Source organism: Lithobates pipiens, unplaced genomic scaffold (genome assembly GCF_037356315.1).
Source record: "Lithobates pipiens isolate NorthernLeopardFrog02 unplaced genomic scaffold, aLitPip1_a1.2 Scaffold_19, whole genome shotgun sequence".
Lineage (NCBI taxonomy): Eukaryota > Metazoa > Chordata > Amphibia > Anura > Ranidae > Lithobates > Lithobates pipiens.
Genome location: NW_027507764.1, coordinates 398,640,462 through 398,712,550, shown reverse-complemented (window position 1 = coordinate 398,712,550; position 72,089 = coordinate 398,640,462).

Here is a 72,089-nt window from a genome sequence, read left to right as displayed (position 1 = left end):
TTAAAGAGCAACATTATTTGATTACGGACATATATAGACTACCTTCTATACCCAGATAACTCTACCTTCACAAAATCGTTGCATCACACCTCAATAAAATCATGGACTAAAGATCTACCTGGGGATGATACCATCAACAAAATCCTAGAAGCATACACAATAACCCAAAAATTGGTGACAAATGAATCCTGAGGGGAAACACAGTTCAAACTGATACACAGAGCATATATTCTGTTCTCTCCTAAACATCCAACACTGGAGGAGGCCTCTTGTCCTTGGTGCTCAGTCTCGAGATCGACTTTATTCCACCATTTTTGGACATGTCAAACCATTTCAGAATACTGGGATTGAATCTTGTCATTTATCCATGGGGTAACCAATATATATATATATATATATATTTATGTACCTACTGTATGTGAAACATTGACAGAATAAATCCAGTATAAAAATATATATTATAACTATATTTATATAGTTTATAGGACATTTTTTAAATTTTTAGCTTTCCTATAAAATAAGTTGAAATAGTGGATTGAAGATGTGGGTCCTCAAGTAGAATGGGCCAATGTTTGCCCAATATAAGTTTTGTTTCCTTATGTTTTGTGTGAACTTGAGTAACAAACTGAACTGGTTGTACATTGGAATTGTTTGTATCTTTAGGCACCACAGGATTATCAAATAGGTACAGATTGAAAGCTTTGTCTGTAAGTGTTTGTGGGAAGTCTTTGTTAGTGATTTTTTGTTTTAGAAGAGCCCCTTGCTCTATGTAGTCTGATTCCCTGGTACAGTTCCTGCATGAACAGCAGAACTGACTCTTGAGAATGTTGTTAATCCACCTAGGATGGTGGCAACTGTGATGGTGTAAAAAAAAGTTGCCAGCTGTGTGCTTAGTATAGATTTTAGCTTATATGCGACCTTCATGATGAAAAAGTGTCAGATCTAAAATTCTAGTTGATTGAGATCAGGTTCAGAGGTGAAGGAGGGGCTGTATACGTTGGCATTACAATATTTCAAGAACTCCAAAAACTGGCACTCTGGGCCAAATGTCATCTATAAATGTCTCATAAAATATGATATGGGAGCTATAGGGATTATTATGCCAGATGTAATTGGCTTCCCAGAGCCACATGGGGAGGTTCACGTAACAAAATTTGCCCCATGGCCGTGCCTATCAGTAAAATTTTCCACCAAACTCAAAACTCAAACTCAAACTCAAAATAATTATGTGTCAGACAGAGTTCCATGGCATCCATGATGGATTGTGCCTGCTATGGGTTAAGCAATGGATCATCTGAAAGGCAACCTGATACAGCTCCTAGACCTATGGAACAGGTATACAAAGAATTGTCATCTAATGATGCCCACATGTAGGAGGGCTCCAATGTGTAATGGGCTAACTGGTCGTGAAGGTGTACTCCATCTCTAATGTAAAAGGGAACATTTTGTGCCAGGGGCTGCAAGAACGGATCAATGTATTGTGAAAAGGAACTGGTGATGCTGTTCATAGCTGCAACTATGGATCTACAAGGTAGGTCGACTGCATTTTTGTGATTTTTTGGCATGTGATAAAAATTCTCTATTAAGAAGGCAAATTCTTGTTTGTTAATGCTGCCTACTTCTCTGGCTTGCTTAAATATCTCTCTTGCTCTGCCACTAATAATGTAGAGAAAGGAGGAAAACTGCTGCTGCTGGCAACACCTGAATACTTCCCCACATTCAGAAAAATAAAATCAGAAGAAAGTGGTGTAGCGCAGCACTAATACAAAACTTGAATGTGACCATCAAAACTGACACAGAAAAAAATAATAAAATAAAACAAATGAGGTTCCTAAAACACAAATATAAACACCATACTGAGTAGACATGTACAAATTTTTTTCTGTTCTAATATGAATTCTGACAATTTTTTTGTTATTCAGAGATTTAGATGTATGAAATACTGTAGTAACACATTTTGTTTCATATATTCATTTTTTAACAAATTTCAAATATTCAAAACTATTCTAATTTGGATAGTCGAAAAATGATCGACCAATTAGAATTCTTGTGAAGAATAGCTGGTTGTAAAGGAGCGAGCAGGGAAGGGGCCATGTCCTTAACAACTTATGACTCATCAGCTGTCAGCAGGCTTACCTGCTGACAGTTGAATGTAAACGGAATTGCTAGCCAATAAAAATTCAGAAAAGAAAAACAGCATGGGGTCCCCCCCAATCCATACCAGATCCCTGTCAGAAACCATGAAGTCAGACCAAGACAGAAGTACAGTTAAATCACACTTGTTTAATAATAAAAGTAAAAAGAACAAACATAGTCAAAATATGAGACCTAGCAATTAGCGGAACCTACAGGAGTCAACAATGGACTGTACTTCATACTCCTCATGGTTCTCAACCTGTGCAGGATGAGGACATGGCAGTGTGTTAGTAAAGTGGTTGCAAACCAAAGGTTTTAATAAGAATGCATGAAATACATTTGAAATATGCATAATAGAAGGAAGGTCTAATGCATAAACCACTGGGTTAATCCTGTGAAGATTACGGAAAGGCCCAACAAACCTAGGTGCGAACTTCAGAGAGCGAACACAAAGTCGGAGGTTTGCGAGATGACAACCTGGTAGGAAGGAACAGGCAGGCGACTGCGGTCAACATGGAGTCTGTACTTATCATTAGCATGACGCAAAGCCTCCTGGACTTGTAACCAAGTGGAACGAAGGCCAAGGCGATGCTCCTCTAACACAGGAATACTCTACATGACAAACGAGTCAGGCAACATGGAAGGTTGGAAACCATAAACTGGGACAATCGGGAAGCAGAATTCAAGGCACTGTTGTGAGCAAACTCTCCCACGGTAATAGGTCTGACCAGTTGTTATGATGGTCAGAAATATAGCAATGTAGGAATTGCTCCAAGGACTGATTGGCTAGTTCTGTGGCCCCATTAGACTGCGGGTGATATGCAGAGGAGAAAGAAAGCTGAATTTCTAACTGTGCACAACTGTGCACCCCTGTCTGAGACAATCACCTTGGGTAGCCCATGTAAGAGAAAGATCTCCCGAGCAAAAATGGAAACCAGTTCTTTAGAAGTAGGCAACTTCTCTAGTGGAATACAATGACACATCTTTGAGAACCAGTCAACCACCATAAGGATAACTATGTTGCCCTGGGAGTTGAGTAACTCCACAATGAAATCCATAGAAAGGTGGGTCCAGGGCCTCTCTCCATTGGGTTTGGGTTGTAGGAGCCCCACTGCAAAGTGTCGTGGAGTCTTACTCCGAGCACACATGGAACAGGCAGCTACAAGGTTTCTCAGGAGGAGCATGGACCTGAGCAGCAAGAATTTTGTCACCCAAAGAAGAAATGAGACTGGTGCGAACTGTAGCCAGAATACAATCGGGGGAATCACAGGAACTGGAACTGACTCCAACTTGGAAGTGGAGGAAAATTGTTGCATCAGCCCTTACATTTTTAGTACTGGGTAAGAATGAGACAATGTAATTGAAACTTGACAAGAAGAGAGCCCATTGTGCCCTTCTGGGAGAGAGGTGTTTAGCCTCAGACAAGAATGTGAGATTCTTATCATCAGTAAGAATGAGAACTGGCACAATGGTACCTTTGAGGAGATGTCTCCATTCTTTCAGGGCTAAAATGATCGCCAACAGCTCTCTGTCACCAATCTCATAATTGCACTCTGCAGGTGACAATTTCTTGGAAAAGTAGCCACAAAGATGCATAGTGCTCTCAGAGGTAGGACGTTGAGACAGAAGGGTGCCAACAACAGTCTCAGAAGCATCAACCTCAAGGATAAAAGGTAACATAGGATCAGGCTGTGCCAACACAGGAGCATAAACAAAGGCAGCCTTGAGACTCTCAAAGGTCATAATGGACTCCAGAGACCAACTCTGTGGGTTACCATCCTTTCTGGTCATATCAATCAGGGGCTTGACCAGAGATGAGAAGTTACAAATAAACTTCAGATAATAGTTTGCAAAGCCCAGGAAACACTGCAGAAGATGTAAACGCACAGGTCGGGCCACTGTAGGAGTGCCGAAAGTTTCTCTGGGTCCATCTAAAAACCAGCAGTAGTCCAGGAATCGAACCTGTTCATGATGGAACTCACACTTCTCCAGTTTACAATAGAGATTATTCTCTCTTAGTTTCTAAAGCACACAACAGACATCTGTGTGATGGCTCTCCAGGGACTTGAAAATATGAGGATATCATCAAGATAAACCACCACACATAACTGCAACAAATATCGGAGGACATTGTTAATAAATTCTTGGAAAACTGCGGGGTGTTACAAAGGTCAAAAGGCATTATGAGGCACTAATAATGGCCTGTTCTGGTATTAAACACAGTTTTCCACAAGTCACCCTCCTTAATCCTCACAAGATTGTATGCCCCTCTCAAATCAAGCTTTATGAAAAACATTGCTCTGTTGAGGTGGTCAAATAACTGTGAAACGACTGGGACTCCTATAACCAATACAAGGTCTTGGTTCACCACTCTTCTTCTTCACAAAGAAGAAAGCAGCACCAGCAGGAGATGAGGATTTGCGGATGAAACCTTGAGAAAGTGCATCTGCAACATACTCCTCCATATATATATATAATGTTTGGGGGTTCTAAGTAAATTTCTTGCAAACTTGTTTTTAACTTGTAAACAACAAATGTCAGAAATGTTGTGCTCCTGTTGGGCATTACCGCCCACTGAGGGCAACCTATTCATGCACAAAGCCCACAGTTGCAGTGAGGTACTCTTGCATTTAGGGGCTTAAAACCTTTCATTTTTCAAAGAACATCACAGTGTAAATTAGTCTTGTTGTGTTATTATTTTTTATAGTTTTCAGATTCTTTTTTACAATTTTTCTTTTTTCATTTTTTTTTTTTTACATTAAAACAAAATCACTGTCACCAGAGCAGGGCTGAGTCACTATGGTGAGATTATACGGTTCTGATCAATCATCAGAGACACTGTTCGCTGCAATGGCATACCGTGCCTCGGATCACAAACAAGAGAAGTACAATGTCACCATTGTTACACTGTACTGCTCCAATAAAAGTGATCAGTGTCATATCGCAGTTTTTTCCCCCACTCTTTTAGTTTGCAGTTTAATGCCCAGCACTGCACTACACACTCTGTTTCTCATCTCACAGCTGGTCACTTTGAAGGAGAGACTTCATACGCTGCAGCTGGCAGCTTGTGTTTACACTGTGATTGCTGTGATTGACTACAGTAATCACATGGTACAGGGCCAATCACAGTGGCAATGTACCCCAATCTGAGATTTGCTGTGTCCTGTGTCCAGTGTGTTTTGCTGTTTGGATTACCTTTTTTCCAGGTAAGGTGATCCCCATTTCCAGGTAAGGTGACCCCCCCATAATATATATGTATATCTATCTACAGTATATGTAACGGGTGTCTCCCTCTCTAACCCATGACGCGGCCAAGCTGGCTGGAACAATGTACACATGCTTTCCAGCTTGAGTTAGGGAGAACTGCCTGCCAGCAGCTGCAAGGGAGATTTTCACCCCCCCCCCCCTTCTACCTGCTTCACTGACTGAGTCTGTTGTAATATGAGCTGACACACACAGAGCTGTGCATTCAATAGCCTCTCTTGTGCCTCTATTGGCAGGAAGAAGAGAGCCAATTGAAGGCACAGTTACAGCAGCCAATCAGAGAGACTGTACTAAGCTTCAGGAAACAGCTGCAGTGGATTCTGGTTCCCACCCAAAGCAGCTCTATAGCCTGGTATTCAGGAAGGAACTACAAAAAGCCCAAGATGCTCTGCTGACAGGAAAGTAAAAGACTCCATTTTGCGTCCTGAGAAAAGGTCAGTCAGCCTTGAAGGAGGGAAGAGACCAGACCTGAGGGAAAGATGCTGTCTCTCAGATGATCTTCTCGTGCGATTCAGGCCTCCACCTCCAGTTGGGATGTCCAGCCCAAGAGAGGGGGATCCCAGGTGCATATCAAGGTGCACCTACACCAACAGTGAATCATTCCAGTGTGAGGTGACCAGTCAGGTTACCAAGAGAGCCTGTTTGTTTTGGGACATTCATTTGGGCCTTGAACGCAGGATTTGGTGAGAGGGCATTTCTGCCCACTGTGCTACAGAAGGAGTTATTTGAACTCTGTATACAGACATCATTGCTGGTAGTCGTCTTGCTCACACTTGTAGCACCACAGTGATAAAGGGATAAGGCTATCCATTTCTGGAACATTGTATACATCATTGTCCTCTCACCTTGTTGAACAAAACCCTACCTGTTTCACTTAATAATATGGGCCAGTTGTGGTGTTTGTCCCTGCTATTCAGGAGTTTAAGTGCACCAGCGAAAGTGGCGAAAGTGGCTAGCTGAGGACACCAAATCTTATCTTTGCTTCAAAAGGACTGAAACTACTAGTGCCATACGGATCCGCACACACTTACTCAGGGTTCTATATATGCATTAGGAGCATGGAACAGTTTATCTAAGAAGTTAAGCTATTACTTGTTCATTTGTATAGAGTGTTTAAAGTTGGGCCTGTTGTGTCAGGGGACAGGAAAGAGAAGCCTGACACAAAGGGAGTCATTCCTCTGCTCACCGTCTGTTTCTCTGCATCCCAACCCCAATAACAGTCTCAGTCCCCTGTTTGGGTAGCCCCCCAAAGCACCTTGTCCCCATGTTGATGGGGACAAGGGCCTCATCACCCCAACCCTTGCCCAGTGGTTGTGGGGGTCTGTGGGCGTGGGGCTTATCGGAATCTGGAAACCCCCTTTAACAAGGGGACCCCCAGATCCCAGCCCCCCTGTTTGAAATGGTAATGGGTACATGGTAGCCCTACCATTTCACAAAGAAAGTGTAAAAAAAGTAAAAAAACACACAGCCACCGTTGGGATAAGTACTTTATTAAAAATAAGAAAAATTAAAAAAAGATTCCAGCGGTGGTAATCCACTCTCCGTATCCGGCGATGGGTGATCATCTCTCCGGGGTCCAGCGATGGATGATCTCTCCTCTCCAGGTCCAGGGTCCAACAATGATGTCCAGCGAAGCGCATCCTGTCTCCACCAGAGACACTGCGGGAATCTCGGCAGCCTGACAGGTCTTTTAGCTGAGCAGGGGGCCACCCGTCACGTGACCCCACCCCCCTCTGACGCAAGGGGAAACCCAGGCTTCCCCAGTGAAGTGCAGGTGACCCCATCCCCTCTGATGTAGTGCAGGTTTCTCTAGACGCGCAAAGCTGGTAAAGACACCCCCAAAAAGATTTGCAGCTGTAATTGCAGCGAAAGGTGGTTCTACAAAGTATTGACTCAGGGCAGCTGAATACAAATGCATGCCACACTATTCATATATTTATTTGTAAAAAATTTGGAAAACTATTAATCATTTTTCCTTCCACTTCAAAAGTATGTGCCATTTTTTGTTGGTCTATCACATAAAATCCCAATAAAATACGTGAAAAATTTCAGGGCTATGAATACTTTTTCAAAGCACTGTATATCATGTCACTCTCTTAAAACCTTGGAAGGATAGAAAGACTTTGTTGGCAGTACCAACACCTCAAAAGGATAATGCGCCCTTGTAATGAGGAGCCCATTACAAGAAAATTGTCAGTGGCCCAACAGAATGACAAAAAAGTGTTTGTGGGAAAGAATAGAGGTTTCTTCTCTTACCTACCCCAACTGACCACAGTTATACAGCATGACATAATTTCAGAGCTGGGTCTTCATACAATTGTAAAGCCCCATAGATACTGTATATGCAGTGGTAAGGTTATTACCAGTCCTTATAGGAAGATAACCGCTTATATTAATTAGCTATGAGCTAATTATTCCCACCCCCATTCCTTTATTAAAGGAACTCCAATTAGAAATGACATGTAAACTTATCCTTTAGTAGTACCTGTCTCAGTATCTAATACAAGCAAAAGATGTAGCAACACTGTACACACTGTAGAAAAAATGTTGTGCTGTCATTAGATACAATGAGATTTTGTTAACAGGTCCCAGGCCAATGATCTGATGATCGGCTGTAGCCCTGTGTGTTTACAAACACAAAGGGATATGTACACAGATCAGTGATCTGGCTTGTTCTTTTCCTTGCAAAGCAGGGAGAAGAAACAGCCAGATCTGTTATTAAAACAGCAACTATTACACACATTAGACTTGTTAGATACACAGTTAACCCCTTGATTGCCCATTGATGTTACCCCTCCCCAGCCAGTGTCATTAATACAGTGTACAGTATTATATCTGATCACTTTATTAGTGCCACCAGTAATTCCAGTGTACCTCACAGCGAGGGTGTTTTAGCACCAGATTGCCCATTACACCAGTACAACATCATAGCTGCCTAAATTCCAGTATATATACCATTGTTTATAAATGCTATATCTTTCACACAAACCAATTAATGTACACTTATTGGGATTTATTTTTATACCAGTGACATGAAGCAGAATACAGTTTGGCCTAATTTTAAGAAAATTTTATTTTTTTATTGGATTTGTTTTATACAAAAAGTAGAAAATAGCATTAATTTCAAAATGTCCTGTCTTTTTTTGTTTATATAATAAAAAATAAAAAATACAGTGGTGAGCAAAGGCCACCAAAAGAAAGCTCTATTTGTGTGAAAATGTTTATTTGTGTACAGTGTTGCATGACTGAGCAATTGCCAGTTAAAGTAACACAGTGCTAAATATCAAAAAATGCTCTGGTCACAAGGGGGGATAAATACTTCTGGAGGTCAAGTGGTTAAACACAAACAGATTAATGGGAGAGAGAGAAAGACAGAGCAGTGCCGCTCTAATAGTAGTAAGTTAGTTGAAAAAGGCTTTATTAAGTTTAAAAGTTTAAACTCACATTGAAGCCACGTCCCCCATTCTCGTGCATCTGACGTTCCCTGCTGATGCACCTGTTGATGTGCCTGCTGTGGGATATTCCTACCTCAGAGCTACGGACACCACCGGAGCGCCCGGGGACTGACCCCAAACTGCAGCCCAGCTAGAAAATGGAGGACAACAGAGGACAGTAAAAAGAACTACCCTATGCCTGTTTTTAACTACTCAAATGTGAGTTTAAACTTTTAAACTTAATAAAGCCTTTTTCAGCTAACTTACTATTCTAAGCCCTTGTACACACGGTCGGACATTCCGACAGAAAATGTCCGATCGGACCGTGTTGTCAGATAATCCGACTGTGTGTGGGCTTCATCTGACTTTTTCCGTCGGAATGTCCGACCAACAAAGTTTGAGAGCTGGATATAAAAAATTTCCAACAACATGATCCGATCGGATTTTGTCCGATCGTTTGTAGAGAATTCCAATCGGACAAAGTACCACGCATGCTCAGATCAAATTCCTAGACCAAAGCTATTGGCTACTAGCCTGAACGTAGTCCCGTCGTAACTAAATAACGTCATCACGTTACGAACAATCGGATTTTGTTGTCGGAATGTCCGACCGTGTGTACAAGGGCTTAGAGCGGTTCTGCTCTGTCTTTATTTCTCTCCCATGCTACAGAAACCCTTCTGCTGTTAGGGGCTGGCTGCCACTTGCAACATACACCAGAACCTAACCACTTGCCGACCACCTCACACGATATAAGTTGGCAGAAGGGCTCGTACAGGCAAACTAATGTACCTGTACGTGGCCCTTTAAGAGGTGGGCGTAGGCACTCGCGCGCACCCCTGGCAAGCTTCATGAGTCGGATTGCGGGTCCCGTGGACTCCATCACCACGGGGATACCTGCAATCGCCTCACAGAGAGGAAGAACGGGGAGATGCTAATGTAAACAAGCATCTCTCGATTCTGCCTAGTGACCGTGTCACTGATCTCTGCTCCCTGTAATCAGAAGCAGAGATCAGTGACACTGTCACACGTAGCCACGCCCTCCCACAGTTAGAAACACTCTTCAGGGCACACTTAACCCATACACTGCCCCCTAGTGGTTAAACCCTTCACTGCCAGTGTCATATACACAGGAATCAGTGCATTTGTATAGCACTGATTGCTGTATAAATGATAATGGTCCCAAAAATGTGTCAAAAATGTCCGCTGTGTCCGCCATAATGTCGCAGTCATGATAAAGATCACTGATTGTCGCCATTACTAGTAAAACATAAAACTATCCCCTATTTTGTAAACGCTATAACTTTTACCCAAGTCAATCAATAAATGTTTTTTCCGTTTTTTTTTATACCAAAAATATGTAGAAGAATATGCATCGGCTTAAACTGAGGAAAAAAATTGTCTTTTTATATACTTTTGGGGATATTTATTATAACAAAATGTAAAAATAATGCGTTCTTTTCAAAATTTTGAATCTTTTCAATCTTTTTTTGTTTATAGCGCAAAAAATAAAAAACACAGGGGTGATCAAATACCACCAAAAGAAAGCTCTATTTTTGGGAAAAGGGACATCAATTTCGTTTGGGAGCCACATCGCACGGCCGCGCAATTGTCAGTTAAAGAGACGCAGTGCCGAATCGCAAAAAGTGCTCTGGTCAGGAAGGGGGTACATTTTTCTGGGGCTGAAGTGGTTAATATAGAAATTGGATTGAATGTCCACAAGAATGGTTTCTTTTATCTTTACCACTGCCCAATAACATTGAACTAGCAGCCCCTGCCAGTGCCCTATCTCCCCCATTTTTACAGATTTATAATCAAGTGTTTTTGTAAACATTAACTATAGCTATCAGTATAATATTATGTGATCTATTTTAAACAGGCATTGGCATTTGCTTTTTGAGGATGAATCATTATATCCCATTTTATCTAGTCATCAAAATTGTGTTAAATTACTTCTATGAATCTAACAGGCTGTACATGGCTAGTTTAAAAGAGAAGTGAACAGTAAAAGTCACCTAGGTGAATGCAGCATTGATCAAACACTGCTGATTTATCAGTTCTCCCATCCACTCTGGGCAGAAAGCTGTGACTGTCAGTCACCGGTTCTCTGCTCTACCGCTTTCACTGGAGCACTGGGCTGTGGGGGGGTTGAAAGGGGCTGTCTCAGGCTCTCAGCAGATCACTGAGAAGCTGAGCTAGCTGTTGGTCCAGGCTTCTGGGTGGATCCCGACCATATGGTTGGAATCTTTTCAGAGCCTTGACTAGCTCTGTGATGGGTCCTGGAGTGAAAAACTAAGTGCACACCTGTGACCTAAGTATAGCCAAAACAGCACGGCCGGACCAACGGGACACAGCGCCCAGCGGCTTCCCAGATCAGAATGAAGTGACACTTCAGGCCTCAGACCCGGCCTACACCATCCCCAGGTCATGCCCTCCCCCCACCGCGGACTTACTTTACTCTATTTAGTGGGAGTCTGCACTCCACGCAGATTTTGGAGGCAGTGGACACAAACAGAGCAGAGTATAGCTACACAGCCACCAGAGTAGGGAAAGTCTGAGGCTCCGGCCTATCTGCCAGAGACGGCGGCCATCTTGCTACTCCAAGTACACCCTACATCTCCCTAGCTGGCTCTGCTCTGTCTTTCACCACCCGATCCTGATCCAGCACAACCCCAGCACTGGTGTGCACCCCACTAGAAATACAGTTATCCCACCAAAGAACTGGCAAACTCTATTACAGGGGCAGTGGCCTGGTGAGCAGCACACATGACTGTAATGTAAAGAAACCCTGGTGACCAGAGGGGCCTGCACACTGAAAACAGACCTGACAGACGAATATGTCAACACAATCAAGGAGAAGCACACACAAAAAAGTCGCCAGCAAACCTTAGCAAATTTAAATACTGTGGAGGGAGCAAAAACTCCAAGATGGCACTGACACAGAGAAACAGCATTGTTGAAGATATGGAGAACGATGAAGTCTCCCTATCAGCAATCACAGACATTAAAACTGAACTAATGAGACTAACAGAACAAATGCCAATCTCGGCCCGAGCTGGGAAAAGGAGGGACAGAGCACTGGTCAGACTGGACGATATCACACATTCGCACTCCAAACATTTGATCGATATGAACAGGCAAATTGAAGACCTGGACAACCGTGGCAGACGGAACAATATCAGAATCAGAGGAGTGCCCGAAACGGTATCCCCAGACCAAATTATACCAGCCCTAACCGCCATCTTTAATAACCTAATTGAACGGCCGGAACAATCTCCCATCGACTTCGACAGGGCACACAGGGCTCTCAGACCCAGAGCGCAGGACGGGATCCCCCAAGAGACATCATATGAGGTTAATTACAGCTTGAAGGAAGATATCCTCCAAAAAGCACGGATGAAGGAAAGGATCGTGCACGAGGAAGCCACGATTCAACTTTTTCAGGACCTTTCACCCATCACACTTAAAAACAGAAGAGCACTACGTCCACTTCTAGAAGTGCTGAAACAAAAAGGAATCAACTATAGATGGAAATTCCCATTTGCACTACAAGCAAACCTCTTTGCTTGTAGTGCAAATGGGAAGTGCAAATGTTGTTTCCCCAAACCTCTTGGGGAAACAACATACTGTATGCTAAAAGTCCCTGATGGCCTAAAAAAATTCTGTGAGGAACTACAAATCACACCGATGGAACTCCCGGACTGGTACGCCGAATTCCTCATACCACCGGCAATCAATAACCCACAATTCCCATCGGGGCCTCCCCACGCACAATCGCCCTACCAGCAAGGCAAGCATCGCAGAAGCACCGACAGAAACAGCTTCGAGCATCCTCTAAAAGCGCTAGGAGCCCGAGAGGGAGGGAGACAAGAGGCTACTGAAATGGCTCTACCTTCTACAATCTACATCTTGGCCTGTTGCAAGTTATTAATACCCACTTCCTTAATTTAACACTTTAATATGATGCAGCTCATCCTGTTTGGTTATGAAGGACTCACCCTTTACCCCACTTTGGCAGCTGTCACAATTTTGCCACATCAGGGCGGCTCATAACCCCGAAAGCTATAATTTAACAATCTGACGCAGCTTTTGAGACTCATATTTGCAACTGCAACAACATGTTTATATGAGGCTTTTTCTCAAACAAGGTTTAAACTCAGTTTCCGGTGGAGAGACTACAGTAACTTGCAGCAACACTTTATACTTCTATTCTGTTTTGCTCTAACTTTTGCTTTTTCTTTAGGTTTTGAGAATGACACAATTGTTCACTGACTTGAATGTCGCCATTTGAGCATACAACAACCTCCTACATCCCCCAAGATGGTGTCTCTCTCAGAACTGCGGAACTGTGAGTAACATTGCCCAAATCCCCCCCTTACACCCCCCCAAAAAGGGACAGTACTTCCAAAACGCTCACGGCAGAGAGCAGCAACAGGTTAAACCTAAGGACACTGTTTTGTATATCCTGACTATATCTTCTCACGTACAGCCACGGCAACCACTAGTGAGAATCCTCCTCCTCAACTCACAATGACATATCCTGCTCTAGGACTGTATGAGCAGATAGGGGTTACACGGGAAGGAAACTATACTGTGCCTTTATTGTGGAAATCGACACATCTTTTATTACTACTGTGGTTCCTCTGCTTGGTGATTACAGAGCTGCGGTGATTTTACTAAGCATGCCACCACAGCCACATATTAACAGCTACTGTGACCTCTCTTAACTGTTTGATGGGGTAAGGGGACATTTCCATTAAAAAATATATATCTTTATTTTTATTCTCCCTTCCAGCGTCATTGCTCAGGGATTGGATAACCTCTAGAGTACAGGGGGGTGTCTACTCCTCAGCATGTATTGTGGAGGTTTGAATGTTAAATGCTTAGGCTCTGGGTTAAATGTTTACAGTAACCTAGGCTAGTACTTGTTATACGGTTTGGCGCCTAGGCCATTGTTTCTTCTAAATGGTTTATAAGGTGTTTATAATGTTAACTTCTCCTGCAAACTGGTTGATAATAATTCACACAACTCTTTCTCCTCCCTCCTTCCTTCACTCACGTCATATTAGCTTGTAATAGAGGCTAACAGATGGTCTCAGAAACTCTATTTACAGACAAACCTTTAATCAGGTTCAGACCCGCGGGATGTGCCAGGCCCCCCCGCAGGTCACCTCCATTACTGTTACAGAGCAATCAAAAGAAAAATACATTGTTAGACTGCTTATAGCTCCCCTCCAACTCTCCCCCAAAGGGAAAGTACTAACGCATACGCACATTAGTTAAATCCCAAGTTGACCCACCACCCACTGGTGGCTTGTGGGTACTCTCCTTCTCATACCTTAGCCCCTTACGTCTACCCTTCTCCTCCCTCCCCTTACCTCCCCCTTCCCACCTCCCTCCTCTCATTCTCCCCCCCTTACTTCCACGCACGTACGCATTCTCCTTCTTTGACCCAAAGCATACTACTCTAATATACTTTACGCCACCAACATCTCTTGTGAAAACCATTCATAGACGCAGTTTCTTCAGAACCTACCCAACCTAACCTAACGGCCAAGATGGCATATGCTTTTCTAGGGAAAGCACCAACTATTATCTCACATAATGTAAATGGTCTGAACGTACCTGAAAAAACGGTCTAAATTGTTAAGAGAACTCAAAAAAGCGCGCCCCTTAGTTGTATTCCTACAAGAAACTCACTTTAAAGACAAGAATATTCCTAAACTCACTGACAATGTATTCACGAAAGTTTACCATTCTACCAATCCCCTTGCCAAAACTAAAGGAGTGTCCATCCTACTTAACAAAGACGCACCTTTTGAACTGAAGCACCAACTTATTGACCCTCAGGGAAGATATTTGTTTCTGAAGGGCACCTGGGAGGGATCTCCCATAACACTTGCAAATGTGTACTTCCCAAATTCCTCCCATGTGCCATTCTGTAGCAAAATAATTGAAGAACTTAAATGGTGTGTGGATGGGTGTGTCCTTTCGGGTGGGGATTTTAACATCCCTCTTTCTCCCCTTAGGGATATTTCTTCAGGACACACTCATGTCAGTTACAGACTTCTTAAACGAATGAAATCTCTATTACAGTCTCTGACTCTGGTTGATGCATGGAGATCCATCCATCCCTCAGAGAAGGACCTTACCTTTTTTTCTGCACCTCACAAAAGATACTCAAGAATTGACATGATCTTTGTCTCACAAAGAGACCTGGGCAACTTACTCTCGGCTGAGATAGGCATCATTGCCCTCTCTGACCACGCACCCACGGCTATCTCAATAGAACTGGGTGCACACCATAAACCTGCATTTAATTGGAGACTCAACCCCACACTCCTTACAGACCAAATAGTAAGAGATGACATCCACAACACGATCAATACTTACTTCCGCAACAATGCTGAATCAGATACGAACCCACTAAACAATTGGGAAGCCCACAAATCAGTGGTGAGGGGTGAACTTATAAAATGTGGTGTCAGGAAGAAAAGGGAAAGAGAGGGAGAAATTGCAAAACTATCCCAACAAATTGCTAGCTTGGAATTACAGCATAAACAATCTCACTCTCTTCCAGTAGAAGAGCAACTGACAGAATGCAGAACGGCACTACGCCTTATACTAGATCTCAAAATCAAAAGATCCCTTTTAAAAAAAAATATATATATTTTTTACGAACAAGGGGACAAAAGTGGGAAACAACTAGCTAAGGTCCTGAGGGAAGCAACACTATCAAGTCACATACATGCCATAAAGGACAAAGAGGGGACTCTGAAGTACAAATCTAAAGAAATGGCAGACCTGTTCCGCAATTATTATGCCAAATTATACGACCTGCCGGCCCAACACAAACCAATCCACATAACACAAACAAAACAAGAAGCAATCCAAGACTTTTTGGGAAACAGTAAATTACCCTCCCTGACAAACGAAGACTCACACAAGCTAGAAGACCCTATATCCATATCAGAAATCTCAGACGCAATATCAGACTTAAAAACAGGAAAGAGCCCTGGTCCTGATGGTTTTACATCACAATACTATAAGACTTACACAATCTCTCTCTTGAAACCTCTTCAATCGGCTTTTAACTTTCTAGCAAAAAACAGTAACAACTCCAATTCATTCCTAATGGCACACATAGCTGTGATCCCCAAACCTAACAAAGACCACTCCGAATGTGCAAACTTCAGACCTATCTCACTTCTAAATGTTGATCTCAAGATCCTGGCCAAAACACTTGCCAACAGACTAAAACCCCTTCTAGCAAAGATTATAGGCCCTGAACAGGTGGGATTTATGCCCGGTAGGGGAGCCCATGACAACACCACTAAGGCACTGAATCTAATCCACTTTGCTCAAAACTCTAAAACAGCTGGGATATTGCTTTCTACTGATGCAGAAAAGGCTTTTGATAGAGTCTCCTGGGACTACATGATGGACATCTGTGCCCATATTGGGCTACGGGAAAACATGCTGTCCTGGGTCTCAGCCCTCTACCGAAACCCCCAGGCCCAAATTAAAGTAAACAACACACTTTCTGATCCCATATTGATTCACAATGGAACACGCCAAGGATGCCCTCTATCACCACTCCTCTTCACCATCACCTTAGAACCCCTAATAAGAACAATCAACCTACACAGAGATATTCAGGGCTTCATAGTAAACGACAGAGAATACAAAATAGCCGCATATGCGGATGACCTCTTACTTTTCATCACCAACCCAAATATATCCTTACCAAACCTCCAAAAAGTGTTTCAAACCTTTGGGTTTATCTCCAATTTTAAAGTGAACCAATCGAAATCTGAAGCACTCAACCTCACCCTCCCACTTGACCAACTTAAGAGACTGAAAGACAATTACCCTTATAAATGGGAACAGACTGCACTCAAATATTTAGGAACAAACTTAACTAGCAACCTTGACGCTTTATACAACTCCAACTATAAACCTCTATTATCCACAATAACGAAAGACCTACTAAGGTGGCAACCAAAAAAATTCTCATGATTTGGTAGAGCGTCCATTTTGAAGATGACGATACTCCCCAGACTATTGTACATATTTAATGCTCTACCCATAAAAATCCCGGAAACCTTTTTTAGCACTCTCCTTAAAGCACAAAGACGCTTCCTTTGGGCAGATAGAAAACTCAGAATCAATTTTACTCTTCTAACGCTTCCCAAAAATGGGGGGGGGGGGGGGGGTATGGGCCTACCTGATTTTAACCAGTTGCCGACCGCCGCACGCCGATGTACGTCGGTACAATGGCACGGGCAGGCATAAGGACATACATGTACGTCCCTTGCCTCCCGCGGGTCGGGGGCCCGATCGGGCCCCCGCCCGGTGCCTGCGGCGGTCGGTATTCGTACGGGAGCGATCCCGGACGAGGGGACGGCCATTCATTCATGGCCACCCCCTCGCGATCGCTCCCGACGAATAGAAATCCCCGGTGACATCACTTCCTCTCCTGTAATGTAAACACAGGAGAGGAAGTGATGTATTCTCTCCTCCGTGTCGGTATTTTTCGTTCCGACACGGAGGAGAGCGGATCAGTAAGTTGCACCAACACTCTACACACACAGTAGAACATGCCAGGCACACTCACACCCCCCTTTACCCCCCGATCACCCCCCCAATTACCCCTGCCCCCCAGTCACAGTGACACCAATGTCATTTTTTTTTATTTTTTTATTTTTTTTGCATTGGTGTCATTTGTGACTGTAATAACTGTTAGGGCAGTTAGAGTTAGCCCCCTTTAGTTCTAATGTACCCCCCTAACCCCCCCAATAAAGGTTTAACCCCGTGATCACCCCCCGTCGCCAGTGTCACTAAGGCTGGGTTCACATTGCAGCGGTTTATGAGAATGAATGTGATTCGCACCGCACTGCAGTGCAAATCACATCCGATCTCTGTGCGATTCGAGTTCAGCCATTCGCCGCACCCGCCGCACCCGCCACACCCGCCGCACCCGCCGCAAATTCGCACGGGACCCTTTTTTTGGCCCGCAGCAGAATCGGATCGCATGGGTGTTCACACCATGCGATCCGAGTTTGCAGATCGCACTGCGATATGCGAACTGATCTGGGGGTGTCAGTAACATTTCACTGACACTCCCAGCAGTTCGCATAGGGCAGTGTGAACTGCCGCCGGGAGGCATGCGATGCGGGAACCCGCCGCGGATTCGCGGCGTTTCCGCATCGCTCCAGTGTGAACCCAGCCTAATAAGCGATCATTTTTCTGATCGCCGTATTAGTGTCACAGGTGACGCTAGTTAGGCAGGTAGGTATTTAGGTTCGCCGCAGCTTTTTATAGCGCCAGGGACCCCCATATACTACCGCATAAAGCCCCCTGATTGCCCCCTAGTTAACCCTTTCACCAGTGATCACCATATAACTGTTACAGGTGACGCTGGTTGGTTAGTTATTTTTTTATAGTTTCAGGGCACCCGCCATTTATTACCTAATAAAGGTTTAACCCCCTGATCACCCGGCGGGTGTCATTTGTGACTAATAACTGTTAGGGCAGTTAGGGTTAGCCCCCTTTAGTTCTAAGGTACCCCCCTAACCCCCCCAATAAAGGTTTAACCCCGTGATCACCCCCCGTCGCCAGTGTCACTAAGGCTGGGTTCACATTGCAGCGGTTTATGAGAACGGATGTGATTCGCACCGCACTGCAGTGCAAATCACATTCGATCTCTGTGCGATTCGAGTTCAGCCATTCGCCGCACCCGCCGCACCCGCCGCAAATTCGCACGGGACCCTTTTTTTGGCCCGCAGCAGAATCGGATCGCATGGGTGTTCACACCATGCGATCCGAGTTTGCAGATCGCACTGCGATATGCGAACTGATCTGGGGGTGTCAGTAACATTTCACTGACACTCCCAGCAGTTCGCATAGGGCAGTGTGAACTGCCGCCGGGAGGCATGCGATGCGGGAACCCGCCGCGCATTCGTGGCGTTCCCGCATCGCTCCAGTGTGAACCCAGCCTAATAAGCGATCGTTTTTCTGATCGCTGTATTAGTGTCACAGGTGACGCTAGTTAGGCAGGTAGGTATTTAGGTTCGCTGCAGCTTTTTATAGCGCCAGGGACCCCCATATACTACCGCATAAAGCCCCCTAATTGCCCCCTAGTTAACCCTTTCACCAGTGATCACCATATAACTGTTACAGGTGACGCTGGTTGGTTAGTTATTTTTTTATAGTTTCAGGGCACCCGCCATTTATTACCTAGTCTCACTAGTGTACCCCTAAATTTAGGGGTGTCTACTTTCCAAAATGGGGTCATTTGGGGGGGGTTTGTGCCATCTTGGCATTTTATGGCCTTCAAAACTGTAACGCCCTTAGAAAGCCTGAAGGCGGTGCTTGGTTTTCGGGGCCCCGTACGCGGCTAGGCTCCCAAAAAGTCCCACATATGTGGTATCCCCATACTCAGGAGAAGCAGCAGAATTTATTTTGGGGTGTCATTTCACATATGCCCATGGCATGCGTGAGCAATATATCATTTAGTGACAACTTTGTGAAAAAAAAAAAAAAAAAAAAAAGTTTGTAATTTTCCCGCAACTTGTGGCAAAATATAAAATATTCCATGGACTCAACATGCCTCTCAGCAAATAGCTTGGGGTGTCTACTTTCTAAAATGGGGTCATTTGTGGGGGTTTTGTGCCATCTTGGCATTTTATGGCCTTCAAAACTGTAATAGGTAGTGAGAAGTGAACTCAAAAATTTACGCCCTTAGAAAGCCTGAAGGCGGTGCTTGGTTTTCGGGGCCCCGTACGCGGCTAGGCTCCCAAAAAGTCCCACATATGTGGTATCCTCGTACTCAGGAGAAGCAGCAGAATTTATTTTGGGGTGTCATTTCACATATGCCCATGGCATGCATGAGCAATATATCATTTAGTGACAACTTTGTTAAAAAAAAAAAAAAAAAAAAAAAAGTTTGTAATTTTCCTGCAACTTGTGGCAAAATATAAAATATTCCATGAACTCAACATGCCTCTCAGCAAATAGCTTGGGGTGTCTACTTTCTAAAATGGGGTCATTTGTGGGGGTTTTGTGCCATCTTGGCATTTTATGGCCTTCAAAACTGTAATAGGTAGTGAGAAGTGAACTCAAAAATTTACGCCCTTAGAAAGCCTGAAGGCGGTGCTTGGTTTTCGGGGCCCCGTACGCGGCTAGGCTCCCAAAAAGTCCCACATATGTGGTATCCCCATACTCAGGAGAAGCAGCAGAATTTATTTTGGGGTGTCATTTCACATACGCCCATAGCATGTGTGAGCAATATATCATTTAGTGACAACTTTGTGTAAAAAAAAAAAGAAATTATTTTTTTTGTCATTATTCAATCGCTTGAGGCAAAAAAATAAAATATTCAATGGGCTCAACATGCCTCTTATCAATTTCCTTAGGGGGTCTACTTTCCAAAATGGGGTCATTTGGGGGGGTTTTGTACTGCCCTGCCATTTTAGCACCTCAAGAAATGAGATAGGCAGTCGTAAACTAAAAGCTGCGTAAATTCCAGAAAACGTACCTTAGTTTGTAGATGTGACAACTTTTGCGCAAACCAATAAATATACAATTATTGACTTTTTTTTTACCAAAGACATGTGGCTGAATACATTTTGGCCTAAATGTATGACTAAAATTGAGTTTATTGGATTTTTCTAATAACAAAAAGTAGAAAATATCATTTTTTTTCAAAATTTGCGGTCTTTTTACGTTTATATCGCAAAAAATAAAAATCGCAGAGGCAATCAAATACCATCAAAAGAAAGCTCTATTTGTGGGAAGAAAAGGACGCAAATTTTGTTTGGGTACAACATTGCATGACCGCGCAATTACCAGTTAAAGCAGCGCAGTGCCAAAGTGTAAAAAGACCTCTGGTCATTTACCAGCAAAATGGTCCGGTCTGAAAGTGGTTAAGAAATATTTTCAGGCTGCGCATATCACCAGACTCATAGATTGGCACTACCATGGCCCAAACAAAGATTGGGTCCAATTGGAAAGCAATTTAGCCTTACAAAAAACACGTTATTATCCATGGTCCTTACACTCCAAAAAAGATAAACAAATAGGCCACCCAATGATTGAAAACACAATCAATGTCTGGCACAAAATAGCGGATCCACACAAAATCGCATCCATCCCGGGCCCCATGACACCACTCACCAATAACACTGATTTTCCACCAGATATGCACCATAAACTACCACAAGATCTCCTCATTCACCATTGCACGATAAATTTGAAAATCAAATCATTTGATGCACTTAGCTCCGAGGTGGGCGAGGCATTTCCTGGCCTGTGGTTTTACATGCAATTAAGGGATTTTGTGGTAAACAGCAAACACAAATCCAAATTCTGCCTCCCGATGATGCAGTTGGAATCCATATGCTTAAAAAGATCACCGGTAGCTCACACCACATCCCTTGCATACTTGTGGCTAATTCATACGCCACACGCAGATAACAATAAACACAAAAGTAAGTGAGAACATGATCTCAAAATGACAATATCTGAAAAGCAATGGGAAAAGGTGTGTATTTTGACAAACAAATGCTCTTTAAGTTCCAAATACCAAGAGATTTCCTATAAGATCCTTACTCGGTGGTATGTGACACCGCAAAAGGCCGGGAGATGGTCTCACTCCACCTCGGATAAATGCTGGAGATGTAAGACTTATACAGGCTCATTTATACACATCTGTTGGGAATGCCCACTCATCAGCACCTATTGGGATGAAATTAAGACTTGGATAAAACATATAACAGAAACTAAATTAGAATTAAATGCAGCCGCCTGCCTGCTTAACTTAGTCCCAACTACCTTAAGCCGCTACAAGAAATCACTCTCCCAACACCTACTCATTGCTGCTAAAACGCTCATACCCATCCACTGGAAAACCCCTAAAGTCCCAGGTGTTAAGGACTGGTTAAATAGAGTGCAATACATTTTCAAAATGGAGGAAATAGTGGCAATGAAAAAAGAGAACACCACATCCTTTAACAAAACTTGGCCACCTTGGCTGGCTTTTACCCTCTCTTCCGACTACCAATCACTTATTGAATGAATTTTCCATCCCCATTACTCTCTACAGAGAAAAAGGAAAAAGAAAGGAGAAAATAGAATGACTGAATTTTGTATATCTCTATTAGATACACACTTAACCTAAGGAAACAATCTCTAGTGCGATGGACCCCTCCCCTTGCTACCAATCCCTCCCTACCTCGTATCCTCTCCTACCCCTCCCCACGTATATAACCTCTCTTTTGATATCACTAGTCTCTATCTCCTCTATTTGTTTTTGTTTTTATTTTTTGTTCTATTTGAGATACTAGGTCACAACACAAATGCTACCTAATTGTATCAATGCCTGCATAAATACCATTGTTGACAACATTTATAATTCTGTGCTAATTGTAAACCGGAATTTGCTCTCAATAAAAACCTTTTGATTGTGAAAAAAAAAAGAAAACATATAGTTATATGACACACGTTATCACAGTGGTTTGCTGAAAGTGGGTTCTCTTGTTATACTAACTTTTAAAAGTTATAAAAGTAAACATTTTGTAGCATATTATACAAAAGAAGTAATTTACCTTTTAACTTGTGATTGTAGTGCCTTCTATTTAGGCAAAATGAACAGACTATTCAAACAACGCATATATGACCACATTTATGACATTAAGTGCAGCAATTTAAAATCACCCATGGTTAGACTTTTTAGCTTTACACACAATGGAAATGTCAGTATGACTAAATTTCAGGTCTTGGATAGAATACATGGAGTGCATGTGTAAGAAATTTTGCAATGTGAACTTCTGTTTTTACCTAAAAGCTACCATAATTCCTAGTTTAACCATATGGCTACAGAACCATTTTTTTTTCTGTAGAAGCTACTTCTTATATTGTAAGTTCCATGATCATTGTGCAAATATGTATTCAAACAGTATTTTTTAAATAAAAAATACTGTAAATTATTATTGGCACATACAAGCCAAACAATATTTTTAATGGCGATTTACAAATACCTCAATGGTGATCTCAGCATAGGAAATAAACTATTCAGTCTCAAGGAGTGTAAGCCCTTGTACACACGATCGGAGATTCCGGCGGAATGTGTCCGATCTGAGCGTTTTGACGGATATTCCGACTGTGTGTGGTATGCATCGGACTGTTTCCGTCGGAATATCCGTCGGACCAAATTTTCCAACTTGCCGGAAATATTTTCAGACAAAATGCTCCGATCGGACATACTCCATTCATGTGTAGAGAATTCCGATCGGACAAAGTGTCACGCATGCTCAGATCAAATTCCTACATCGAAGCTATTGGCTACTAGCCTGAACATAGTCCCGTCGTAACGAAATAACGTAATCACGTTCTGAACGATCGTATTTTCCGACAACTTCGTCCGACCGTGTGTATACAACAGTTTTGGACAAAATCCGTCGGACAAAATCCGACGGATTTGGTTGTCGGAATCTCCGACCATGTGTACAAGGGCTTAGAGGACACAGGGCCACTCATTGAAATTGAAGGAGAAGCGGTTAAACCTTAAACTGCGCAGTTTTTTTTTTTACTGTCAGGGCAATAAGGATGTGGAATTCTCTTCCAAAATTGGTGGCGGCTGTGGGAAGTATGGATATTTTTATAAGACTCTTGGATGTGCATCTTAAAGAACATAACATACAGGGATATGGATAATAATTATAGACACTGACACACGTGCACCTACACAGGTTGAACTGGATGGACTATTGTCTTTATTCAACCTTACCTACTATGAAACTAAAACTGATATCAAGATTATAAATAATGTGCCATACATAAACATAAAGTTGCATGTTTTCATGAAAAAATTACAATGTAAGTAAAACATGAAAAAGGCGACTTACTGTTTGTCAAATTTTTTTTTATGTGTAATTGTTTTTCTTGAAATTTTAACAACAACAGAAACAAAGGGAGTGATAATTAGGCTCACAAGTGCATCGGTAGGAAAATAGTGGGTAGGAAAAATGATTTATGCAATTAAAGAGGAGGGCCGGTTATACAAAAAAAAAAAAAAAAGTCAGCAGCTGCAAACACTGCAGCTGCTGACTTAATCAACACACTCACCTGTCCAGGGTGCCCGCGATGTCGGCCGCCCGAGGCCGACCCGTCCCTCGGCTCTCGGGTCCCGGTGCTGCCATTCCTTGTAAGGGAAACAGGCAGTGGAGTCTTACGGCTTCACTGCCCGTTTCCTACTGCGCATGCGCGAGTCCCGCAGCTACTGCGCAAGAGCGAGTCCCGCAGCGCTTTCTGAATGGGACGCGCTGTGTTCTGGAACACACAGTTCCCAGAACACAGCACGACTCATTACCCAGAAGACGCCGCGACGAAGACAGAAGACAGAAGATCTCCGCGGAGGAGGAAGAGGAAGATTAGGAGAAAGTGCCTAGCAACAGGCATTTCTGGTAAGTAAAAAAAAAATATTTTTTTCATTTTTTTTTTTTTTTATATTTTTTTGTAATTTTTAATATTTTTTTTGTTTTCAGGGTGGCCCTCCACTTTAAAGAGAAGACATTATTCTGGGTGGACTAATTGTATGAATATCCAACTCTTTGTAGAGCATATCAATCTGAGGTGAAAGAAAAGAAAGGAGGGAAGGGGGAGGAAGGGGAAGAGAAAGGGGGTGTGGAGGGAGGGAGGGAAAAAGAGAAAGAGGGAACAGGAGTAACAAATATGAAAGAGAACAAAAATACCAATCATGAGAATAATACATGCTCCAGAACAACTTCAAATATCAGGGTATAACTGTACATTTAGGATTACAAAGCTATAAAGACCAGGTGGCATAGTATTTGGCATAACATAGATTTTGGAGAGCAAATACCTTCTCCATTTTGCATTGATAAGCAAGGGTAGAATATAGCCAGAGGGTGCACGTAGCATTTGCGAGGGAACAGGATCCAGAAGGCAGATGGTAAGATGGATGTTAGCAAGTAGTTTAGCAACCTTATCTATAGTGGAGGGGTTGAAAGAGGGAAGTAATAATTGTACCTGTGGGCATGAAGTGTAAAGCATGGAGGGTATCTGTACTGTAGAGATCTCCTTGTAAATTGTATAAATCTTCTGTTTGAAGTGATTGTTGATCTCCTGGGCAGTAAGTGAGTAGGTGGGTGGAGGCAGTGGAGAAAAAAGTAGAGAGCTGAAGGTAGAACATTTTTGATGGGGACGAGATGATAAGTTGTTAATGAGATTGATAAAACAGGCCTGCTTGGCAGTGAGGAGGCTGGAATTGTATTTTTGAAGGGTAGATTTATATTGGTTGAAATCTTTCTGAGACTTAGTCTTACACCAAATGCGCTCATGAGCATGACTATGTAGGTTTCTGTGGTTAACTTTTATGCAGTTTGAGGGAGAGGAGGTGGAGGAGAGGGAGAAAGTGAAACTAATAAGGCGGTGATCAGAGAGAGGGAATGGATAGTTGGAGAGGTTGCAGGGAGTGCATAGGTGGGAGAAAACAAAGTCAAGGATATTGCCTTCAGAGTGAATAGGAGCATGTATTCATTGCTTCAGGTCAAAGGAGGAGGTTAGGCTGAGAAGTTTGGAAGTGACAGGAGTGTTAATATTATTAGGGATTTTAAAGTCACCCAAAATGATGGTGGGGATTTCAAAAGAAAGTAAGTAGGGTAGCCAGGCAGAAAAGTCATCAAGAAAGATTGATACCAGTCCAGGGGCCCTGTAGATCCCAGCTATCCTCAGAGAAACCTGGAGAGAAAAGACGCATGCAGTGTGCTTCAAAAGAAAAGAGTGATAGAGAGGGAGGTGGGTGAAGTACCTGAAAGTCGCTATGTGGGGCTAGAAGGATTCTAACACCTGCTCCCTTACATCCATTGGATCTGGAAGAATGAGTTCAGAGAAGACCCCCACGGGATAGGGCAGCAGAAGACACAGTATCAGATTCATGAAGCCAGGATTCAGTAATGGTAGATTAAAGGAGTTAGAGATAAAGAGGTCATGGAGAGAGTGGGAATTTAAAAGTGCGCAAGAGAAAGGGAGTCTGGTCTTGGGGAGAACAGAAATGGGAACTAAAGTGTGTGGATTGTGGCTGGTGCTGGAGGGTGCGGGGTAATGGGTGAGTTGAGTACAACTAAATAATGGAGGCCCAGGGTTTGGGGATATATCTCCAGAGATTAGGAGAAGCAGAAGGCTGAGGGAGGTAATAAAGGAGGGGGATTTATATGAAGGGACATGGCCGAGTGTCCTGCAGATTTTTGTGTGTATGTGGATTTAGAATTAGCAGGAGTTGGTGGGTGCAGTAATAAGGAGAGGACAGAAGTGAGGGTGATGTATATATGCTGTGGGGTGGAGAAGAGGGGTGAAGGAGAGATAGAACATCCTCCATAGGTGGTAACTGACACCCTACCAATTCACCAAAATATACCCAGGTAGCTCTTCTGGTTGTTGGAAGCAATGTGGTAGTATGAGCACTATCGCCCATATCGTTTGGTTTTGTAGATCTCGTATCTCGTACAGGAGACAAATATTTGCCTTGAGTCTTTTCTATGTCAGGGAATTCCACTGCACCAAATCCGACCTTAGCTTTGTTCCATATTGGAATGAGAAATTCACTTCCATATCAAGGTTCTTAGTGATACACTTATTGCTTGCAGCTAAACTGACTATTACCAGACTATGAAAAACTTCAGATGCCCTCTTAAAGGATAATTTCACCTTTGGGGACATATTACATGTTCCACCCTATTTTAGGGTGGGACATGTAATATGTTCCCAGTCAGTGGCAGTGTGTAAATTGGGGTGCACGGACCACCCCCTCTCTCCAGCCATCCCTCTAGCACCAATAAATATATTCATGCATTGCACAAATCTATCTATGGCTGTCAGAGCCACCCCCTATTCAGACGCCCGACCCCTTTTTCGATCTGTTACCCACCACCTGATTGGCTGAAATGACAGGCACTATCAGACACCCAATCATAGCAGAGGACAGGAGAAGACATTGAGGAGCTGTCCCACTGCCACCAAGACAGGGTAAGTACAGATGGAGAGCGGGGGGGGGGGGCACACTGGCAGCATTTGATGTATGATCTAATGATCTAATCATGTGCAAGATAAAATGCTGTTTTTAATTTTTCTTGTCCCCATCGGATCTACAGCTCAACGACTTTACTTCCAAGTGCACTTTTAGTGCACTTTCAAGTGCACTTGCAGTGCAAAGTGTATTTTCATTTAGTAAATAACCCCCAAAGTCTTCCTGTCAGAAAGTATTAGCTTACCCTTATGGGTTGTACGGGTAAGCAGCTACACTGGCAATATGGAGGAGACCTGCATGATCTCCCAATCGCTGGTGCAATGCTTTACAGGCTCCTAATACAAAAAATAATACATTTTTTACCTGCAAAAATATTATTATTTTTTGTACAAAGGAGAATCCTTTAATATCCAGCACATTAGCTGACCTCAACCTCCAATGTGAGATGGAGAAAATAGTGGCTAGAAAACATATGCAGATAAAAAAGTTTTGTTACTGTATGGTCAAATTGGTTAACACATCCAAAATGCTAAATATAGGTGTGATAGTTTATTGTGTTAGTCTAGTTTATGTTATGCTGGTGTTCTCCCTACTTTCCACCTTTCCTCCTATCCCAAAAGTCATGTCTTACCCCCAACTACCTCCCAGACAATCTCCCTAGCCTCTCCCCCCCTTCTCTCTACTCCCATAAAACCCCTCCCACCCCCTCCATCTGCAATATGCTACTTGATGACACCTTTCGGTCTACTCACCCTTCACCAAATCTCCAAAAACTCTCATTGTCAACATTGAGTCTCTGTAGTCCATTGTTTGATGTTACTTCTTGATGGATCAACTGTTTTCTTATCTACAGTTTTGTCTTACTTATTTGTATATGCAGAGCTTTATGAAAGATTTATTGAAACGAAAATAAATAAATCTAAGTGCACCCAGAATTTAGCATGACAGTATCAACACCAGCCTACCATTCATGAGAGGTGAGCTGTGCTATTGTATAAAGAAATATCAAATAGTCTTATACCACCATAATTTTGGGTGAGGGAAAGGTTGATGTGGAGTGCTTTATGGTCCCAGACAAAGACGAGGAAAAGAAAACACAAGAAGATAAAAAGTACGAATGGATGCCGATTGGGAGAGTAGGGATCAGATACAATATTTGAGGTGATGTGGTTATTTTAAGATGTTTTACCTCCAAAACCAGGTCAGTTTCTGATATTTGGATATTTTAGAAAAGAAGGGAGTGAAGTTGGCATCAAAAAGTTTAGATGGGTCAGAAGTAACTAACTTTTATGTCAAAGTAATAATATGGTATTGGGCCTCATGAGAGGGATGATTTTCTTTGATCACCTGAAGATGTGTAATTTATTATAAATAATTCATTTTGAATTCAGACACCCCTTCACATTTTTGAAAAAGTGTCATGGGGACCTGTAGGGTGGACCCTGGATAGGTTATATAAAAAAAAAACCCTGAAGATTTGTGAAAGCCATGGCAGAATTCTAATGATTTTCTTTATTCTGGGTAATGTAAAAAGAAATGGACAATTGAATAGAAGAAACTGTATTGTGACAGGTGAACAACGATAAAAACTGCCATTATGTACCAGAGTGGTAAATGTATAGTGTATATTATGTATATGAAAATATAAAAAAAATAAACATACTGTAGACACTATAAAAATGATCAGTGAAGGGGGCGTGGCCAGCCGCGGAGCGAGATGGACGTGTAGTGTCTCAGCTCCGCTCCAGAGCAAGGGGAAACGAGCGACACAGAGGCTACAGACGGCTCTCCTCTCTTCGGAAAGAGAGCAGAGAGCTTCGGGACACTCTCGGGCATGTCAGGCAGGCGGAATCCTCCAACACATCCGCGCCGCCTGACAGAATATTTCGGCCGCATGGAGCAGAGGAATATCCAAGATGGCGCCGGCCGCCCTCCGCCGGCGGGAATGCGCCACGGCGGGACACAACTTCACCTCCCGCAGCAGCACAACGATGAGGTGATCCAGGAAAACATTGAACCTGAGGCGATGGACAATCTCCCACCCCCTGACAGGGAAGCCACACAGGTGCATCAGGACAGAGGTAAGAGACTTGCCTCCTCTCCCTGCAATTCTCCTACTAAAAATCACCAGGCCAAAAAACATCAAGGCTATGCACCAGCTTTAACCTCTCATAACATGGCCCCTGTGTCCTCCCTAGCTACTATCCCTACCACAGATAACCCTGTCTCTGAGAGCACACTAAAATCAATGCTGCTTACTTTACAAAAAGACCTGCACAGAGAACTGCAGATGTCTCTCTCACAAGTTCATGACAGACTTGACTGCTTAGAAGACAGAGTGGACATAACTGAGGAACACATGTCAGATGTGAGCAAAGCACATAATGAGATGTTGGATGCTCATGAACATCATGCAGCTGAAATACATAAACTAAAACTCAAATTGGCCGACCTCGAAGACAGGGGCCGAAGGAATAACATAAAATTCAGGGGGATCCCTGAGGCGGTCCCACCCGCGGACCTCAAGCAATACATACAGCAACTCATGACGTCCTTGATCCCCAATCTGTCTGCTCATGACTTGATCATAGACCGTGCGCATAGAATCGCTAAACCTGACCACCTACCTGCAGATACACCCAGAGATGTCCTGGCCAGGATACATTTTTTTCACATAAAAGAACAGATCCTTTACTCGGCCAGAAACCTGAAACCCCTCCCCTCTCCTTACTCTAAAATCACCCTATATGCTGACCTTTCACCAGCTACTATGGAGATGCGCAGGGCGTTTGCACCGGTCACTTCGGTTCTTCTTGAGAACAAAATCACCTACCGTTGGGGTTATCCGACAAAGCTCCTGGTGACCTACCAGCAAAAAATTGTTCCGATACTATCTCCTAAAGATGGTTATAAGAAGCTGACAAATTGGGGCCTACTGCCTATCACCTCGACTCATCGTGGACATAATGGCCAGAATGCCTCCTCCACCTCTCACCCTCGCCACCGTAAGGACACAGCGGATAAAGCCTGATATTTGACTGTTGCGATTACCTACATGTCCCCAGCACAGAATTCCCCTGCTCGGGCATTATGTCAGTCTCTTACTCCCCAGGGTTAAGGTGTGCCAAGCACATCTGATTTCAAGTTTTCTTACTCTATATTATTTGCTACTGTGTTTATTATAGGAAATATATGCAGTTCTAGCATACGTGTTTACAGGTACCTGTTTGTTACCTCTACCTTTTTCTGTGTTATTTTTTATTTTTTTATTTTTTTTTATTTTTTTGTTTTTTTTTTTCCTTTCCCCCTCCCTGGCAATTGCTATCACTCTGACCGATTGCACACATTGTTCTTTAAGCCTCAGTCGCGTTCAACTTATATATCCATCTGTGAATAAGGTAAATCTTAGATTATTACTTGTAACCACTTATTATCTAAATGGCCATCACCATTCTATCACTTAATGCAAAGGGGCTCAATTCTCCTTTTAAAAGAAATCTCTTGTGGAAGGAAGCACTTATGTCTAAAGCTGACATTTTATGCATCCAGGAAACGCATTTTAACAGTGTCAAACCTCCAAATTGTAAGCATAAGAAATTCGAACACTATTTTTTCTCAAACCATGCTAAAAAAAAATGTGGGGTCATGATAGCAGTAAATGCTACCATCCCCTTTACCCTTCATCGACTGGAAACAGATGATGAGGGGAGATTTATTATCCTATCCGCCACCGTTCATAACCACCCCATGACGCTTGTTAATGTATATGTACCCAATATCTCCCAAAAATCGTTTTACAAAAAACTCAAATCCAAATTGGCTCCATATATGGATACATCCTTAATCATCTGTGGTGACTTTAATGACACCCCAGACCCCTACCTGGATTCTACTAATCCACGTACGAGAACAGCCTCTGCACTCTCTGCCTTTATAGCCAACGAAGATCTCTATGACCCCTGGAGGTGTATGCATGACGTTGAACGCGACTATACCTTTTACTCGCATACCGGTGGCTCTTACTCTCGGATCGATCTTTTCCTCACCAACAAAAAATCTTTACTATCAATCTCAGAAACGCAAATTGGTCTTATCACCTGGTCTGACCATGCTCCAATTACCTTGAAAGTGTTCCCACAACAAAACTCACACATGCGTCCTCCCTGGAGAATGAACACTTCTCTTTTAACCAATCCAAACTATGAGGAGAAGATCGGGTCCGAGATTGAGGGCTTCTTTGAAACTAATTGTGGTTCTACTGCTGATCACGCCATGGTATGGTTAGCCCATAAAGCCTTTCTACGGGGTCTCCTTATTAAGATTGGTGCGCAGGAGAAAAAAAAAAGGTTGGAAGAGACAAACTCCCTACTTAACCAACTTAAACAATTAGAAGTCATCAACAAAACCTCACCTTCTCAGGCAACACTAACAGCGCTATCGGGACTCAGGCGTAAACTGAGCGAACACCTACATAAAAACTTTGAATTTTATATTCAAAGATTGAAACTACGTTCTTACGCCTTTAACAACAAATCTAGTGCATTTCTTGCTCGACAAGTTAAAAGACAGCAAATCAAAGCCAAGATCCCTTTCTTATTTAATACAAAAGGAACTAAGATGACCAATCCTTTAGACATCGCCAACACCTTTGCGAACTTTTATGACAGGTTATACAATCTACATGCTTCAGAGGGTGCCACCCCACCACGCATCAGTGACATCAATGCCTTTCTAGATTCCATCCAACTCCCTAATCTAACGCAAGAACAACTAACAACCCTTTCTACCCCATTTACTACAGAAGAAATTAATAGAGCCATCCAGTCCCTGCCCTTACATAAAGCTCCAGGACCGGACGGCTTTGCTAATGAATATTTTAAACACTTCCACCACACGCTTACTCCTCACCTATGTAAGACGCTTAACCAATTTGCCTCCACTGGTGTAATACCTCAAGAATGTTTAGAAGCCCTTATAGTTACCCTCCCCAAACCCGGCAAACCCCATGACATTCCAGAAAATTACAGGCCCATATCCCTTCTGAACACGGACATCAAATTATATGCCAAACTATTAGCCCTTCGACTTTCTTCAGTCCTACACCACTTAATCCATCCCGACCAAGTGGGTTTCATACCCCGAAGGCAAACATCCGACGGAACTCGTCGATTCATAGACCTCATTCAATGGGCAGAACACCGTCGAGTGCCTTCTCTGCTCCTATCCCTGGATGCGGAGAAGGCATTCGATCGGGTGCAATGGACATACCTAGAAGCAGTATTGCGCAAATTTGGCACATCAGGCACTCTATTAAATGCCATACTTGGCTTATACACGAATCCCAGTGCAAGAGTATGGACTTCGGGAGTAACATCTGATCCATTTACTATATCGAATGGTACCCGGCAAGGGTGCCCGCTTTCACCCCTTATATTTGCCATGGTCATGGAACCTCTAGCTCAGAAAATTCGAACAGAAAAGCAAATTAAAGGAATAACAATAGGGCAGACGGAACATAAAATTGGACTATATGCGGATGACGTGATCATCTCCATTACTGACCCAACTAATTCTTTATTGACGCTACAATCGATTCTCGACCAATTTAGTGCAATTTCATTATACAAAGTGAATCATAGTAAATCAGTCATGTTAGCAATTGGTTTAGACCGAGACACCAAACAACAGATTTCTACACACTCCCCGTTCACATGGTCAAAAGACTCATCCATTACATATTTAGGGACTCGCTTGCTTTCTCCCAGTAAAAATATCCTGCGCATCAACCTGGCAGACCTCATGGAAAGGCTAAAAAAATTGTCTGATGATTTAAATCTTCCTTTCGTATCATGGGCTGGACGAATAGCTCTTGCAAAAATGTATCTTCTCCCACATGTCTTGTATTTATTCCGTACAATGCCAATGCCATTTCTCTCCTCGCAACTGAGATCTCTTCAAGCTATCTTCAACTCCTTCATTTGGCAACACAAAAGACCCAGACTACATAAGGACAACCTAATGGCGCCCAAAAAAATGGGTGGTATGGGGTCCCCTAACATTGGTCTATATTATAAAGCTGTCATTCTGGACCAACTCAATCATTGGTGGAACACTGACACAATCTATAACTGGTCACAGATAGAATCATCTGTTTTAGCCAAGGACCTCCAGCTATACCTCTGTGCAGCTCTCCTAGCTCCTGTACCCACGCACTCCCAATTGGACTCAATAACGGCATCTCTCAGGGTATGGACATCTCTTCCTCAACTTTCAAAAGGAATACCACAGTCCATACTGCAATATTTACCACTCTCAGCTGTCTCGTTGCTACTACCGGACCTTCCTCTAACACCCTGGCTTGAGGCAGGCGTCCACACTGTCGGACATCTCTTCACTTCCAACGCCTTGATGCCCTTTGCTCAACTAAGCTCCAAATTCGGGCTATCTTCAAAAACTTTTTACATATACCTCAGGATCAGATCACTACTTGCTAAGATTAAATGGTCCACCCGAGATACTATTCTGTTACCGATCATACAACATTTCCGGTTAAGGAAACCCTCTTCCAAAGGCATTTCATACTTATATGGTCTACTTTCCCAGGATGCAGAAAAGCACATACGTACTCAGTCAGAAAAATGGAACCTATACGTCCCACATGCCCTGCCACTATCGCAATGGCAAGCAGCACTATCGCTGCCATCAAAATTTTCCCATTGCACCACGCACTGGGAATCCGGTCAAAAACTTTTTTACCGATGGTACTATACACCCAGTAGACTTGCCAAAATTTACCCTACCTCGTCTAATCTCTGCTGGAGAAATTGCGGCCTTCCAGGATCTTTCATTCATATCTGGTGGGAATGCCCCATGCTTAAAGTCTTTTGGAATCAAATAACCGATCTGCTCAAAGTAAGCTTCCCCTCACATACCAATCTATCTGCGGTGGATCTCCTCATGGGCCTGATGATTCCTACGTGGCCCAAAAAATCCCAAACAGTGGCCACCCACATTCTCATCGCGGCAAGACTAGCATTAGCTAGAAACTGGAAAAAGACTCACCCCCCTTCTGTCCAAGACGTTATTACCATACTCAATGATAACTTCAAGATGGAATATAGCTTTGCCAAAGCTCATCTCCAAACAAGCAAATTCTACCGGAATTGGAATCCGTGGATCAAGGACTCCAGATGTGTGCGGTCGGTCAGTTCCCCCAATCCAGCGACGTCCACATCCTCCTGTGTCACACCGTGACTTTTCGCGTCCTGTCCCCTCCATTTGATACTTATCTTTCTCATACCGAAGAACCGGAGTATAAATGCAAAACAGCAACAACGTAAAATGACTATGATAATAGGTGTTCAAGAATATTGGTTTTACTGCGGTGACTGCTTACTTTACCCTTCCCTCCCTTTTTTTTTTTTTTTTTTTTTTTTTTTGTTTGTTGTGTGCTCACCCCTACTTTTGCAATTCGTTATACTTACTATAGCTCAGGACCGGGCAGCGCTGTCACTCTCCCCAGGACACAGTTAGTTCCCAGAAGGGGTGTTCAGGGGTGACTGATGGTGCTCTCATCCTCTCAGGATTTGTTCTTAACTATTAACATGTACATCTATGTTTTCAATATGCTTGCTTTTGTTAGACTAAGCTTCCCAACTGGAAGCAACGACTACATATATACGAAAATGTAAGTTCTATATTGCTGTTATCTTTTGTGCAAAGTTTAATAAAAAATAAGATTTAAAAAAAAAAAAAAAAAAAAAAAAAAAAAAATGATCAGTGAAAATAAATTGAGAATATTTCCATAATGTTTCATAATAAAATATTATTAAGGTATATATTGGTAAATGTTTGTTCTGCATGCTATTTCGAGTAAAACAACCAGTAAATATGTGTGGGCTGTTATATACTCAAAAATAAAGTTAAGTAGTAAATCATTATGTCAGTGGCAAAAAATTGTTTATGTCTACAGCAATAAACATTACAGTTGGATCAGTAAAACTGAGACATCTGGTCATTTTATTTGGAACATTGGAATAACAATAAAGACAAACCATGTTGGAATCAAAGCATATTTAGGGAGGAATATTTAGGGATAAAAAAAATCAAATGTCTAAAGTCTACACAACATTTAAAAAATAACTATTCAAGAAAAATAAGCTTAACAAAAAAACTTACAAATCTTTCTAATAGTTAGGTTTTCTATTGCATTTTATTGCATTTCAATAAATGAAACTCTGTAATAAATAAAGATTTGAATATCTACAGTATGTATCTGGATCCTGCTTGTTTTGAATATCGGTTATTAGCACAATGCAAGTGTATTTGATATGGTGCTGGCAATGTTGTTTTATTGTTAATCAAGGCTTGCTTAAAAGAGTCAGCCAGAACTGTATAATGCAAAACTATATCAAACAATATGTACAAGTTTCACGTTAACACAAATAGCAAATCGGGTTAAGAGAATTTTTTTAAAATAGAAAATGTGCCTTGTTGATTGCATCTTTGAACTAAGTAGAGGCTCATTGGATTGGCATAACACAACTCCTTTAGGTATGTCGGCAAACAAATCCATTTTAGTATCCAAATAAAAGTAATAGAGACATTAAATTGTAATCTTTTAAAATAGCATTTATTCCATCAATTACAATATTTTATGTATGTATTAAAAAAATTTGAATTTGCAAACATCATATGATTTTATTTGTCAGTTTTATTAGTGTTCACAGTACTATATTCAAACTTTGTTATGTTATTAGAGAGGAATGTTATTACAGTTAAATGTTCTCTTTTTCACTTTATGAACTTTCTGTTTCAGTTCCTTTCTCTATACAGGCATCTAGCTGTTCAAAATTAATATTATGGGTGTTTACAATCCGTTTCCTTAGCTATGTATAATAAATCCATTGTTCGACTCAAATCTATGAATAATAAAATTATTATCGTCAGCCATGTTATTATTTCTTTGGCTCTTTGATATTTTTGATTTTAAAATTGACATTTAACAGTTATAAATAAGCAGCAGTTTGCAATAGTTTGACACCAAAGTTGCCCAAACAGTACAGAGGCTGGATGCATGAAGCATCACTTTGAATCTCAGTTCACTCACTAGTGTAGCATATAACGCTGACTAATGATCCTAATTTTAAAGATTTATATCTTTTCATTAGTAGGGTTTATAACATTTCACAAGTTCCACTTCTGTTAAGGTGTACATTAAGATTTATTGACCCTACATGTTAAAACTGCCTGGGTAAACATTTCCCTAAGTAAACATTAATCATGATGTGCAGTGAAACAGAAGTAAATACTTTTCTGAGTTTATGTGTGAGTCACAATCTTTACTCTACTGAAAATGTAGAAGGATTTTCCAAAAATAGAATTAGATTATTTATACTTTTTCATTTTATTATTATTATTGATTTATTTATATGTTTTTGAATAAAAAGCCAACAAATGTAATCTCTTCTCCAATTAATGTACAGTATATCTATATCCACATTTTTAAAGTTTTGAAAGGTGTAGGGAAGGGTTATAATCAATGCAAATTTTTTGTTATTGTTGTCTGTGTGCCTGCTTCAGTAATCCACTCCTTCAATTTCTACTGGTAATCATTGCCATAGACAAAAAAAATATTATACAGGTGTCACAAGAACAGGGGTAAGAATAGATCTTCCAGTTATGACATGTTCTGGTGACCGTTGTCCAAGATGAGAATTTCCCCTTACATTGTAGAGATTTTCTTCCCCCTACCGTTGCCTTTCAGGAACAGGGAATGAAAGTCAATCTCCCCAGCAGCATGAATACAGAAAAATATAAACTGACAGAGGATTTAAATTGATTATAAACCTTACCTGCACTGTGCAATGGTTTTGCACAGAGCAACCCTGATCCTCCTTTTCTGGGGCCCCCTGGCACTCCAGGCCCCTCCTCTTCAGCACACGCCCCCAGGGAAAGCAACTTTCTCTGGGGGCACCCGTGCATACTCGCCCTCGAGCTGCCCGGTCTGTGTCAGTATACTCAATACCATCCCCCGCTCCCTCGTTGTGGCATTTGATTGACAGCAGTGGGAGCCAATGGCTGCTGCTGCTGCTATCAATCTGCCCAATAAGAATCGAGACAGCTCTCGTGCATGTCATTGGATCAGATCGGGCTCAGGTAAGAATAAGGGGTATGTGGGGGGGGGGGGGTGCTGGGGGGGCTCCGGCAGTACAAAAGTTTTTTTTACCTTAATGAATAGAATGCATTAGGGTCAAAAATCTTGAGGCTTTAGATTCACTTTATCCCTTCCCTAATCAAACCATAACTAAAATGTTTGGATCTAGGTACATTATATATAGGAGCATTATACCTTAAATGTTTTTTTTATCTAATTTTTGGTACAATGCCTGTCAAGTTTCCAATGCCTGTCCACCTACCTACTACAGTCTTTATGAATTGCTATTTTTCCAACTCTGGTGAATTTTTTATGTATTTACTGTATCAGCGAGGAAAGAAGAATTCTGACCCGTACACACGATCAGATTTTCCGACAACAAATGTTGGATACGAGCTTGTTGGCGGAAAGTCCAACTGTGTGTATGCTCCATTGAACATTTGTTTTTGGACTTTCCACCTGGCTAGCAGGTTCTCAAATTTTCCGCCAACAAATGTTTGTTTTTGGACTTTCCAATCGTGTGTACACAAGTCCATCGAACAAAGGTCCATGCATGCTCGGAATCAAGTATGAGACTGAGATATAACTAGCATTCGTAATGGAGATATCACGTGCGTCTTATATGTCACTACATTTGTAATTGTTGGCCAACATTTGTGTGATCGTGTGTATGCAAGACAAGTTGAAGCCAACATCCTTCGAACAAAAATCCACAGTTTTGTTGTCAGAACGTCCGATCGTGAATACGGGGCATAAGACTTTGTAGAAGGTAAGAATCCGAAAAAGTAGGAAAAGAGACAAAAACTTTGTTGGAGACTCCTCTGGACATTCTAAAATGCATTAATTCTTTTTGCAACTGCTTATGTTGCATTGTACATGAGGAAAAAACAAAACTGAGCGGGTTTAAGCTGATTTTGCTATTAAACATGTATGTAAAAGACCTGTATCAAGTTACTAATAGGGGATCAATAAATAGTACAGGAAATAAAATCTAAGACAAAAAATCATGCATGAATTTTTCTATGTTGTTTAGATATGTTTAAAGTACCATCCTCCCTTTGATAACCATTAGAGGCATGAATCAGGGTGGAGAAGAGCCACAGATAACTTACATGCATCTGGGAATAAAAAATCAAGCATCTCCATTTGACTGGATGTCAAGTGAACTGTCACAAGCCATCAGTGGGTGAAAACCATGCAACAAATATGGCAGACTCGTTCCTCTCCATTTTCTAAAACATCAATACTCTGTAGCATCCTGCCCATGACACTGGGCAGGGGCTAGATGCACATGTCCTTAGCAGCAGCTGGCCTTTACAGAGTACTGCTGCATGAACATGCTCAAGTGAGCCTATGATGGTTTCAAGATTTTAGGATGTAAATCACACTCAGTGCACTGGCACTATCCACAAAAAGGGGAGCATCAGGAAATTATCGAATTGCATCTTGTATTTATTTATGATAAATCCTACTTTGGTGTCCTGTAAATAACTTGGCTTGTCTTCTGGTAGCCAATCCTGATCTGTGATCCTGGTAATGGCTAGGCTTTATTACTGGTCCACACACTGCTCATAGTTCAAACTTTCTTGCAAATAAGAAATAATGGGCGCTCTATGGACACTGTACCTATTGCTGATTGGAATGCAGATGCGCACTTGTTCCATAATAAGAACCTTTATCAGATCAGCAATGAAACTCTGGCTTCATTGTATTTGAAAAATTGCAAAAGTTCAGCCCAAAGACATCTTTAGCTTTGAAAACATCTGTTATTATTCTATGAGACTGAGCTGCAAGAGCACTAAAACTTTCAAATAAACCTATAAAGCTCTTATTTATATCTACTGAAATTACTACTGACTGCCAATTTTATAACACAATAATATCAAGTTCAAAGGAATGTTAGAGATGCCAAATTTCATATGTGCAGAATAAAAGAGGTCTCTTCAGTCACATTTGCTGTTTTGGATTAATCGGGATTCACAATGCACAATCATTTTACTTGCCAGAATTCACCATTCACTATCATTTGCCAACAAATGTGCTTTTGGAGAATGTTTAACCAAACATGTTTCATGCTCTTTTTAGATTTTTTGTGAATTTGTGCCAAAAATATGAGTCCATTGGTGCTCATAATTACAATCTTGTGCTTTTACACACAATCAGCATTTAGAAAGTTATCTTTTTTTCTTTTTTTTTTACAAATGCTAAACTAGCCACCCCTTAAGCTAGCCATTTATGGATCAAAATTTGGCCAGCTCAGTAGGAACCAAATTCATTTTAATCTACTGTATTTATCGGTATATAATACGCACAGGCATATAACACGCATCTTCATTTTAGGAGAGAAGTTTCAGGAAACAAGCTTAAATTTTGAATAAAGAATTTTGGCGCAAAATAAGGGTCATTGCCGATCAACACAGCCTCACCATTGTCCATATGCAGCCTCACCATTGCCCATCTGCAGTCTGATCAATGCCCATCTGCAGCCTCAAAATTGCCCATCAATGCAGCCTATTCAATGTCCATCTACAGCCTCACAATTCCCCATCATTTCAGCTTGACCAATGCAGCCTTACCATTGCCATGAATGCAGCCTGATCAATGCCCATCTGCAGCCTCACCGCAGATTACTGCTGCCTCGGAGGGGACATCAGATTACATACAGCGAGAATCTCCTGTTTAATCAGTGGCCTCTTTAATACAAAGTCCCACCTCCTGAACCGGCTTTTATGATAGACAGAACACTAGTGCAATGCCGGCCCAGGGGATGGGATTTATTATGGGACTATTACAGAGTCTGCTGAGTAAACGGGAGATTCTCACTGTATGTAATCTGATGGAGCTCCTCCCGCCCCTCTCCCGATTCCCTCCTAGGCAGCCCAAATTGCATTATCGGCCTATAACACGCACACACTATTTGCACATGATTTTCAGGGTGAAAAATTGTTATACGCTAAGAAATACAGTATTTATAGGGGAGCTGGTTGTACTGAAGGGGTTCTATCTTTTATCTTTAGTACAAACAACCTGTTGGGTTTTTTCATGTCATCATTACCAGGGGCTATAGCCATCAGCAGTGATCATTATATTCTGATGGCTGGGAAACCTGCTGTCAGAAATCAATAGTGCAGCGGGAGGGATTTCCCCATTGATACAAATTGTGTTGATGGGGGAATCTAGCAATTTATTTTACTTCAACCTATGATTGAAGGTAAAAAAATGCATAATGTATTGGCCTGACTTACTCCTGTTTACTACCAGCCTGAGACACAAGACATTAAGTTTGTACTGCTTTGGCAGGGGGCAGCTTTGCAAATTAGAAATAGTAAATGTATGTAAATGTGTGGAATCTTCACATTTACAGATTTCAAGATCATTCTGATTAATAGGAGTAGGTAAGAAACAATTGAAATACAATACAATACAATCCATAGATGCACATTAAAGTGATATTAAAGACTTGTTGTTAAAAAAAAAGAAACAAACATGTCAATCCCACTTCTGTGCAATGCTTTTGCACAGATCAGCCTAGATCCTCCTCCTCTCTGGTCCCCAGGCCCCCCTTCAACCCCCAGGTCCCTCCTCCTACTGAGTGCCCTCAGAGCAAACAGCTTGCTGTGGGGTCAACCGAGCAGGCTTGTTCCCGAGCCTCTGTTCTGCATGTCCATTCATGCACAAAGTCATGGCTCAGCCCCACCCCCTCTCTCTCCTCCTTGGCTCACTGACTGTGATTGACAGAAATGGGAGTCAATGGCTCCCACTGCTGCCTCAACCAATGAGGAGAGATAGTCCCCAGAGAGCCAAGGCTGTTGTGCACATCCCTGGATTGTGATGAGGCTCAGGTAAGTATTAGGGGGGCTGCCGCACAAAGAAGTTTTTTTTACCTCCATGCATACAATGGATTTACATTTGTCCTGTATTTTATCACATAGTAACAAAATCATGGCATTAGCCTATACAATATAGAGACAATTATCGATCTATTGCTGGTACATTTGGGTACTTGTACTAGCTTAATATTAGAGTCAACATTTCTTATCTTGTGTAATTAGTCAACAAAGAATCTGCACATAGATACTGATGGCCATGGTGTGGTCCTGTAAATGTTAGAGGGTATAACAGGAATTAAATAGTACCTTAGAAAAACATGTGCAATGTAAAAATTCTGCACAATTATAATTTCAGTGATATGCATTTCATTTATTCCATCAGCTAAGCAAGAAAAAACAAGTCAGTTCAAGCAGAAGCATGTCCTGCTGGCATCCTACAGGCCTTCACAGTGCAGACAGCTGCTTTCATGCCCTTTTGGCTAAAATATGTTGGAAAATTGCTCACTGCAGATGGGAAGGAGGTAGTACTAATAGAAGAATGAGTGGTTAGTGACATTTGTTTACATGACTTTAAGAATGCTCTTTTGCATAATTTCCATTCTGTTACAAAGCTGTAGCATAAAGCATGGCTGATACTCACAGCAATTGCTAAATTGCTGTTTATTTTAAACATATTTCATTACCCTTGAGCAGGTGAAAAACACAAGTTGATATGTACTTACAGGATGCTGGGAAAGAATATTTCTACTATGTATTTTGCAGCATTATAAACGTTGATGAACTGAACTTAAAATGGTTTTCCACTGAACAATAGAACTAAACTTCTATTAAAGAATCTGTGAAAATACCATAGAGAAAACTCCACCTCTTTGAAATTGGGAACTTCAACTCCAATTTTACTTTTCAATTGCAGCTTCATAAAAATCATAGTTAAGTCTATCCATGCAGACATAACAGCTCTTTATGAGAATAATTGTTCCTGAAATAACAAAGGAACTTTTGAGAAAATGTAAATAATAGTGAGGAGGTATTTCTTCTGCAGTAGCATATTTATTTTATTGACTGATAGCATTTATTTAATTGTGTCATGTCCTGGCATTAGTGGTATGGAAGTGTTTAATTGCTACTTGAATGTTGTATATATTTTACAGCACTTACCGTATATACTCGAGTATAGGCCGACCCGAGTATAAGCCGAGGCCCCCAATTTACCCCCAAAAAACTGGGAAACCTATTGACTCGTGTATAAGCCGAGGGTGAGATATGCCTGTCCATCCCTGTGTGTGTGTGTCCATCCATCCATCCATCCCTGTGTGTGTGTGTGTGTCCATCCATCCATCCATCCCTGTGTGTGTGTGTGTCCATCCATCCATCCATCCCTGTGTGTGTGTCCATCCATCCATCCCTGTGTGTGTGTGTGTCCATCCATGTGTGTGTGTGTGTGTGTGTGTGTGTGTGTGTGTGTGTGTGTGTGTGTGTGTGTGTGGCCTTGTGTGTCCAGCCTACCTGTGTCCCGAGCCTCCGTCCGGTCCCGAGCCTCCGTCCGGTCCCGTCCCGTCCCGAGCCTCCGTCCGGTCCCGTCCCGTCCCGAGCCTCCGTCCGGTCCCGTCCCGTCCCGAGACTCCGTCCGGTCCCGTCCCGTCCCGAGACTCCGTCCGGTCCCGTCCCGTCCCGAGCCGAGCCTCCGTCCGGTCCCGTCCCAGGATCACCGCTCTTCGTCGGCGCCCATTCCCCTGTTCAAATGCCGCGCCTCCCTGTCTGTGATAGGCGGAACACAATTTCCCAGCAGTCTGTGTTCCGCCTATCACGGACATCCTCTTATCCTCGTCCGTAGTATGAGGATGAGCGGATGTCCGTGATAGGCGGAACACAGACTGCTGGGAAATTGTGTTCCGCCTATCACAGACAGGGAGGCGCGGCTTTTGAAAGTTAGAATGGCCGCTGTCTGTCTGCTCGACACGCTGTTCGGGCAGACAGACGGCGATGACTCGAGTATAAGCCGAGGGGGGCACTTTCAGCCTCAAAAAAGAGGCTGAAAATCTCGGCTTATACTCGAGTATATACGGTACTACATTTTATAAATGCACATACAGATACATAACAAACTTCTCATATTTTCCCCATATGGTCTGTTAAATGTACAAAAAATTATTTTGTTATATTTGTTAAAAAACTTTAATAAAGTTCCCGGTTGATCCTGACAGAAATCCAGTGTTTTTGTGTTGTGTTCACTGCTATCTAAAGCATTGTTACCAACTCTGCCCTGTTCAGCTCAGTAAACTACACACCAGCCTTTGCATTACAATAATCTCAGTTTTTCAGTTGTTTATTTTAGCTAAGTTGGAAGCATTGTGGTCTATTCTGTTGCTTTCTGTTATTTCATTTATCAGTGTTGGCACATATGGGGTTATTTACGAAAGGCAAATCCACTTTGCACTACAAGTACAAACTATAAGTGCAAAGTGCACTTGAAATTGAACTGAAAGTGCACTTGGAAATCTGAGGGGTAGATCTGAAATGAGGGGAAGCTCTGCTGATTTTATTATCCAATCATGTGCAAGCTAAAATGCTGTTTTTTATTTTATTAAATTTTATTCTACTCATGTCCCCTTGGAACTACAGCGACTGCACTTCCAAGTACACTTTCAGTGCAATTTCAAGTGCACTTTGCACTTGTAGTGCAAAGTGGATTTGCCTTTCATAAATAACCCCCATTGTCTCCATTCATATACAAATTGTTGTTTTGGTTAGCAAAATAGCAACGCAATTGCAGATTTACATTTAAATTACTAGTGTCATATTATGGAAAAAGGAGCCTAGAGCTACCCCAAAAATTACCCCTGGCCAAATGGAGAAATTGGCTATATTGGTACCCAAGGATTTGACAATGATTCAAATAAAAAATAACATTTTTTTTTGGTAAACATTTTAGACTAAAAAAGGAAAAAACATACAAAAAAGTAAAAACAATAGTTACAGCCGTGCAACTTTTTTGATTTCATAGGGTCAATAATCCTCAATAAGTACTAGGGATACCAAATATGGCAGATCTTGACATGATCCTCTACATTTTTCCCAGTATATACCGCTTCCTCAGGAGGAGCCAATCAGTGTTATCTACAAGATAATAAATGATTTATTATCTTGTAGATAACATTGATTGACTCCTCCTGAGGAAGCGATATACCGGAAAACATGTAGAGGACCATGTCAAGCTCTGCCATATTTGGTATCCCCAGTACTTATTGGGGATTATTAACTCTATGAAATCAAAAATGTTGCATGGCTGTAACTATTGTTTTTATAATGTTTGAACTAGTATGATTTTTCCTTTTTTAATCTAAAATGATTACTAATAAAATGTTAATTTTTATCTGAATCATTGTCAAATCCTTGGATGCTGAAATAGTCTATTTCTCCATTTGGCTAGGGGAAATTTTTGGGGTAGCTCTAGGCTCCTTTTTCCATTATTGACTTATTGTGGATGATGGTACCCTTCCCTATGAAAGATTACCCATTTTTGAGGCATACTTGCTTACCTTAAGGGAAAGGGCGCTGCTCTAGGTGAAACACACAGTAGCTAGCTAAAGTATTTGACCTGCATTTAGGTAGACGGGACATTTGTGACAGTTATATTATAATGTTATAATATTATAATGTTCATTAAAGACAGTGGCGGCTGGTGCTCAAAATTTTTGGGGGCGCAAACAAACTGAAAAATTCTGAAAAAAACCCCCATCAATCGCAGCCACTGTGCCCATCAAATGTAGCCACTGTGCCCATCAAACGCAGCCACTGTGCCCATCAATTGCCACCTCTGTGCCATCAAACGCAGCCACATGCGCCCATCAAACGCAGCCTCTGTGTCATATAAAATGCTCCCACTGTGCCATCAAATGCTACCACTGTGCCTTCAAATGCTGCCATGGTGCCCCATCAAATACAGCTAGTGTACCCATCTTATGCAGCCACTGTGCCCATCTTATGCAGCCTCACTGTGCCCATCTTATACAGCCTCACTGTCCCATCAAATGCAGCCTCACTGTGTTCCATCAGATGCAGCCTCACTGTGTCCCATCAAATGCAGCCTCACTGTGTCACATCAAATGCAGCCTCACTGTCCCATCAAATGCAGCCTCACTGTCCCATCAAATGCAGCATCACCGTGTCTCATCAAATGCAGTCTCACTGTGTCTCATCAAATGCACCCTCATTGTCCTATCAAATGCAGTCTCACTGTGCCCCATCAAATGCAGTCTCACTGTGTCCCATCAAATGCAGCCTCATTGTCCCCTCAAATGCAGCCTCACTGTGTCCCATCAAATGCAGCCTCACTGTGTCTCATCAAATGCAGCCTCACTCTTCCATAAAATGCAACCTCACTGTCCCATCAAATGCAGACTCACTGTCCCATCAAAGGCAGCCTCACTGCCCCATCAAATGCAGCCTCACTGTGTACCATCAAACCCCCCCATTCTCTGCAGGAGGTCTGGCACTTAACTTGCAGTGGTGTCCTCTCCTCCTGCTGTGTCTCCTTCAGTGGGCAGCAGCGGCGGTGGAGGAGTCCACTCCTCATGCTTCCTCCACTTGGGTGCACTGGCATAGGGAAAACCAGAAGTGACATCGTAACTCGAATGCCAATCAAACCCCACGACCGTAGTAATACATACTACGGGCTCAGGGCGGAAGCTGTTCACGTGATGGAATGCGCTGCAAGGGGGGACAAAAGCCCGCAAATGAAACACCTCACCTGCAATCTTGTGATTGCATAGACTTGGCTCTTCCCATAGTGCACTGTGTCCAGCGCCTGAACACAGTGCACTTAAGGACCTTTTTAAAAAAAAATATTTAAGGGCCATTTTCTTAAAAAAACATCTTTTAATTTTTTTTGTGACTGCCTGGAGGGGGGAGGTGACCCCCATGCACCCCCCATGGACGGGCCACCACCGAAGAACCTTTAAGTATCATCATGGGGTTTCTCTAATTGCTGGATTTCATCAAGCAGCCACTTAATATTGGCCTCTGTCGTTTTTTTATCCTGATACCATGTTTAATCAGCACTCCATATATTTATGATTTTTGAGCTTACCAGGTCAACATGGGGTTACTGTCCATCGTGGTGTTTTTACATAAATAGAGGTAAAGTTCTTTAGTATTGTTTTCTAACGATTGGTCACTTTATACAATGCTAAAGCTATCAGCGTTGGAGCATGGTTTGACCAAGTTATATTTCCTATGTCTGAATTTTTCACTATGGGGACTTCTTTGGTTAAGACCAGGAAAAGGTCAACCCGGGAGTACACTTTACGTGGTGAAAAATAAAAGGCGTAGGCTTGGGAATTTAGATGTTGTAGGAAACTATTATATTTTAATTATGCAGTGTGAATTAACCATGGAATATGTTTGTGTGGATTCAGTATGGTTATTTTCTGGGGGGGAGGGGGGGGGCTACACCATTTTTGGTTTGTTTGATTTTTTGGTTTGTTTTCTTCTGTAGGGTGGGGGTGCATGCTTGCTGTGTCCTACTCTGATGGTCACCCAGGCTTCATGCCTGGATAGTGGTCTGGTGCAGAACCTCAGGAGGAAGTATACAGGGTGAAAGAGTGATTGTTCTTACTACTAAGTGTAAAGGAAAGGTCTCTTTTTATATTAGTCTGGCCTCCCTAATGTTTTCCAGAAATGGTTTCAGAAGTTTTTTTTTTCATTTGTAGTGTGCAACTGAAGATATTAAGGAATAGCTGTTTATGGTGTTAGCAAAATTAAAGGACCCTTTATCCACACTTTCTTCATCTCCTTTTTAAAAGTGTAGTAATGGACCCTATGACCACACCTCTAAGTCTAGATTGGTTCAGCTATCAAGGGCCTAGCACTTAATTAGCTCTGTCCAGCACATTTTGCAGAGGGGTATATGGACATACAATGATGCCATTGACCAAAAATGTACATGTCCATATCTGGTCAATGATGACGCCTGAGTTACTCCACCCCTTTATTTACTTCAGCAGCAAGGACTCAGGGATGTCATTCAGCATGAGGGAAGTGATGGGATAATACATCATCTCAGCGTCCCCTCCATTAAAGTAAACAAAAAGGGGCAGGTTAACCAATGTGACCTCATTTTTCATTGAGTATATTGAGATATACTGCTGATTCCATCACTCCAAATGACATCTCTATGTCCCTGCTGCTAAACTAAAAACAAATGGGGGGGAGGGTTACCCATGTGATATCATTGGCCAAATATGGACATGTTCATATCTGGTCAATGAGGTTGTTGACCAAATATGGACGTGCCCATATTTGGCATATGAGGTGACCCAGCCCCTTTGTTTACTTTAGCAGGGGGGACACTGGGATGAGAGAAGCAATGGGATCCATTTTGTTTCAATGGGATTGAATTTTTTCATTCTGGTGGGTTGGTGGCCATTGTTCATTGTGATTGATGTAGACCTGCATCACTGGAAAATGTGATTGATTAGCGATAGTTGTACAACAAGGGACTTTTACATTTTTTTTAAAATAAACAACTTGCAAAAGATTTGTTTTTTTTTTATTTCTAGAATGCATTATTTTATGTGCGATTCCTGATGCATTTTTACTTCTATCTGGGTCTCCATTAGATAAACGTTGCTTCACTTCCTGTGCTGTTGAAAATGGATCAGATAGGAAGCAAGGGGACATCTACAAAAGGGACACAAATAGAAATAAAACTCTGACTGGGGTTCTAGCCTTCTCCTATATGACTAAAGAAATGTATTTATATTGTTGTCTTTGCTGCAGTTGGAGCATTCCCCAATCTCTAATGGAGCCTCAGATAGCAGTGAAATCCTGACAGAGCTTCTAATGATTCCCCACTCTATTCAAAACCAAGAAAAATGTTTTGGCTGTATGTGCACTTTAAATATGGCTAAATAAACATTCTCTCAATTTAGAATTGTATGTATGTGAGATTAATGCCAGGACATACTTTTCAGAAGTGTATTTTACAGGGTGTTGTTGTAAAAGTAAAGTAAAAATGTTCCAGGGGAACTGGGTCATATCCAGGTTTTTTGCAGCCAAAAGCTACAAGGACAAGTCATTCAAAATTGTTCTCTGATATCAAAAGAGAATTAGGCTCTTATATTATAACAATTAATTTGGTTGTTTTTGGTAAATACACGGTAGATCAAATATGTTTAATGCGTGTGTCAATTCTCTCTCTCTTTGGAAAACTTGAATAAAGTCAATTACAGCTTGGATCAATGCATATTTAAAAAAAAACTAATTAGGGCAAGGTAACAGGTTCTCTGTATGGTACTCCTCTTCTGGTACTAATAGTTTACTTCACTGCACTTCTTTGTCTACCTTTTCACCAGCAGGAAAATACCTGGCACTTCTGGGTGAACATGCAAATGTATCCCTTTCTTCGTCCTCCTAATATACAGTGCTTAGCACCTAAATGGCTAATTGGCAATTGTTGTCATACAGGGCAAGGGGATGTCCTTAGCCCCATGTAAGCTTTGACATATGTTGCAGTGCCCCTATGGGGTTTCTACGTGTTATATCATCCATAAATTTCACCTTGCTGGTCAGACATACATTAGGCACACTTCCTCAGTCAATGAACAGTCTCTTTGCTTGTTTTTCTTGTTTTTATTAGGGGATTACCTTGGTTGGGGAAAAGGGACATGGGATGCCCATAAAATGAATAGTTCTTTATAGAATTTGAAGATGAGTGACTCTAAACTTGACAGTCTTTTCCTCAGCACACTTCCTCCAGTACACTATTTTGAAACACTAACTTCACCTCTCCTCCAGCACACTACTTTGGAGCACTTCTGTCCAAATTTAGCCTCCGGTCAACACCATTAGCACAAGACTAGGCTTCACTCTGAATAAATCCTAGTGTCTATTCTTGATAGCCCTTTGCAGGCAGGGGTCTGCAGTACCCCTTTGTGGTAGCAACCAATTTAATTGAGAAGAATAAATGGACTTGATGGACTACTGATCCCAGCAAGTCCGAATAGAAAAACCTGCCCGCCCTCCTGGCTAAAGCGACTTCACACATAACACCCACAGTCTCTTTCTCTGGCTCAACATCCTGGCATGTCTCTCCCAGAGTTTTCCACTGTGCTTTCCACTCACCAACACCCAGCCTGGATCCCTCCTGAATGACTTGCTCCAGACATGTTCCCAACTGTCTCTTCCAGCACCTGTTCCAGGACACCTCTCTATCACCATGTAAAGAGAGGACCCCTCCCAGGTCCTGAGCTCCCCGCCTGAGGTACACCCCCCAGAAAGAGGGTTCCCTCAGACACGACAGTCTAACACTCCATCATCCAGTTCACCCAGCTGAAAACTCCTCCCCCATCAGGCTGATCATGGGTATATATAGGAGGACTGCCCCCTGACAATCCTGGTTGGGGATTGGTCAGGTCTCCCACATATCATGTCATTCCAGCTCTCTATCCTACCTCCTTTCCAGAACCTTCTCCCTGGAAATAGAGGAGGCGCCCAAGAGCTGAAGCACATGTCAGTCACCTACTGCTATGCTAAACCACTCCCCTGCCCCCAGATCAAAACAAGCAAGCCTACCTCACAGAATCTTAAATTACATTAAATTATTTATTTTTTAGTGCATTTTAGTGTAAATATGAGATCTGAGGTCTTTTTGACGTCAGATCTCATATTTAAGAGGTCCTGTCATTCTTTTTTTCTATTACAAGGGATGTTTACATTCCTTGTAATAGGAATAAAAGTGACACATTTTTTTTAAAAAAAAGAACAGTCTAAAAATAAAAAATAAAAGGTAAAATAAATAAGAAAAAAAAAATAAACTCTCCCCGTTCCGCTGAGCTGGCGTGAAGAAGCCAACGCATACGTGAGTGGCGCCCGCATATGAAAACGGTGTTCAAACCACACATGTGAGGTATTTCCATGATTGTTAGAGAGAGAGAAATAATTCTAGTCCTAGACCTTCTCTGTATCCCAAAACATGCAGCCTGTAGAGTTTTTTAAACATCGCCCATGGAGATTTTTAAGCGTAAAAATTTGTCGCCATTCCACGAGCGGGCACAATTTTGAAGCGTGAAATGTTGGATATCAATTTACTCGGTGTAACAATATGTTTCACAGTATAAAAAAAAATTGGGCTAAATTTACTGTTTTTTTATTTTTTGATTCAATAAAATTAATTTTTTCCAAAAAAAAGTGTGCTTGTAACACAGCTGCGCAAATGCAACACCCACCATTTTATTCTCTAGGGTTTTAGAAAAAATTTATAATGTTTAGGGACTCTAAGTCATTTTCTATCAAAAAAAATGTTTTTAACTTGTAATCTCAGAAAGAGGCTCAGTCCTCAAGTGATTAAAGTGGTTGTAAACCCTCCCCCACAACTTTTTCCCATGTAAATCAGCATAAAAAACCCTAATGAACACTGCTTGTAGATATCTCCTTACTTGCTTAGTATTGTAATCCTTGTTGTTCTGTAGAATGAAGTCACTGAACATGGCATAAGTAAATACTATTAAATAAACAAGTAAGCTATGAACGGGGAAGCAGGGTTGCCATAGAAACGTTGGATTGAGAAGGAGGCTTGGTTAACAGTACAGTAAGTGCTCAATGTAAGGGCGGAAATACACTCCACTGTGGACTCAGAAAACAATACTTAAGATGGAGCTGCTTAACCCCTGGAAACAAGTTTTTTAAAGTTTCTTTAAACAGTAAGTAATATGGGATTTTTGATGGATTACAGTGGCTATAGTCTGATAATTACTTATTATAATGGACTAAATGAAAAGAAGCATCAGAGTGGGAGAGTTTACTTCCTCTTTAAGCAGTATAGGCACTAGACTAGCCTGAAATGAGTTAGCAGGACTAAATTTTTGATTAAAAGTCCACTTGCACCAGATCATGTACAAGGTATGTGATCTGGAACTTCTGGGTCTAGGGCGTGCCAATCAACAGGTCCAACGGGCGCGATGTCGCCAGGACCCACTGATCATTCGAGACATAGGCAGAATGGCGGTCTGCATATGTAAACAAGAAACATAGATCTCTGCTTTCCCACAGTGCAACCACCCCCCACACAGTTAGAAAGCACTACCAGGGAACACAGTTAACCCTTTAATTGCCCATGATGTTAACCCCTTCCCTGCCAGTGTCATTAGTATAGTAACAGTGCATATCTTTTAGCACCGATCACCGTATTAGTGTCAGTAGTCCCCAAAAAGTGTCAAAACTGTCAGCTAGGTGTCCGATCTGTCCGCTGCAATATTGCAGGCCGGCAATAAGTCACTGATCGCCACCATTACTAGTCAAAAAAAAAATCCCATAGTTTTAGACGCTATAACTTTTGCGCACACCAATCAATATACACTTACTGGGATTTTTTTTTAACCAAAAATATGTAGTAGAATATATATTGGCCTAAATTGATGAAGAAATTTGATTTTTAATTTTTTTTATTGGGTATGTTTTATAGCAGAAAGTAAAACATATTTATTTATTTTTTAACTGACAGTCTTGTTTATAGTGCAAAAAATAAAAACTGCAGAGGTGATTTAATACCAACAAAAGAAAGCTCTAGTTGGGGAAAAAAAAGGACAGACTTTTTAAACAGTTTTTCAATGTTTTTCAGCATTTTTGCTATATCGTTTTTTAGCGGTTTTCAAGTGTTTTTTTAACGTTATCGTGACGCTTTTGACTTCAGAGCGTTTTTACAGCTGAAAAACTCAGCTGAGAACCCACTAGTTTTGGGGGTTTTTTTACAGCCAAAAAACACCCCAGCAAAAACTGCTAGAAAAAAACGTCTGAAGACAAAAACAGCAGCTGTAAAAACATCCAAAAACATCCAATGTGCATGAGGCGTTAAAGTAATGCAGTGCTGTATTGCAAAAAATGGCCCGGTCGTGAAAAGGGGTAAACCTTTGCGAGCTGAAGTGGTTAAGCTACAGTTTTATTTTGTTTTTAGTCAGTAGTCTTTGTATTAATCTAAAAAACAGACCTGAGTTCAGGATGTTGTTTGTCTTTTGTTACTTTTGTTTTTTCCCTGATTATAAAACTTTAGCAAGTACATCACACATGAAACAGTGGAACTTAGATGATGTGTAATTGCTAAGGTTTGGCAGCTTGCCAGTCTTCAGAGAACTGATTGCCTGGTGTAGTTCCTTGTGTATTATTGATTGATTCAATTCCCTTTGAGCCGCAGTCAATAATCTTTTAAGCAACAAATAATTGTTTAGTCAGATTGTTCACTGATGGGAGTGGCATATAACTACTAACAATATTCACTGAAGGACGGTATTATTTAATACTGCTGTGTTTGCTCCACTAGGCACGCTGGAGCTGCAATTGTGACTGCATAATTTTACTTCATTTTTCTATTTTACTTTTATTTCACAAAATGCATTAACTGTTTAAAAGATAGATATACCCTGTTTTATCATTTTGTTTTCTATAGGCTTTATGTTATAGATGCTGTAATGCTTTTCATTGCATCATGGCCAAAATGATCCATACATTGCCCGATCTCTGCAGCCACACATCGAGGCAATGTCTCACTGCCTGTGATTAGTGCAGCGCTACGCTCACTTCCTGGCGGGCTCTGCACGTGTTCCATGCGAACACTCCTGAGCTCATCCCTATTGTCAATGTTTAAAGTAACCCTGTCACAAAGCTAGGCTATTTAACATGAGCATGTGGAAATAAAATCCAAACAAGCAGAGGTAGGCTTTAACCACTGCAGCTCTGGAAGGTTTTACCCCCTTTCTGGCCAGGCCATTTTTTTCAATACGGCACTGCGTTACTTTAACTGACAATTGCACGTTCTTGCAAAACTGTACAAATAGAGCTTTCTTTTGGTGGTATTTGATTACCTCTATGGTTTTTATTTTTTTTTTTTAAAGAAAAAAAAATTTTTTTTTTACTTTCTTTGCTATAAAACATATCCAATAAAAATGTAAACAATCAAATTTCTTCATAAATTTAGGCCAATATGTATCCTGCAACATATTTTTGGCAAAACAATCCTAATTAGCATATATTGATAGGTTTGCACAAAAGTTATAGTGTCTACAAAATAAGGGATATATTTATAGCATTTTTATTTATTTATTTTTCTAGTAATGGCTGTGATCAGCGTTTTTTTTTTTTTTAGCAAGACTGTGACATTGCAGCAGACAGATCAGGCATCTAACTGACACTTTTGAAACTTTTTGACATCCTTACAGTGATCAGGGCTAAAAATATGCAAGGACAATGTATAAATAACACTGGCAGGAAAGTGGTTAACATTAGGGGCGATCAAAGAGTTAAGTGTGTTCCCTGTTTGTGCTTTCTTATTGTTGGGAGAGATAGGCTCACTGCATGGACACAGTGATCCATGTTCCTGATAAGCAGAACACAGGATCACAGTGTCCATGCCTGACAGAGCAGCAGCTTGCCTTGTTTACATCGCCCGACCCCCATTCTATCTCTTCCGGCCGGACACCTGCACTCCCCAGTGGCTATTGCACAAAATCACGTACCTGTACATGATTTTGTGCAGCTAAAACCACCCTATTGCAATATATGTATGCGGGGCGGTCCGGAATTGGTTAATGAAAACTGCATGAAAAACAAATATAAATGTATTAGTAAAAGTAATTCTTTGCAAATCGTATTTTTCTTGTAAAAGTCAAACGTGGACCCCAGCCCCACTGATTGTTCAGCCTCATTGGTCTTTATGTAATTTTACTTACTGTTTTCACTGAAGATACTTTAATAGGTGACACATGTTAATATTTAATAGGCACATTAACTTTACATATAGTAATATAGAACAATGTATAGCATGAAGCAATGCAATATTTACCAGCACATGACTACATTTTTGTACTCACATAGAAGAATATTATTTTTGAATCTAATTAAAAGAAGGAGTTAAGGTAGAATTGTAGGTTGCACAAATAAAATATATTTTCTTAAAGTTTTACTTTTATGTTGTAGTTACCTATGTATTTTCTGCATAAATATGAGTACTATTATGCACATATTTGTGTGAAGCTAAGGTTTTTACAGTAAGTTATGTTTTTTTTAAGATTATTGTAGTTCTAGCAGGCCTATTTTTAGAGCCTTAAAAATATGGCATTTTCCCTAGACTGTAATACAACATTGTCGCCAGTGATACAAAAATCAGCTTAATCTAGTTTTTGCTGGACTGTAATTTAAGTCTGTCAGCCCTACATTTTTGACAGACACTAGAAACACAGTTACGGCTTATGCATATGGCTGTCTTCTGCTCTATTACTCCCCGTCATATATTTATCATAAAAAGGGGGATAGATGAGAGAGACAGAGAGCAGAGTAAGAAAGCATAGAGCATTGCATTTGCTGCATACACAGAGCTTTCCATAAACCGACAACAAAGATATTTCCCTGCTTTCTGAAGTCCATTTGCCAGGCTGTCAGTCTTGGGCAGTCAAGCAGAAATGCCTTAGCCTGATTTATTAGGAACTTAACAAAATGTGTGCGTGTGTGTGAGGGTGTGCGCATTTATTTTGTGTGTGAAATGAGTATGTATACCTAGCTCAGGATTATTCATACACAAATCCAGTCAACTACACTACATACATGGTCATATCCTATTTTCCAATGCAAGCTCAATCATTTGATACCATTTTAAAGCTGAATTTCTTTGCACATTTACTGTACTTTTTTTTTTTTTTTAAGAAATGTATGAATATGTGTTTATAAAAGATAAATATTTAATCTTGCAGTTACTGTTTATTAAAGCATTTCTAAAGTCAAAAGCTAAAATGTAATACATTGCAACTTGCCAACCCTAAAGCCTCGTACACACAATCGAATTTTCCAATGTGAAATGTTCGACGTCAGGCTGTTGGTGGAAAATCCGACAGTGTGTATGCTCCATCAGAACAAATGTTGGCTAGCATGTCTTCAAATTTTCCTCCAAAAAATATGTGTTGTCATATTTTCCGATCATGTGTATACAAGTCCGTCAGACAAAAGTCCAAAGTACAAACACGCATGCTCGGAAGCAAGGACAAGCCAGAAGCGATCGGTCTTGTAAAACTGGCATTCGTAATGGAGATATCACATTAGTAATGTGGCAAATTGTGAAATCTTTCAATGCAGCGCATTCGCTTCTTGCTTTATAATGGTATAATAATGAAGCTGCTTTGCTGGTGACAAACGTATTTCATTTATTTATTTTTTATAGTGATATCCAGAATATTTTTTTTGTGTGTGTCAAGTTACCACAACACCATTATTATCTAGTATTTTTAAAGCTCCAAGATAAAACTGTTGGTGTGCTTTGTTAATTTCACATTGTATTTTTTTAAATGTACCTGCCCACTCAGAAACTGTTCTTTTTTATGTAAAACACATAGCCAAGTATTTTGCAAACAAAAATTTGTTTATTCAATAGGAAGCACAAGATCATGTAAAAATCAAGAGGAAGGCAACGATGGAAAAGCAGTTGGAATTGGTGAAACGTTTGTACCCCAGGGCAGACATCAGTTATTTGAAGTTAAAAATTGGTAACCTGTGGAGTCCATTTAATGGGGAGCACAATACGATCCTGGACTCCGAGAGATCGGAAGGAGCAGGAGATGACATATATGTCCCAAGGCTGTGGTCTTACAACAGCCTGCATTTTTTGCCAGACCAGACCGAACCCAATCCATGTCTCTCAACACTTCTTTCAACACAAATTAAAGAAATTAAATCAAAAATGCATTCTCTGCCCCCCCAAAAAATCAAATTAAACCAAAATAAAATGATAAATTACAGTGGTTATAATCTCCAGCCCAGTGGCCTTGTTGGGGGTGTTGTTGCTGCATTGGCCACGTTCTACATTGCTGCTGTTGTGGGTGGGGTGGCTGTTGTGTTGGTGGAGGTGGTGGAGGAGGATGGTCAAACTCACAGAGGTGTGTTTTAGGGGTGTCAGGCTGCTTGGCACGGCATCTTCTTAGCTTTGGCTGAGACTTTCCTGTGTATGAAAGTGGTACATAGTTTTAGGTTTTTGTTCATCAATCACACACAATTTAGAGCTCATGACTGTTGCAAATTGAATGTTAACTTATAGAAAAGACTATCATTCTGACCCCGGCATTTTTCATTCTTGTCCCAATCATTTTTGGCCACTACTTTGGGCAGCACAGTGGTGTAGTGGGTAGCACTCTCACCTAGCAGTAAAAAGGGCCGCTGGCTTGAATCCCAAACATGACACTACCTGCCTGGAGTTTGCATGTTCTCCCTGTGCCTGCGTGGGTTTCCTCTGGGTACTCCAGTTTCCTCCCACACTCCAAAGACATGCTGGTAGGTTAATTGGCTTCTGTCCAAAAATTGGCCCTAGTATATGAATGTGAGTTGGGGACCTTGGATTGTGGGCTCTTTGGGTGTGGGGACCAATGTTTGTGTGGTGCGCTGCGTAAATTGACAGCATTATATGGGTACCTTAAATAAATAATATATAATAGAGGAGCAATTGGATGACACACAATGTACAGGGATAAGGACAATTGTGGACACTCACTCAGGTTGAACTAGATGGATTGGTGTCTTTATTCAACCTTACTAACTATGTAACTGTCTATTGATATGTAAACCAATTTGTTAAAGTAGAAATGTGTGATTAATAACATCTAGTTAACATTCAATTTTTGCCCACAAATATGTTCAACAATGCTATACCTGGGTCAATCTGGGCTCCTCCACATCTGCTTCATGTGTTGAAGGCCCAGGGTGGACCTCAGGAGCCTCAGTTGATGTGGAAGGAAGTGTTGAGTGCGATGGCCTGGGTTCGGTCTGATCTGACAAAAAATGCAGGGTGTTGTAGTATGTCATCTGCTGATGCTCCGGATCTCTGGGAATCCTGGACCTTCTTGCATTCCCAATTATATGTTCTCCGCAGGCTACCAATTTTGGCCTTTAAAAAATTGATGCCATGGGATACGTCCATGGGCGGTACCCATTGTCTGTGTCAGAGCCCCTCCTTACCTGAGCCATGCCCGCGTCACGCTGGTGGGATTCAGTGTGCACGTGTGCGGGGCAAGTATATCTGGACTCCCCTCACACAGTCTGGGTGCCATAAACTGAAGACGCTACACTTTACCACAGTACTTGATCTCCCCCCCCAGATACATGTAAGCTACTACAAGGCCACTCTACTCAGTACTATGCCAGCCAGTTACTTCTTTTCACCAATCGGTCTGGTGAATCAGGGCTGTCTCTACTGCTCTTTGATCTTTTTTTCTTATATCACACTCCATGGTATCTTTGATGTGGTTTACTCTTTTATCTCATTTCATTATTTTGCACAGATTCCCTTGATCTTCATCACTCTATTAGATATACACTACCTTATACTTACCTCATCAGTGTATCATGATACACTGATTATTTTATTTCTTCTCACCAATTGATTTTGGTGAATTGGGACTGTCTCTGCTGCTCGGCATTTGGATGTGGTTTACCTTTTCATTTCAGTTTATTCTCTTGCATAGATTTTCTTGATTTCATCATTCCATTAGGCACATACTATCTTATACTTACTTTATTAGTATATTGTGATACACTGACTATGCATCCCTTTACTATAGACGTCTTTTGACAGCTACCACTGGCACAGCACCGTGTCTTATTATGAAATCCATCACCCAGTTCTGTGAGTGAGGGGGGTTTTGTGTACGTGCTCCACCAGCATGCGGCTCCATCACCTGAGTTCCCGGTACAGACTACCATTCTGGTCTTGGCTCCACATTCTTCACACCTCCCTTAATTGATTTCATGTAAGTACCGGGGGGGGGGGGCTGTTACAATTAGTTACAATTATATTAATTATACGTCATTATATTTTATAAAGTCTGGGCATCCGCCCCTGATGAGTGGTTTACACGGAACACGTCAATAAATTGTGATGCAGACATAGGCTTATGCAATATTATCAACTCAGAACATCGATCACTTATCAATTATGGTTTCATTGTTTTTATATATTTTTATTCTATTCACAAGTGCTGCTTTGATGTACATATATGCATTCATTGAATGTAAAAAATCTATCAGTTGAGACCACTACGTGGCACTTTTTGATATATATTTATGTATCTTTGATGCCTATATTGCATGCGCACATACATATGTGTGTGTGAACAATTTTGGAATGATATTCATTACAATGTCTTTTCTTCATGTTCTGTTCTTTGTCTTTAATATGTTTCACACATTCCTTATGATCAATAAATATGCACTTTCATTCAATTAACCTCCACTTTGTCCATGGGCCTCATTTAAAGTCCCAAACTTCCCTCTTTATTTCTTGAATCAGGGATGGAGGTACACCACATATGTTCCTCATTTAAAGTCCCACAACTCCCCCTTTTTGGAGTTGGGGATGTGTATGATATGTTTTAAACATGCCTGTTTAGCCCCTAAAAAGGCAAATTCATGCCAAACATACATGTTATACACCAAGATGTTGGTTTGTTATTTCAATGCTCAATATCAGTGTATTTGTTAAGTTGGTGTAGTTACAGTGACAATGTGCTGTAAAATGTGCCAAAATCCAGGCCAGTTTAAAGTCTCCAAGCAATTAATTCAAGGAGTTGAAAAGAATGAATATTTTTTATCATTAATGGATTACATACATTAACTACAATAACATTGTGTGTGTGTAGCAGACCCACAGCACAACATAATAGTTAGCTGAAGAAGAGATTGTCACCTCATGTATCAAATAAGTTACATTTGCACTATTGAAGAAAATGGCTAAAATTAAAAGGCTATTTGAGAACCTAGGAGACAGATAGGAAACACAAACAGTAATTCAAATGAAATACGAGTTTAGTTTTAAAATAAAGTTTTATTGGATATTCGCCACATTTTTCTGTAAAGCTATTGCCCCTCTACCCACAAAGTAATCCACATATTTTGGTCTGACTTCATGGGCACTTTGGGTGGGTAAGCCAGCGCGGCCACTTTCTAGAGCCGTCATCACTGCTGTTTCTGCTGCAAAGTTAGCCTCAGACAATACTGAGGCCAAATAGCTGGCTGCAATCTTCCTTAAATAGTTGTGTAGAACGCAGCAGCACAACACCACCTGGTTGAGTTTATATTCTGCGAGGTTCATCGCTGTCATGAAAATCCAGAAACAACTTGCTAAGATGCCAAATGCATTCTCCACCACTTTTCTGGTATGAGACAGCTAGTAATTGAAAATTCTCTGCTCTGGGGTCAGGTTTCTCATGGGGAGCGGCCTCATGAGATGTTCCCCCAGAGTAAAGGCCTAATCGACTACAAAAACAAAGTTGAGGCCCTCCACATTCTCCCCACGAGGTGGCAACCGCAAGGTGCCATTTTGTAGCCGCTGGTAAAACTCTATGAGACTGGGAGTGGTGGGACAATCCTCACATGCTTCCCATCAATAGCACCACCACAATTGGAAAAATCCCACTGGTGGTGAAATTGGCTAGCCACAGTCTGCCATTCTTGTGGGTTTGAAGGAAACTGTGGAGTCAAACAAGAAATGTTAGTAAGTTTGCACATAACATTGCAAGCAGATTAGACACAAACATTCTTGGCCAACATGAGTATAACATTTATTGAAATTAGTATTTAAAGACAAAAGTATAATGCTAACTTATCAGATTCTTCACCCCCTCTGGTGGCCAATTGGAAACATTTTATGGTGGAGGGGTGGGTAGATGTTTTGGACAGGTAACCCTCTCCACTTCTTTGAGAGCTAAATGCATAAATAATGTGTGTTACTTTGGCCAGCCCCTCCTTACTTACACTACTGGCAGCACATTTTTTTTGTATGCAATCAGCCAGGCCCTTGCACTACATGGTTTTGATAGATCTGAAGACTAAATTCTGCAGGAAATCTAATAGTGTGTATGGGGTCTTACTTATGGAGTATTTTTCCACTTAGCCAACAGCAGTTGTCCTTATTTCAAATACCTAATTAAAAGGGAATTCCACCTTCACGTAATTGGGTGTCAAAAGCAAATATAAATAAACAGGTAAGGTAAAAAGCACCTACATCTACCATTATCTATTTATTTATTTTGCTATAACTGTGCAAATCAACTCTATTGTTGCTATGCTTTGCATAAATGTTTGCGCCCCCCCCCCCCCCGGTTCTTTTTTGCATTTGTAGTGTTACAATCTGGATTTTGAATTTCATGTCTGAAATTTGAATTTCATATAATTTTTGTCATTTCATTCATACAACAATTCAAAGGTGCAAACAGGGCCGGACTTACCATTGGGCTTGACTGGTCCCAAGCCCATTGGCCCCGCCCAATAGGGGGCCCGCCGGCCCCGCCGCCCCCGCCTGTTTACGTTTTAAATATTGTATCTTCTTTACAGTTTTTAACACTAGGCGTCTGCACTATAGAGGAAAGCCGGCTGCAGCGTGGACTCCAATTGCCGGGAGGACATCCCTGGACATCCTTCTGTTTACTTTCGCCGCCGCGGGTGTGCATCAGTGAAGTTCTGTGTTGACAGTGTCACAGCAAATCACAGATCATGCTAAATGGCCAATTACAGTGTCCAATGGAAGATAATCTTATATGTAAATATATGAGATCATCTCTCATCGCCGGCTCTCCCTCCTCCTCCTAGAGGCAGCGTGTGAGGAGGGAGAGCAAATGGCTGCAGCGTCAAGATAAAAAAAAGGGAAATAAAGTGCTCACAGACAGTGCCATCTGTCCCCAGTGCCACCTGTCAGTGCCATCTGTCCCGAGTGCCACATATAAGTGCCATCTGTCATCAGTGACATGTATAAGTGCCATCTGTCATCAGTGTCACATGTATAAGTGCCACCTATTAGTGTCACCTGTCATTAGTGTCACATGTCATCAGTGCCACGTATTAGTGCCATCTGTCTTCAGTGCCACATGTTATCAGTGCCACATATCATTGCCATCTGTCATCAGTGCCACGTCAGTGTCACGTGTCATTGTCCTGGTGCTCCAGGACCTTCAAAAGTGTAATAAGTAATCAATTTATGCTCCTAGAACACGTGATGGTGCTCCCTGCATGTTGGGCCTCTCTAAGTGGCTAGGCTGTGTAAAATACTGGTATTTGGAGAGTATGGTGATATAATTCCTTCACGATGGGCATGTGATGTTGCTTGTACTCATGGCAATGGTGACTGGTGCAGCCTCTATGAAGCCATTTCCTGTCTTCATGCATGAACTCTAGAAGGTTTATTGATGGAGACAACAGTGACCCATGCCTGCATGATGTGTGGTCTCCAATGGAAGTCCATGTAGTGACAATGCAGTAACATGACTGGGAGAGAGTGTTACCACCCTTTATTAGGAAGTGCCTAAGCAGGGACCTTTATGACAACATTTCCAAGTCTTGTTTAATTGAAATCTGCAAATTTAAAAATATAACATCTTTTAAACTATGTTACCATGAAAGTTTATATGCAATTTTAGTCATTAAGGCCCAGGATGTGGAGGTGTAAATATCAGGTCAGACTGGGAAGATGTACTGGTCCTGGAAGAGTCTAGTGATAAGCTTGGTTCCATCATGGTGGGGCTGGTGTTGATTTTGTTGTAGTACTGGTGGGCAATGTGTTGGAGGTCTTGCATGGCTGCTGAAGAACACAAAATATTCAATGAGCAGTTACAGGCTTGCAGAAAAATACTGTGGATATTAACCACTTCAATACCGGGCACTTAAACACCTTCCTGCCCAGACCAATTTTGAGATTTCAGCGCTGTCGCACTTTGAATGACAATTGCGCAGTCATGCTACACTGTACCCAAATGAAATTTTTATCATTTTTTTCCCACAAATAGAGCTTTCTTTTGGTGGTATTTGATCACCTCTGTGGTTTTTATTTTTTGCTAAACAAATAAAAAAATCCCGAAAATTTTGAAAAAAAAATGTTTTTTTTTGTTTCAGTTTCAAAACTTTGCAAGTAAGTTTTCTCCTTCACTGATGGGCACTGATGGGGTTACACTGATGGGCAATGATAAGGCGGCACTGATGGGCAACGATGAGGTGGCACCAATGAAGTGGCACTGATGAGGTGGCATTGATGGACACCGATATGTGGCACTGATAGGCAGCACTGATGGGTGGCACTGATGGGCGACACGGGTGGGCACTGATAGGTGGCACAAATTGGCACTGATAGCTGGCATGGATTGGCATGGATGGGCATGTATAGGTGGCACAGGTGGGCATGAGTTAGTCTGCACAGGTGGGCATGGGTAGGCGGCACAGGTGGGCATGGGTAGGCACTGATAGGCGGCACAGATGGGAACTGATAGGCGGCATTGTATTATAATATATTGTACTAATGGATGCCAATCAGTGCCAATCAATAATGCATGCCAATCAGTGATGCCCATTGTGGGCACTGATTGGCATCCATTATGGCCACTGATTGGCATCCATTGTGGCACTGACTGGAATCCCTGGTGGTCTAGGGTGGCATACCTTGTCCTTGGCATCCCTGGTGGTCTGGTGGCGTCCCTGGTGGTCCAGTGTGGGCATCCTCGGGGGGGCTGTGCTGATAATCGATCAGCACAGACCCCCCCTGTCAGAGGAGCAGCCGATCGGCTCTCCTCTACTCGCGTCTGACAGACGCGAGTGAGGAAAAGCCGATCACCGGCTTTTCCTATTTACACTGTGATCAGCCGTGATTGGACACGGCTGATCATGTGGTAAAGAGTCTCCGTCGGAGACTCTTTACCGAGATCGTAGTTGCCGGGTGTCAGACTGACACCCCGCAACAACGATCTCCGCGATGCGCGCCCCCGTGGGCACGCAGCGGCTCATAATCCTGATCACGTCATATGACGTCCGGTCAGGATTATGCAACCACTTTGCCACCGTCTATTTGCTATAGGGCGGGCGGCAAGTGGTTAAAAAGGGAAGCGTGACTATAAAGTTTGCACAGTACCTAAAGCACAAGTGGTCTTAGGTAGAAGTGATCAAATTTGTCGTATAGATTTTATTTTTATGTTAAAGGAAAAGTCCAGACTGTGCTTGTTTGGCTGGGCTTCTCCTATGGGACACAGGAGGCTGGGAGGCTGAGACGACCTCTCCCCACACATCAACAGGTCAGTGCTCCAGTGAGCGTGGAGGAGCAGAGCAGGAAAGCTGCAGATTGACAGGCTGCAGCTCTCTGCTCAGGGAGCTGAGAGAACTGAGCCATCGGCAGTGATCGATGGCTCAGTTCCCAGTGCAGAGACAGTGAGGGACAGATGCAGCATTGGTCCAATACTGCATCCATCTAGGTAAGTATGATTATGGGAAAAAATCCCAATACTTCTCTTTTAAGCTTTGTATATGCACTGTTAAAAGTTCTGTAAGTTTTGTGTGACTTCTGATACAACATTACTTTTAGTGGTTCTACAAAGGAGGAGGTTTTCGTGCAACTGCATCTGAAGATTTTCATTGGTTCTGCCTTCCAAAGATGTTGGGACAGCAGTCTAAAATATTGTGAAATATTCCAGAAGCAGTATGTGCTTTCATTTAACATATATTCCAAGCAATGTGCTGAATCCTTATATCCCAATCAGATTGCGAGGCTTAAGAGTAGTGATGGACGAACTTCCGACTGGACGTTTCGCGACCGCGAACCATGAACGCAGCCAAAAGTTTGCGAACCGCAAAGTTTGTGGCGGGCCCCATTGACTTTAATGGAAGGCGAATCTTAAAAACCTACAGGTCATATTTTCAGCCACAAAATACTTACTAGCTGTGCACACATAGTCCCACCACATGGACACTGACATAACAAAAGTATGAAGTGAATCTGGGATCGACAACGACAAGCATTCTTTTTTTATCTGTAAAATTTTGACAATTCAGGAGCGCATGAAGGCCATAGAGGAGAGGCAAGGTACGGCCAGGCTATGAAGGGGGTGCAGGAGATGATCAGTGCTACAGTCAGGGCAGAGGAGTCCTGTGCCAATGCCCCAGTGTGCCAACCTGTACTTGAGCCCCTCCCTCTGCCCGGCCCTTACCCCTACCTTTGCAGGGCTCCACTGCAGTGGTCCAGAGGTGCCAATCCAGTGCTAATCCTCAGCCATGGTGCTGGCACTGCCTGCTGATTGGCTTCTCTGCTGCTATCTCCCTCACTGACACCAGCACTGAGATAGAACACGGACACCAGCACTGCGATAGAGATTGAGAACTGACACCAGCATCGAGATAGAGAGCACTGACACCAGCACCGTGATAGAGAGCACTCACACCTGCACTGTGATAGAGAGCACTGACACAGCACCGTGATAGAGAGCACTGACTCCAGCACAGAGATAGAGAGCACTGACACCACACCAGCATTGTGATAGAGAGCACTGACACCAGCACCGTGATAGAGAGCACTGACACCCGCGCCGAGATAGAGAGCACTCACACCACACCTGCACCGAGATAGAGAGCACTAACACCACACCAGTACTGAGATAGAGAGCACTGACACCAGCACCGTGATAGAGAGCACTGACACCACCACCGAGATAGAGAGCACTGACACCAGCACCATGATAGAGAGCACTGACACCCGCGCCGAGATAGAGAGCACTCACACCACACCTGCACCGAGATAGAGAGCACTGACACCACACCAGTACTGAGATAGAGAACACTGACACCACACCAGCACCGAGATAGAGAGAGAGCACTACCACTGACATCAGCACTGAGATAGAGAGAGAGCACTGACACCAGCACCGTGATAGAGAGCACTGACACCACACCAGCACCGAGATAGAGAGCACTGACAACAGCACCGTGATAGAGAGCACTGACACCACCACCGAGATAGAGAGCACTGACACCAGCACCATGATAGAGAGCACTGACACCAGCACCGCGATAGAGAGCACTGACTCCACACCAGCACCGAGATAGAGAGCACTGACACCACACCAGCACCGAGATAGAGAGAGAGCACTACCACTGACACCAGCACCGAGATAGAGAGAGAGCACTGACACCAGCACCGTGATAGAGAGCACTGAGACCACACCAGCACCGAGATAGAAGGCATTGAGACCACACCAGCACCGACATAGAGAGCACTGACACCACACCAGCACTATGATAGAGAGCACTGACACCAGCACTGAGATAGAGAGCACTGAAACCACACCAGCACCGTAATAGAGAGCACTGACACCACACCAGCACCGAGATAGAGAGATAGCACTACCACTGACACCAGCACTGAGATAGAGAGAGAGAGCACTGACACCAGCACCATGATAGAGAGCATTGACACCACACCAGCACCGAGATAGAGAGCACTGACACAACACCAGCACCGAGATAGAGAGCACTGACACCACACCAGCACCGAGATAGAGAGCACTGACACCAGCACCGTGATAGAGAGCACTGACACCAGCACCGAGATAGAGAGCACTGACACCACACCAGCACCGTGATAGAGAGCACTGACACCAGCACAGAGATAGAGAGCACTGACACCAGCACCGTGATAGAGAGCACTGACACCACACCCGCACTGAGATAGAGAGCACTGACACCACACCAGCACCGAGATAGAGAGCACTGACACCACACCAGCACCGAGATAGAGAGCACTGACACCAGCACCGTGATAGAGAGCACTGACACCAGCACCGAGATAGAGAGCACTGACACCACACCCGCACTGAGATAGAGAGCACTGACACCACACCAGCACCGAGATAGAGAGCACTGACACCACACCAGCACCGATATAGAGAGCACTGACACCAGCACCGTGATAGAGAGCACTGACATCAGCACCGAGATAGAGAGCACTGACACCACACCCGCACTGAGATAGAGAGCACTGACACCACACCAGCACCGAGATAGAGAGCACTGACACCACACCAGCACTGGGATAGAAAGAGAGCACTACCACTGACACCAGCACCGTGATAGAGAGCACTGACACCAGCACTGAGATAGAGAGCTCTGGCACCACACCCGCACTGAGATAGAGAGCACTGACACCACACCAGCACCGAGATAGAGAGCACTCACACCACACCAGCACTTGGATAGAAAGAGAGCACTACCACTGACACCAGCACCGTGATAGAGAGCACTGAGACCACACCAGCACCGAGATAGAGGGCACTGAGACCACACCAGCACCTAGATAGAGAGCACTGACACCAGTATCGAGATAGAGAGAGAGCACTGACACCAGCACCGAGATGGAGAGCACTGACAGCAACACTGACACCAGCAACTCACTGCGGGACCCAAAAATATGACACTGCTCAACCCCTTAAAACAGGAGGGTACGGGCATATAGTATGGTGTGCTTTTTTGTACAAGGAAAGGTAGAAAAAAGGTCTGTGTGCTCTATTAAATAAATTGTTTATAGAGTTATGCATTTACATGGTCTACTGGTCACATGTGTTAAATTCCTTCGAGATCCATGCCTCATTCATTTTTAGAAATTTCAGGTAGTCAACACTCTCGTGAGCTAGGCGAGTGTGCTTATCAGTCACGATCCCCCCTGCTGCGCTGAACGTCCTTTCGGACAGGACACTGGACGAGGGGCAAGCCAACAGTTCCATTTTAAATTGGGCAAGCTCTGGCCAGAGGTCAAGCCTGCCCACCCAGTAGTCCAGGGGTTCATTACTCCTCAGAGCGTCCACATTGTGTTCCCTGATGCTAGATCCAGATGAAACCTGTCAATGGGTCGGCTGAAAGAATGACCTCATATCAGAAGTCACCAACACATCTTCAAACCGTCCTCTTCTTGCAGGCCCTGTTGGATTGCTACCCGCAACTCTTTCTCTGGGAGTGGGAATTCCTCCTCTGCCAGCGCACGCAAAAGCAGAATGCAGCATTTCTCGAAGCAAGGCCTAGAAGTTCTCCATTCTGACAGCCTCTGTGACGGTGGTAACGTTTCCGCCATTTTGTGTTTGTACCGGGGGGGTCTAAGTACGTTGCCACCCAGTACTGGTCCTTGACCCTTATGCTTTTTATACGGGGTCCCTGTTAAAACACTGGAGGATGAAGGCCCCCATTTGCACTAAACTGGAAGCGGTGTGGTGGCCTGGCTCCTGCTCATCATCCAAGATAATGTCGTCATCCTCGTTCTCCTCTCCCCATCCACTCACAACAACAGGGATCCCAGAAAGGTTTAAAGCATGCTCTTCTTACTCCTGCTCCTCCGCCCCGGCACCATCCTCCTCTGACTCCTCTTCAGACTCCTGTTGTTGACTTGTCTCACATAGAGTAGCCCCCTGGGAATACATCCAGCATTGCAACTTTCTCATCTTCCTGCTCCTGCTCCACCACGGCTTGATCAATGACACGACGCAATGCACGCTCCATAAAGAAGGCATAATGCATCATGTCACTGATGGTGCCATGGCTGCGACTGACCAGTTTGGTGATCTCATCAAATGACCACAGAAGTCTGCATGCATCGCGCATGAGCAGCCACTGGCGCGGTGAAAAAAAGCCAAGCTCCCCAGAACCTGTTCTGTCGCAGAGTTTGTACAGGTAGTCATTAACTGCACGTTTCTGCTGGAGCAGCCTATCAAGCTTATAGAAGTTCCATCGCGTCGGTCAATTGCAAATAAGACGTCTGCCCGGCAGATTGTGTCGCCGCTGAATATCAGCAAGGCGAGCCATGGCCGTGTAAGATCTTCTGAAATAGGCAGAGATTTTCCTTGCCTGCCGCAAGATGTCCTGGACCCCAGAGTATTGGACAACGAATCCCTGCCCGACCAAGTTTAAGACATGTGCCATGCATGGCACGTGTGTAATTTTGCCCTGTCTCAATGTGCTAAGCAGATTGGCACCATTGTCACACACCACTGTACTAACTGTCAAATTGAGCGGTGTTAGCCACTGATCTGCCTGTGAACGCAAAGCTGAAAGGAGTGCAGGGCCAGTGTGGCTCTTGGCTTCCAGGCACAACAGATGCAGCACAGCATGGCAACATCTCACCTGGCATTTCGAATAGGTTCTGGGGATCTTGGGCGGGGCAGCGGAAGAGACGCTAACAGCGGAAAAGGAGGAGTCAACTGAGGAGGAGAGGAAGGAGGCGGGAGTATGAGGAGGGGAAGAAGAGCTAGACCTGAATGCAATCCGTGGCGGTAAAACCAAATCTACATGGGTGCCACGGGTTACATGCTTGACAGCCGTCAGAGGGTTCACCCAGTGGGCAGTAAAAGTTACATACCTTCCTTGCCCATGTTTGCTAGACCACGTGTCCGTGGTCAGATGTATCTTGGCACCGACACTGTGTGCCAGAGATACATTCACTTGCCGCTAAACATGGCCATATAGCTCTGGGATGCCCTTCTGTGAGAAATACTTCCTTCCTGGGACCTTCAATTCTGGTGTTCCAATAGCCACAAATTTTCGAAAGGCCTCCGAGTCCACCAGTTTATATGGCAGTAGTTGGCGGGCTATCAGTTCTGACAAACCAGCCGTCAACCGTTGGGCAAGAGGGTTATCCGGCGTCATCATTTTTTTACGCTCGAACATTTGGCCCACGGAAGCCTGCCTTTTTCCAGAAAAATGTGAGGACGGCATGATGGAAGGTGGAGTGGAGGACAATTGTGAGGAGAGAGGAGAAGGAGAAGTAGAAGACGAGGCTGGACGGTGAGAGCCTGGAGTGTGGCTTTGTGTGTTCCGTTGCTCCCACTGGGCTTGGTGATGGCAGCTCATGTGCCTTCTTAAGGCGGTCGTCCCTAGGTGAGTGTTGAGCTTACTGCGACTTATGCGTTGACTGCAAAGACTGCAGATGGGAACACTATTGTCAGCAGCGGACACGTTAAAAAAAGCCCACATTGCGGAGCCATGTGCGGCATCCTGGGAACGCCAGATGTGACCGTACATGGTTGATGCCTCGCTCCTGATACATTAGCAGTCTGCTTTGTCCCTCCTGTGCAATATAAGTTCTGCCTGCTTCTCCTCCCTATCTGCTGGTCCATATCTCCCTCTGAACTCCCCTCCTCTTCCTCTCTTGTGGGCACCCACGTGACATCACTAGACATGTCATAATTGACGTAACCTTCTCCACCGCTATAATTAGAGATCTCAGAGTAGGCAGCAACACCGGGGACCAACCTCCTCCTTGGGCTGATCTGGGTACTGTAGTCAGACTGCTGAGGGGCAGTTGTTGCTACCTCCTCTTCCTGATCCAATGCCAAGAGTGGCTGCGCATCGGCAATGTCTTGTGATGGATCAGAAAATAATTCCTGTGACTGAAGCGGAAGGTATATAGTGGTGATGGTGTTGGTGGTAGTGTCTTTGGGGGTGCACACAGCAGAGAGTGAAGAAGAGGGTGCAGATCGAGAGGATGAGGAGGGTGCAGAAAAGTAAGGCTGAGTGAGCCACTCAACCAAGTCTGGTGCATCCTTTGATGTAATCGCACACGCCTTCTGCAATTTGCCACTTTGGCTCAAGTCTGTTGCTCCTGCCCTACTCCTGCCACCCCTGTGGAAGGGCCAGCCTCTTCCTCTGCCTGTCATTTTTAAAATGACCCTGTGACAAAAGTCTCTAGAGAAGTGCAGTATGTATGTGGAAAGTATATTATACGTGTACAAGCCTATATAGTGTACACTTATAAAAGGGCCTTTGTGGACCTAGTAGCAAGTGATTTGCAGACTGTTCCTGCTCAGAACACCAAACTGTCCCTCAGTCCCTACACTGATAAAAGACAACTGCAGAATCGGTCAGTAGTCAAGTATAATATACTTTGTATATTTGAAAGAAAGTATATTATACGTGTACAAGCCTATATACTGTACACCTATAAAAGGACCTTTGTGGACCTAGTAGCAAGTGATTTGCAGACTGTCGATGCTCAGAACACCAAACTGTCCCTCAGTCCCTACACTGATAAAAGACAGCTGCAGAATTGGTCAGCAGTCAAGTATAATAGGCTTTGTATATTTGAAAGAAAGTATATTATACGTTATGTGTACAACCCTATATACCGTACACCTATAAAAGGACCTTTGTGGACCTATTAGCAAGTGATTTGCAAAGTGTCGCCGGTCAGAACACCAAACTGTCCCTTAGTCCCTACACTGATAAAAGACAGCTGCAGAATCGGTCAACAGTCAAGTATAATATACTTTTTATATTTGAAAGAAAGTATATTATACGTGTACAACCCTATATACTGTACACCTATACCAGTCCTTAAAAGGACCTTTGTGGACCTAGTAACTAGTGATTTGCAGACTATCCCTTGTAATATATTAAACAGTTCATAATCCAAATGGTGCCTCGTGCAAATATCCAAAGAAAATCCCCATTGCACTTTGGTGAAAATTAATTATATTGCGCTCACCAGATCTTTACCCCTACTGGGGGAAAACTGCCTTCACAGTGTATAGCCCCTGTGTCGCTCTCTGGCATCTCCCTGGGAATTTGGTTATTCATCCATCTACAGTTTAGATTCTAATTTAAACATTACATGTAAAAAGGAGGAGAATCCATAGTGTAGTATGTCTTTAAGAAAGGTTTATTGAAAACAGAAAACTACTCACATCTTATCAGAACAAGATTCACTATAAGAAATCCTCACACTGCCAGCTGCTGCGGTGTATTCAAAAGAGGTCACTTCTCTATAGCCACGCCTACCGGTTTCATCGTGCTGACATCATCAAGAGCACTCAGTAGTATCACAATTTTATATGTAATCTCACTTTTTTCCAAACACCGATTTGGGGCTGTTTAATCATCACTATTAAATATACACATATATATTTTTTCAGCAGGAGGTCCGTGCAAAAGGGTATGGACACTAATATCTTAACAATTTGTATAACAACGATAGCAATTTTATAGCACTAACAAGTTGAGAATTAGTGGCAATAAACATATTCATTTAAAGGTATAGCGCCAATTCTACCTGATTCCTTTTTCACATTATACGTGTACAACCCTATGTACTGTACACCTATACCAGTCCTTAAAAGGACCTTTGTGGACCTAATAGTAATAGCTAGTGATTAAACTGACTGTCCCTGCTCCACACAGCATCCTGTCCCTACACTGACAAAAGACAGCTGCAGAATCAGTCAGCAGTGCACTCAGCAATCACAAGCATAGCAGTGCACCAGAACCCTATATACTGTACACCTATACCAGTCCTTTAAAGGACCTTTGTGGACCTAATAGTAATAGCTAGTGATTAAACTGACTGTCCCTGCTCCACACAGCGTCCTGTCCCTACACTGACAAAAGACAGCTGCAGAATCGGTCAGCAGTGCACTTAGTAATCACCAGCACAGCAGTCAGCAGCAGTGCACCGAAACCCTATATACTGTACTACACCTATACCAGTCCTTAAAAGGACTTTTGTGGACCTAATAGCTAGTGATTTGTGTCACTACAGTCTCTCCCTACTCCACACAGTGTCCTGTCCCTACAGTGACATAATACAGAATGTAAAATGGTCACCAGATCAGGTCTATTTATAAGGTAGGGGGTATGGTCAAAGTTCTTTCACAATGTAAACGCATATGTCTGCCGGGCGAACAGCGCCAGAAGTCCGCTGGTTTGGCGAATCGCGTACACGCAAAATTCGCTGCAAACCGCCCACCGGGTGAACCGCAAGGCCATCTCTACTTAAGAGCCCGATTCCAGCTTTTGCCAGTTCATTTCCAATAGGATATTAGTAATAGATAGTCTGCATCACAGGAAGTTCCAGTGTAAAATAAAGTCATACATTTTATTCATACATAAGGCTAAAAGCACAGCCCTGCAGGAAAAGCTGACATGTTTAGAACATATTATCCTTAGTCATAGCTACCTGTTGGATTCCATTTAATGCATACCAAAGAAACACAGATGACATTAATTAGACATAGGGGTCCGCTCACTAAGACGTAAAGGGTTTATTAACTCACTAGGTTAAAATTACATAAACCCCTTAATGTAATGTGTCCTGTGTCCACTCCTTATAAAAATAATGCTGCAATATACCTGTTTCAGAGCTTTGAATGGCAGTCACGTGATCCTCCCTCTCTCTTCTTTCGGTACCTGACAGCTGCAGTGGGTGGGGCCGAGGATCCCCCACTGATGTCAGCCAGGAAGGAAGAAGGAGAAGAGGAGAGAGGTGGCCCCGCCCACTTCAGCTGTCATGTGAGAGAGGAAAGAGACGGTGAATCATGTGACTGCCAATCAGCGCTGTGAAACAGGTATATTGTACCATTATTTTTTTAAGGCACAGGACATATTACTTTAATACATAGAGAGGATTATGTAACTGTATCCAT